This window comes from Pogoniulus pusillus, chromosome 29 (assembly GCF_015220805.1).
Source record: "Pogoniulus pusillus isolate bPogPus1 chromosome 29, bPogPus1.pri, whole genome shotgun sequence".
NCBI classification, from domain to species: domain Eukaryota; kingdom Metazoa; phylum Chordata; class Aves; order Piciformes; family Lybiidae; genus Pogoniulus; species Pogoniulus pusillus.
This window is the reverse complement of record NC_087292.1, coordinates 1,007,782-1,073,758: the sequence shown is the minus strand read 5'-3', so window position 1 is coordinate 1,073,758 and position 65,977 is coordinate 1,007,782. Positions and strand designations below refer to the sequence as shown.

The 65,977-nt window shown below is 63.3% G+C and overlaps 3 protein-coding genes across 4 annotated transcripts; 2 read left to right on the top strand and 1 right to left on the bottom strand.

Annotated features, from left to right (window-relative positions):
• Positions 1-1,160: 1,160 nt before the first annotated feature.
• Positions 1,161-13,231, bottom strand: MYL9 (myosin light chain 9). Its single transcript, XM_064167418.1, has 5 exons — positions 13,133-13,231; positions 11,812-11,885; positions 4,839-5,042; positions 2,578-2,739; positions 1,161-1,789 (listed from the first exon to the last, which is right to left on the bottom strand). The coding sequence occupies exons 3-5, from the start codon at positions 5,020-5,022 to the stop codon at positions 1,617-1,619; spliced, it is 519 nt and encodes a 172-aa protein (XP_064023488.1). The 5' UTR covers positions 5,023-5,042; positions 11,812-11,885; positions 13,133-13,231; the 3' UTR covers positions 1,161-1,616.
• Positions 13,232-16,541: 3,310 nt separating this feature from the next.
• Positions 16,542-25,131, top strand: RAB5IF (RAB5 interacting factor). Its single transcript, XM_064167419.1, has 4 exons — positions 16,542-16,675; positions 19,347-19,450; positions 22,591-22,720; positions 23,596-25,131. Exons 1-4 carry the CDS (start codon positions 16,568-16,570, stop codon positions 23,635-23,637), a joined length of 384 nt encoding a protein of 127 aa, XP_064023489.1. The 5' UTR covers positions 16,542-16,567; the 3' UTR covers positions 23,638-25,131.
• A 10,294-nt stretch (positions 25,132-35,425) lies between these two features.
• GGT7 (gamma-glutamyltransferase 7) lies at positions 35,426-63,946 on the top strand. Of its 2 annotated transcripts, XM_064167563.1 has the most exons (15): positions 35,426-35,624; positions 40,738-40,964; positions 42,229-42,380; positions 43,921-44,035; positions 44,789-44,856; positions 45,447-45,520; positions 45,887-46,080; positions 47,858-47,945; positions 48,980-49,107; positions 51,660-51,748; positions 54,284-54,430; positions 55,242-55,359; positions 56,217-56,360; positions 58,524-58,623; positions 61,215-63,946. In XM_064167563.1, the coding sequence occupies exons 1-15, from the start codon at positions 35,453-35,455 to the stop codon at positions 61,376-61,378; spliced, it is 1,980 nt and encodes a 659-aa protein (XP_064023633.1). In that variant the 5' UTR covers positions 35,426-35,452; the 3' UTR covers positions 61,379-63,946. The 2 variants fall into 2 exon arrangements, with proteins under 2 accessions (XP_064023633.1, XP_064023634.1); XM_064167564.1 differs by lacking the exon at positions 51,660-51,748 and having other exon boundaries at positions 61,215-61,303.
• Positions 63,947-65,977: the final 2,031 nt, after the last annotated feature.

Below are 65,977 nucleotides of genomic sequence, written 5' to 3'. Positions count from 1 at the left end.
ACGAGCTGGTCTGTGGGGTCCGTGGGGTCCGTGGGGCTGAGCACTGCTCCTGCATGAAGCTGCCTCCAGCAAAGAGCTTCTCCAGAGCGTGGCAGAGAGCTTGCAGGAGCTGGAGGCCCTTCCCCACGCCACCATCAGCCTGCCCACCCCAGCGGCAGCTCCGAGCTGCCCCCTTCGGGCTGTGCCCCAGTGAAGGGAGCTGTCTGGGTGCCCCCTGCCCCCCAGCAGCCTTCAGGCCTACATCTCTGCCCAGCAGCTGGGAGACCTGGAGGTCTTGCCCTGGTACAGCAGAAAACTGGGTAAGGAGCTTGGTGTCTGTGAGCCTGGAGGGGCTGGGTTGAGGTTGCAGAGCAACCTGAGTTGCAGAGTTGCAGAGCACCCCAGGGGATAAGAGTTCACCTTCCATGGCTGTGTCCTCACCAATTCATCCTTCCTTGTGGTGGTGCTGCCTGGGAAATGGAAGAGAAGCCAGGAGAGGCTTTCCAGCCACAGGTCATCTCCCCAGTGAGAGCATCTTCTGGAGCCTGGCAGGTCTCTGAGCAGGGCTCAGGAGGTGCTGAGTTCCCGCAGAGCCTCTCCCAGACTTGCCAGCACACTGGGAGCACCTCCAGCACGCACTGTGCCCTCACCAGCTTCCATGGGCTTAGCATCACGTTTCTGCCCCTTTGAGCTAACCTCAGGGAGCTGATCCCTGGAGGGCAGATGGGCTGAAGGCAGCACCGAGCACCTTGCAAGGCAGGAGCCCCCTGCACTGCCCTGCCCTTGGCAGGCTGCTGGTCAATAACCAAACCAAGGGCACAGCTCCCTTCTCTTACGCCCACTCCTGCCCTCTGGGAGTGATGCAAAGGAGCAGCTGAGACCCTGGGACCCCAGCTCAGCTGGCAGGGGACCGCGGCTGGCACCTTCCCTGGCGTCTCTCAGCCTCTCCCAACGTGGAGGCTTGGCAGAGTGACCCTCAACCCACCAGCAAAGGTGGAAAATGATGCTCAGGCTCTTTTGATGTGGGCTGGGAGCAGCTGGGCTCCAAAAGCAGGCTGCCCTGCCGGGAGGGGCCCAGTTGGCCCCGGCAGCGGGCTGGGGAGATGCGGTGCCCAAACGAGCAGGCTGGCAGCGTGGCAGGGCACAGCACGGGGCCAGGAGGCAGCCACAGACAGCACAGCTCCAGAACACACCCGTCAGGTTTATACACTGCTCTGCTTCCCCCGGCCCTCAGAAGGCAGGCAGGGAGGGGGAGCAAAGTGGGGTCCTCTCACGGAGGAAGGGAGTGCGGAAGGAGGGGCAGGTCCTTTCTCTGCGCTGTGGCCCTGAGATGGGGACTGCTCAGGTCTGAGCCAGCCCCCCCGGGAGCCTCACTTTGGCCCCAGGGACCAGCAGCACCACCACGCTGTCTCCAGGGGTGCCAGTGGCTGCTCGGCCAGGCTGGGGGTGCCCGCGGGGCAGGCTGTGTGGGAGGGGAGGTCTGGGGCTGATGGATGGGCACTGGGTGGCACGGTGACAGGAGTGTCTGCCCTCCAAGCGTGGCCCGGTGTGGGGTGCAGGTCTGGGCAGTGCTTGGCGTGGTGCAGCCTGCTGTGGGGCAGCGAGGGGCAGAGGGGCGGGGGCGGCAGGGGAGGGCTCTAATCGTCCTTGTCCTTGGCGCCGTGCTTCAGGATGCGAGTGAACTCCACGTAGTTGAAGTTGCCCTTCTTGTCGATGGGCGCCTCCCGGTACATCTCATCCACCTCCTCGTCCGTGAACCTGTCCCCCATGGTGGTCAGCAGCTCCCGCAGGTGGTCCTCATGGATGAAGCCTGCGGGGAACAGCAGCAGGGGGTGGCCTCAGCATGGGGCACGGGGGGAGGGCTGAGTGGCAGGACCAGAGGGCAAATCACATCCTGGACTGCATCCAAAGCAGCGTTGCCAGCAGGTCCAGAGAGGGGATCCTGCCCCTCTGCTCTGCTCTGGGCAGACCTCACCTGCAGGGCTGGGACAGCTCTGGGACCCCAACACAAGAAGGACCTGGACCTGATGGAGAGGGTCCAAAGGAGGCCACAAAAATGAGCAGGGGGCTGGAGCAGCTCTGCTGTGAGGACAGGCTGAGGGAGCTGGGGGTGTGCAGCCTGCAGAGGAGAAGGCTCTGGCAGACCTCAGAGCTGCTGCCAGTGCCTGAAGGGGCTGCAAGCAGGCTGCAGAGAGGCTGTGCCCAAAGGGCTGCAGGGACAGGACGAGGGCAATGGCTGCAAAGCAGAGCAGAGCAGATGGAGATTGGATGTGAGGAACAAGTTCTGCCCCAGGAGGCTGCTGCAGCACTGCAACAGGTTGCCCAGGGAGGTGCTTGAGGCCCAGCCCTGGAGATGTTCCAGGTGAGGCTGGACAGGGCTGTGGGCAACCTGCTCCAGTGGAGGATGTCCCTGCTGAGTGCAGGGGCTTGGACTGGCTGAGCTCTGGAGGTGCCTTCCAACCCACCCCTTCCATGAGCCTGTGTCCTTCCCCACCTCTCCCAAAGACAGCCCTGCCCAGCTCTTCCCCTGTGGCGCTGCCTGGCACGGCCTCAGGGCACAGGCGTAGGCAGGGCAGGCAGCGCCGGGGCTGCCCCTACCCGAGGCCTCCTCGTCGAAGCAGGCGAAGGCATTGCGGATGACGTCCTCCGGGTCGGTGCCGTTCAGCTTCTCCCCGAACATGGTGAGGAACATGGTGAAGTTGATGGGCCCTGGCGCCTCGCTCATCATGCCCTCCAGGTACTCGTCCGTCGGGTTCTTCCCTGCGGGCACAGGCGGACGTCTGGGTGCCAGGCCCTGTGCCCCCACCCCGGCGCGTGTGCCCAGGGCAGGCTGCCTGGGGTGCCTCGGCTGGTGTGTGTCCACCCACCCCACCAGCATGGGAAGGGGTCCCACAGTGCCTGGAGCTCTCCCCCCAGCACCTCTCCCATGCTTTGATGTGGGCAGGAGGCCACCTGGAACAAGCTGTGCCAGGCTCAGCCCCAAGGGAGATGCAGGAATGCACCCGGGGGTTGCCAGGAACTAAACCCCACAGCTGTGCCCCTTCGCCCTCGCAGCTGGCAGCCAGCAGCACCCAAGGAAAGGTGCAGCAATGTGCCCACACCAGCATCACGCTGCTGCTGTCCCCAGCACTGCTGCTACCATTTAGCCTTCCCTGCTGAGGTCCCTGCACCTGCAGCGGCTGTGCCCCTCTGTGTGCCCGCAGCGGCTGTGCCCCTCTCTGCGCCCACAGTGGCTGTGCCCCTCTGTGCGCCCGCAGCAGCTGTGCCCCTCTCTGCACCTGCAGCGGCTGTGCCCCTCTCTGCGCCCGCAGCGGCTGTGCACCTCTGTGCGCCCGCAGCGGCTGTGCCCCTCTCTGCGCCCGCAGCGGCTGTGCCCCTCTCTGCGCCCGCAGCGGCTGTGCCCCTCTCTGCGCCCGCAGCGGCTGTGCCCCTCTCTGCGCCCACAGTGGCTGTGCCCCTCTGTGCACCCGCAGCAGCTGTGCCCCTCTCTGCACCTGCAGCGGCTGTGCCCCTCTCTGCGCCCGCAGCGGCTGTGCACCTCTGTGTGCCCGCAGCGGCTGTGCCCCTCTGTGTGCCCGCAGCGGCTGTGCCCCTCTGTGCGCCTGCAGCGGCTGTGCCCCTCTGTGCGCCCGCAGCAGCTGTGCCCCTCTCTGCGCCCGCAGCGGCTGTGCCCCTCTCTGCACCCACAGCGGCTGTGCCCCTCTGTGCGCCCGCAGCGGCTGTGCCCCTCTCTGCGCCCGCAGTGGCTGTGCCCCTCTGTGCGCCCGCAGCGGCTGTGCACCTCTGTGTGCCCGCAGCGGCTGTGCCCCTCTCTGCACCCACAGCGGCTGTGCCCCTCTGTGTGCCCGCAGCGGCTGTGCCCCTCTCTGCACCTGCAGCGGCTGTGCCCCTCTCTGCGCCCGCAGCGGCTGTGCCCCTCTGTGTGCCCGCAGCGGCTGTGCCCCTCTGTGTGCCCGCAGCGGCTGTGCCCCTCTCTGCACCCGCAGCGGCTGTGCCCCTCTCTGCACCCACAGCGGCTGTGCCCCTCTGTGTGCCCGCAGCGGCTGTGCCCCTCTGTGTGCCCGCAGCGGCTGTGCCCCTCTGTGCGCCCGCAGCGGCTGTGCCCCTCTCTGCGCCTGCAGCGGCTGTGCCCCTCTCTGCGCCCGCAGCGGCTGTGCACCTCTGTGCGCCCGCAGCGGCTGTGCCCCTCTCTGCGCCCGCAGCGGCTGTGCCCCTCTGTGCGCCCGCAGCAGCTGTGCCCCTCTCTGCACCCACAGCGGCTGTGCCCCTCTGTGCGCCCGCAGCGGCTGTGCCCCTCTGTGTGCCCGCAGCGGCTGTGCCCCTCTGTGCGCCCGCAGCGGCTGTGCCCCTCTGTGTGCCCGCAGCGGCTGTGCCCCTCTCTGCGCCTGCAGCGGCTGTGCCCCTCTGTGCGCCCACAGGAAGCAGGTCCCTGCCGCGGCCGGGCGGGACCCCAGGCAGGTTTGGCTGCCAGGTCAATCATTGACAGTGCCACAGGGCTGTGAGGGTGCCACAGGGAGCAGCAGGTGGGGTCACAGCCTGCAGCGAGGGACAGGCCCCGGGTGGGGCAGGCCCAGGCGTCCTGCCAGCGCAGGGACAGACCTCTGCTGCCACCCAGGCTGAGGGCTTTGTGCCACGGGGCAGTACCCTGGGCGAGACTGCTCAGGCGCTGCAGCTGCTGCGTGCTGCCAGGGCACGGCTGCCCCAGTCTCGGGGGTGTCTCCTGGTGGGCACGGCTGTGGGAGCAGCACACCCAGCTGGGGCCCGTGGGGCTCCGCAGCTGGCACAGGCTGGCACAGCGCAGGGCACCTCGCTGTCAGGGGCGGGTGCGGGGCAGCCCGAGGGGCAGGGGCAGGGCGCACCCAGCGAGGCCAGCATGTCGTGCAGGTCCTCCTTGTCGATGAAGCCGTCGCGGTTCTGGTCGATCATGTTGAAGGCCTCCTTGAACTCCTGGATCTGCGACTGGTCAAACATGGCGAAGACGTTGGAGGTGGCGCGCTGGGGGCGCTTCTTGGTGGTCTTGGCCTTGGCACGCTTGCTCGACATCCTGGCACCAGCGGGGGGACCTGGGGGCACGGCAGGGCTGTCAGGAGGGCAGAGCCCCAGGAAACAGCGCAGAGGCAAAGCACCTCCAGCCCTGTGCCTCGCAGCATCGCAGCTCGCAGCTCACAGATGTCAGGGGTTGGAAGGGACCCAAAGAGCTCATCCAGTCCAGCCCCTGTCAGAGCAGGACCACACAACCTCCCTCAGGGCACACAGGAACACATCCAGACAGGGCTGGGAAGGCTCCAGAGGAGGAGACTCCACAGCCTCTCTGGGCAGCCTGTGCCAGGGCTCTGGGACCCTTCCAGCCAAGAAGTTCTTCCCCATGTTGAGCTGCAGCTTCCATCCATTGCTCCTGGTCCTACCCCAGGGAGCGGTGAGCAGAGCCTGTCCCCCCCTCCTGACCTCCAGCCCTCAGAGAGTTACAGACATTGATTCAATCCCCTCTCAGTCTTCTCTTCTCCAGACTAAGCAGCCCCAGGGCCCTCAGCCTCTCCTCACCAGGCACTGCTCCAGTCCCCTCATCATCATCAGAGCCCTCCCTTGGACCCCCTCCAGCAGGTCCCTGTCCCTCCTGGACAGGGGAGCCCAAAGCTGAAGGCAGCTCTCAAGCTGGGCTCTCAGCAGTCTCCCTCGGTCTGCTGCCTGCCACACAGCTCAGCAGCAGGGAGCTAAGGGGCTCGCAGGGCCAGATGTGGGCACAGGGGAGGCTTGGGCACAGGGGAGGTTTGGGCTCCAGCGAGGCCCCTGGGCAGTCATGAGAGCAGGCAGCACTCCCTGCCACCCCTGCCCAAAGCTCCCCACACCCTGACCCTGCCTGCGCGCAGGCACAGGGGGAGATGTCAGGCCTGGCACTGAGCATCCCCCCTGTACCCCTCAGTGCCAGAGGGTGGCCATGGGCATGGGTACCTTGGCATTCTGGGCAGAGTTTAGCAGTGCCCCCCCCCCAGGCTCCCCCTCCTGCTCTGGCAGGGCTCACCCAGTCCTGTCCACCACAGCTGCCAGGCACTAGCTCTCACTGGCATCCTCTCTTTCCCTGGGCACCAGCAGACCCCAGCCAGCCCCGGGAGGTGGCCTGGGCACAGCAGCCAGCGCCCAGCACCAGCGGTTATCTGCTCGAGCACATTCCTCACATACACTGCCTCCCCTCCCCCTCCCTCCAGCCCGACTCCTGCTGCTCCAGACGGGCCAGAGGCCACTGGCTGCCCACTGCAGTGCCCAGCTGTGCCCTGCCCTCTGCCCAGGGAGCCCCACGAGTGGAGGGAAAAGAGTGCAGAGGACCTCAGGGGGCTGCTGAGGACTGGTGCTGTTGTTTCAGGTAACAAACAGCCCTGAGGAGCAAAGATGGGACAGCAGTGGCATGGACAGACCTTGGGGGGCACAGCTGGGGCTGTGGGTGCCTCGTGAGGCATGGCAAAGGGACCCTGTGGGCACCAACCACCACCAAGGCAGGTCCAGGGCAGGAAAAGCTGCACTGTCCAAGGGGAGTCCTCACTGCTCCCCACTGCTCCCTGAGAGCAGGCTGCAGTGAGCTGGGGCTGGGTTCTGCTCCCTGGCATCAGGGGACAGAAGGAGAAAAAATGGCCTGAAATTGTGCCAAGTTAGGTTGGAGAGGAGGAAAAATGTCTTTGGTGCAAGAGTGGTCAGAGACTGGCACAGGCTGCCCAGGTGCAGGCCCCAGTCCTGGAGGTGTTCCCAAACTGTGTGACCATGGCACTTGGGGACAGGGTTTGGTGGCCAGGGTGGGGTTGGGTTGAGGGTTGGACTGGATGATCTTGGAGGGCTTAGCCAACCCAAACAGTTCTGTGCATCTATGCCAGCAGGACCAGCCTGGGGGAGGGATGGTGCCAGCTGCCAGTTCAACACAGCCTTGTAAGAAAGCCTGGGGAGAGGCCAGCCCAGGGCAGAGATGCTGCTCACAGAGGCCAGTCCAGAGCAGAGATGCTGCTCACAGAAGCCAGCCCAGGGCAGAGATGCTGCTCACAGAGGCCAGTCCAGAGCAGAGATGCTGCTCACAGAAGCCAGCCCAGGGCAGAGATGCTGCTCACAGAGGCCAGCCCAGGGCAGAGATGCTGCTCACAGAGGCCAGCCCAGAGCAGAGATGCAGCTCACAGAAGCCAGCCCAGGGCAGAGATGCTGCTCACAGAGGCCAGCCCAGAGCAGAGATGCTGCTCACAGAAGCCAGCCCAGGGCAGAGATGCTGCTCACAGAGGCCAGCCCAGAGCAGAGATGCTGCTCACAGAGGCCAGCCCAGAGCAGAGATGCTGCTCACAGAAGCCAGCCCAGGGCAGAGATGCTGCTCACAGAAGCCAGCCCAGAGCAGAGATGCTGCTCACAGAGGCCAGCCCAGGGCAGAGATGCTGCTCACAGAGGCCAGCCCAGGGCAGAGATGCTGCTCACAGAGGCCAGCCCAGAGCAGAGATGCAGCTCACAGAGGCCAGTCCAGAGCAGAGATGCAGCTCACAGAGGCCAGTCCAGGGCAGAGATGCTGCTCACAGAGGCCAGCCCAGGGCAGAGATGCAGCTCACAGAGGCCAGTCCAGAGCAGAGATGCTGCTCACAGAGGCCAGCCCAGGGCAGAGATGCTGCTCACAGAGGCCAGCCCAGGGCAGAGATGCAGCTCACAGAGGCCAGTCCAGAGCAGAGATGCAGCTCACAGAGGCCAGTCCAGAGCAGAGATGCAGCTCACAGAGGCCAGCCCAGGGCAGAGATGCTGCTCACAGAGGCCAGCCCAGGGCAGAGATGCTGCTCACAGAGGCCAGCCCAGGGCAGAGATGCTGCTCACAGAGGCCAGCCCAGGGCAGAGATGCTGCTCACTTCCCTCTCAGGCTGCTCTGTGCTCAGCTTCCCCTCCCGGGTCAGCGTCTGGCCTGGGGGCAGCCTGGGGGCAGTGTTCAGTTAATGATTATGGATGAATTCCGGGGGGCAGGAACAGGCCATGCCCTGTGCTGTGTGCCCGCTGGGCACAGGCTGCTGCTTCTCTGGCAGTTAGGGGCCAGATCATGCTGCATGAAGCAACAGCAGCTGTGCCTGGCTCTGGCTCTGGCTCTAGCTCTGCTGCTCCAGCATCTGCTTTCCAGCTGCGTTCTTAATGCTGATGCACCCCAGAGGACCTCAGAGCCTTGGGTCAGCCCTCCTGGCAGGGCTCCAGAGCTGGCACAGACCGGGTCAGAACAAACAGCCTTCCCCTGCACCCACACAGCTCCTGCCAGCCCTCTCCAGTCCATGCCTGCTTCTCACAGCACACATCCTGTCGGCAGAGCCCTGCAGGCTCACCCAGTCCAACTCTCTACCCAGCACTGCAGGCTCAGCACCAAACCATGGCCCTAAGCACCAGGGCCACAGCTGCTGGAGCCCCCCCAGGGCTGGGCACTGCAGCACTGCCCTGGGCAGACCACTCCAAGCTCTGAGAAGCCTTCCAGGGCACAAATAGTTCCTGAGCTCCAGCCTGAGCCTCCCCTGGGGCAGCCTGGAACCATTCCCTCTGCCCCTGTCGCTGTCGTCTCCTGCTGTGCCTCCCTCAGAGGGCTGCAGAGCTGGAGGCTGGGATGGCCACTGGCCTGGTCCTCACTCTGCTGCAGCCCTCAGGCTGCCCATGCCAGGCTGTTCTGGAAAGACAGCCCCGGGGCTGCAGTCAGTGCCAAAGCCCAGCCACGTTGTCAGTGCCCGCAGGGCTGCCCTGGCAGCCACTCCCAACCTACTGCAGGAGCACCGAGCCACAGCAGAGCCTGGCAGCACCTGCTGAATCCAAGCTGGACCCTTCACCCACAGGGGACATGCTCCATGCCCCCCAGGAGGTAGCTTTCCCTTATCCCCCGTGGGCCTCAGTGGCTGAAGGCACTGGGATGGAAACTGCACTGCCCTCAGCTCCCTCCTTGCACTGCTCTGAGCTGCCCTGGGCCAGCACCCAGCACCTAACAGCAGTCATCAAATCACTCCACCACCCCCTCCATGCTGGTCCCTTCCCAGTGCCCACCAGGAAAGAGACCTTAGTCAGCAGGCAGCTGAGGAGAGCAGCAGGACTGGAGAGCCCAGATGGGTGGGCAGGAGCCCTCAACCCCCTGCAGCCCATCTCTTGCTTCCCCCAGCACTGCTGCACTGCAAAGCTCCTTGGCAAGGTGCCAGCCTGCCCCTGCCTGCCCTGCCAGACACCCCCTGTGCACTGCCAGCCCCAAACCATCCCCCAGGCAGGAGGAGGAGCCTCAGGTGAACACCACAGCTCCATCGTGCCAAGCCAGAAGGAGCAAGGAAAGCTCTGCTGCTGGCCCATGGCTCTGGGCCCAGCTTGCCAAAGACAGCAAATTATGAGCAGGGTAATTGGCAGAAGAGTGCAGGAGGAGGCAGGAGCTTTGCTCTCACCACCTGGATTAATATTGCCCAAGTATTTAGCCTGCCCTGGTGGTGGCCAGCAGCAGAGGCACAGCCTGGCACCCTCGCCAGGGAGGTGCTTCTTCTTCAGGGCATTGAGGGTGACTTTGGCAGCACAGGGCTTTGCACTTTGATCCAAAGCCTGCCCTGGAAGTTGCTTGGTGCCAAGGTCCAGCTTGGCCTGGTCATCTCCTCATCAATTTCCTTCTGCCATTGGCAGACCTCCTCAGGCTGCCTGGGACTTGGGAAGAGACTTTTGGGGGTCAGTGTGGGAGAAGGAGCCTCCTGCATGGGACAGGACAGGCAGTGAGGCCTGACCCATGCTCTGCTGAGCGCTCACCAGCCCCAGTCCCCTGCTTTCTGGGGTTCTCCACATCCCAGTGCTCAGGCTGTCCCAGGGAACTCCTGGCCGAGGTGCCCTGGGTGGACATGGCTGTGCCAGTTGGTCTTGACAAGAAGGAAGCCCACAGAGACTGCTCCTGCTCCTGCCACCCCTCCTGAAAGGCCTGTGCCAGGGCTGCTCCAGCCCAGGAGCTGATCTCAGACAACAGAGATGAGGAGATTTGCACTGGAGTGAGAGCCCAGCCAGCCTTGGCATGGAAGCCTCTGACCTGACCATCACACTCACCCCCACCACCTGCCCTCATTCCCTCATCCTCCTGCTGCATGACCTCCCTGCCTCCTGCACTGCCAGGCTGGTGCCTTCCTGCCCTGAGCCAGGCCCAGGGGCACAGTGCTGGCTGTGAGTTCCTTAGCACAGAAAATGGTGCTGAAGAGAAAGGGCAAAGCCTGGCAGCTCTCAGGACAGACTGGCATGAGCTCCCTGGGCAAATCCAAACCAGCAGCTTGACCCTGGAGCTGCCTCCGGGCCGTGCTGGGGAGGCTGAGATAAGCCAAGGGGACACTACAGTGCTGCCAGGGCAGGCAGCCCTGCCCCAGTGCCATCTGCTGCCTGCTTCCACCCTTCCCTGCCTTGCATCCTCTCCTGTGTCGCTGCAGCCCGCTGAGAAACGGAGCAGCAGGGAGCTGCTGCTGAGCCGCGGGCTGACGGCTGCTGGCAGGACTGGCTGGCAAGAGGGAAGGGTGCCCAGGTGGGAAGGGGACAGGATGGGTCCCCTCGTGGTGGCAGCAGCCTGTCCCCAAGCTCTGGGGTATTCCCATGCCTTCAGTAGCTACAATCACCTGGGATGTGCTGATAAGGGTGTGCCTCCTCCAATGCTGGCCAAGTAACCCCAAAAGTGCTGGTGAGGCTCTGGCACCTCAGGGGGCACAGCCTGGCAGGGGTCATCTCCTGCCCTGCAGCACAGCCCTAGCAGCGAGCCACACGGTGTGCATCTGGTGCATGCCTCTGCTTGGGGCAGGGAAGGAGCAGTTCAGAGCCTGGGCTGTCACAGGGGACACCCCTGCAGCCTGGAGGATGGCTCCTGGGAGGGGCCGTGGTGACATCTGCCCAGCGGCTCTGCCCAGCAGGAGGTGCCAGCGCCAGCAGCAGGGCAAGCACTGCCCCTCCGCAGCTCCAGGCTGCAGCACGGCGAGAGGGGTGAGCTCAGCACAGGCAGCAGTTCCCATCCCCTCTCCCCAGGGGGCCGAAGGGGCAGCCTGGGTGGTGCCTTGCAGCATCTTTCAACCCATACAGCTTTGCCATCTGCCAGGCTCTTCTCCCAGTGCCAGGACTGCCCAGGAGAGGACATCCCACCCCAGCAGGTTCCCGTGCCATGAGGAGCTCATCTTCCCTGCCGCATCTGTTGGGAAACCTTCCCTTTCCTCCAGCACAGCCCTGCTCGGGATCCCCCTGGGCTGTGGCACTGCCCAGCTGCAGCCCTGCTGCCGAGGCGCCAGGGGAGCCTCGCTGCTGGCCAGAGGCAGCAGGAGCCGTGGGAGCGGCCCCTGCCCCACTCGGCAGAGCAGGAACCGAGCCAGGATGCTGCAGAAGATGGATATGGGAAAGGGAGTTTGGAGGCAAGGGGAGGGCAGTACCTGAGCCCCTAGAGCCGCCAGAGCCAGCAGCACTGAAGCCAGCAGGGCTTAAGCACGGCTGGGGAAGAGCAGAGCAGCCACAGGGAGCCAGAGCTGAGCGAGCAGCAGCCCCTGTGAGGGAGAGTTGATCCCAGCCCTTCCTCGGCTCTCCCCACAGCCCAGGCCCATGCACGGCTGTGGGGGGCTCTGGGCCAGCTCCTTCCCACCTGGTCTAGAGGCCAAGGACCTCACCGTGCCCGTGTGGCACATGCAGACCCTTCCAGAGGGCAACTTCTGGGGTCACCACGAGAAGACTGCCACACACCCCAGCACCAGGCAGAGCAGCCAGCTCCCCTGCCTGCCCGGAGAGGCTGGGGAGCAGGACCGTGAGGTCGCCATGGCCTCGGCCACCTGCGTGCCACGCCCGGGGCACAGTTCGGTATCTGCCCAGGAGAAGGAAGGGGCTCACCTCGGGCGGGGAATCTGCCGGCAGCGCCTCGGAGGGGGAGGTGACCTCAAACTCCTCCTACAGCCACACAGAGCCTGCCAGTGACGAGAGGAAAAAAAGTCAAGCGAGCGAAGAAACCAAACCATCTTTGGTCAGCAGGGAGGCTGTTGACACTGGGAGATGTTCCACTCCAAAAAACGCTGCTGCGGATCCACTTTCCCCTGCCCATTCGCTCTCGGAGCCTGCCTGGCTTCTGCCGCACTCGCAACAGCAGCGCCTCGAGTTCTGGATGAGGCACTCAGTGCCATGGTCTGGTTGGCTGGATAGGGCTGGGGATAGGTTGGACTGGATGAGCTTGGAGGTCTCTTCCAACCTGGTTGATTCTATGGTTCTATGATTCGCAGGGGCAAAGCCAAAGGGCAGCAGTGCCCTGCGTCAGGCGGGACGGGAGCGGAGCACAGCGCCGCTGCCTTGCAGCAGGGCTTGTCCCAGCCTGCATCAGGTCACCGGCGAGACCGCTGCAGCATCTGGAGCCTGGCTCTGGCCAGCAGCTCAAAGACTTTGGGGGGAAAAGCAAACGCTCCAGGCGGGAGCAGCTCCCGCAGAGCAGGAGGAGGGTGACGGCCCCGGGCTGCAGGGCCTGCTCCTGCAGCGCTGCCCACCCCTACGAGCCGGAGAGCCCCAGCCCCCGGTACCGAGAGCCAAGGAGCCCCAGCCCCCGGTACCGAGAGCCGGGGAGCCCCAGCCCCCGGTACCGAGAGCCGAGGAGCCCCAGCCCCCGGTACCGAGAGCCGAGGAGCCCCAGCCCCCGGTACCGAGAGCCGAGGAGCCCCAGCCCCCGGTACCGAGAGCCGAGGAGCCCCAGTCCCCGGTACCGAGAGCCCTGACCCAGAGTGGTTTTCGGCTCCCCTGGCTGGGACATCCCCGTCGAGCCCCAGAGAGAGGCTCTCCCCACCCGCCCCGGGGGAGAGTAGCCTGCCGAGGACACACCGGGACCCCTCCTGCCTCTCCCGAGGGCTGACCCTAGCACCGGCTCCAGCACCGCAGAGCAGGGGCTGCTCGTCCCGCTCTCCCCGGGACGGGCACCGGCTCCCGTCCCGCCGCTGCCCCGATTCGGTCCCGCCCCGTCGAGGCTGCCCGACTCCATCCATCCATCCATCCATCCATCCATCCATCCATCCATCCATCCATCCATCCCACCCCACCGCGCTCGCCGGGCTCGCTCCCTCCCGGTCCCCCCGGGGCTGCCCCCACTCCCTTCCATGCCGGCCGCTGGCCGTGGCCACTCGGCCCTCGCCCTGCCCTGCGGGGAGCGGAGGGGCCGGGGCCGGGGCTGCCTCACCTGGACCCGGGCGGGAGCTGCGGCGCTGCTCGAAGCTGCTCTGCGGAGCCGTCCCGCGGCGCGGCCCCGGGGCGGGCGGGCAGAGGGGCCCGGGGCGGTGCCGCCCGCCCCGGCTCGGCCCATACAAGGCAGAAGAATGCGGCGGGGCCGGGGGCGCGGGGCCGGCGCGGCGGGGCCGGCCTTATATAGACGAAAGGGCGGCGGGAGCGACCCACGCGTGTCCGCTTCCCGTCGGGAGTGCGCAGCGCGGGGTGGCGCCCGGGGCGCTGGAGCGGGGCCGTGGGCATCCCTGCGCCGGTGACACGGGGCTCAGCGGAGCCGCGGGTGCCCGCGGGTGCCCCCGGGCAGGGGCCCACGGGTGGGTGGCTCGCTCCAGGCTTCCTGCCCAGCGGGCCTGGGGCTGCCTGGCACCGGTGGCCCTTCGGAGCTGTGTGGAGAGGCCCTGAGGGCATCGGAGCGCTGCCCCGGGGGCTCTGCTCCCGGTGCGGAGGGAGTGCACCGCAGAGGGGCCAGCGGCCATAGGGACCAGGCCCCTGCCCCGGGCTGCCCCCCCCAGGATGCTGCTGAGCAGCCCCTCGGAGGGTCCCTACAAAGCGGCACAGTGGGGAGCTGACCCCTCCCTGAGCCTGCAGGGGTGGGGAGCTCCAAGCCTCACCAGAGGCAGCCCTGGGTCCTGGAACACCCCTCCAGGGCCGCAGCAGCAGCCCTGAGCCACATCCCAGCCCTGCGGTCGCCGAAAGGAGCTCCTGGTCCTGTGGGCTTCTCTCCAGGAGGGCGATGCCCCCCAGCAGACATCACCTCAGGGGAGATTTCTCTTTGGTTCACAGGACCAAACGACTCTGGGGCCAGAGCTCAGGCTGCTGAGGAGCAGGCAAGTGGGAGAGAGACACGAGGAGCATTTCTGAGAGGGCTTCACCCAGCCCTAAAGCAGGGAGCCAGAGCAGGGCTGCTCTGCCTGGGCACCTGCCAGCAGCTCCAGCACTGCCCATGGAGAGCTGGAGCTGAAGCATGAGGACCACACCCTGGGCACTTCCCATGGGGCAGAGCACACAGGCACCAGGCCAGGCTCACAGCAGCACCAGTGAAGAGCAGAAAGGAGCAGATGCACAACTGAACCTTCAGCTGCCTTCCTCCTGCAGGGCATCGCCACCAACACCTGCCAGAACTCCACAGAGCCCACACAGAGACAACAGCCATGCCCTGCAGCAGCCTGCCCAGGCCCTAGATGTTGTTCCTGCTGGCACAGACCCGTGGTCCACTCTGCCAACAGGCTGCCAGACTTGGGACAACCTTAACCATGACCCTGCACTGCCTGGATGGTGTGTGCCAGGGCACTACCTCCTCCAGGGAGCCATCAGGGGTCTGCCAGCCTTGGCTGGAGCAGGTGTCCTGCCTGCACTCCTCCAGAGGACAGGCTGTGCTGGGAGGGGAATCAGGATCTGGCCAAACGTGGAGATGGGGCTGGAAACACTGCCAGAGCAAAGGCAAGCCAAGGAGGGCACAGGAGCTCCCCACAGGCTTTGCCCTTTGAAAACAAACATAAGGGAAGAAGAAGAGATGCCAGGGCTCAGCCCAAGATGCCACCCTCTGGCTGCCTCCAGGCTGCTCTGTGTGGGAGGAAAGGTGTGGCCCCCAACCACTGTCACCAGTCCTGCCTCGATGGGGAGGTCCCAGCTGGCTGAAGGCGAGCAAATGTGACACCCATCTACAAGAAGGGCTGAAAAGATGACCCAGGGAACTGCAGCCTGTGAGTCTGAGCTGGGTGCCAGGGAAGGTCATGGAGCAGGGCACCCTGAGTGCCATCACACAGCACACACAAGACAGGCAGGAGATCAGGCCCAGGCAGCAGGGGGTTATGAAAGGCAGCTCCTGCCTGGCTGGTCTGAGCTCCTTCCACAGCAAGTTGACTGCCTAGGGGATGAGGGAAGGGCCTGAACATTGTCTGCCTGATTTCAGCTGAGCTTTTTTTGTCTCCTGCAGAGACTCCTGGCACAAGGCTTGGCTCAGTGCCCTCTGCCCTGCTTCAAAACCTGGCTGCTGGCTGGGCCCAGAGAGCAGTGGGAATGGAGCTGAACCTGGCTGAGGCCCAGGCACCAGTGGTGTCCCCAGGGCTCAGTGCTGGGCCTGTCCTCTTTGATGTCCTTAGCAGTGCTCTGGGGGAGGGCACTGAGGCTCCCTCAGGTTTGTTAGCAGGAAGGTGAAACAGTGACTCTCCTCGGGTGGCAGTGCCAGCAGGGACATGCCCATGCAAGCGAGGAAGGAAAGACTCCACTCAACGTACCCATGCAGGACCTGCAGCCCCAGCACTGCAGAGCTGAGCCGAGCTGAGCTGAGCCAAGCTGCCCAGCACACTGCACCCCAGCAGCTCCCCAGCCCCACACCCATGCACCTGCAGGGAATGCAGTGTCACCCAGCCCCCTCCCTGCCCGCCAGGCCACATAAGCACACCCTGGAGAGGTGACTCGACCCCAGCCAGGTGCCTTGCCCACCCTCTGCTGAAGTGATTCCCACACGTGGGCTTTTTGCCGTTGCTCTCGGGAGGCAGAGCTCCAAAAGCAGCGGTCAGACTTTGGGGCTGCCACGCGTCCGCTGCGTGCCCTGCCAGCAGCACCGCTGCAGCACAGACACAGAACTGGATGGGCTGGAAAGGACCCAGCCCGACCCTCAGCCCAGCACCAAAGCGCCATGCAACACCGGCAGGGATGGGCACTCCACCACGCAGCCTGTGCCAATCCCTGACCACGCTTGCAGCAAAGGAATTTGTCCTCCTCTCCAACCGAACCTCCCCTGGCACAGTTTCGGGACATTGCCTCTCTTCTGTCACCTGAGACTAGGCAGAAAAGGCCAAACTCCCCCTCACTGCAGCCTCCTTTCAAGGAGCTGTCGAGGGAGCAACTTTACACCTTCCTACATCGATCCTGCCCGCGGGCAGCCTCCCTTTGGCTGCTGGAACATCTGCGCGGACAAACGGGTGCCAGGCTGCCCCTTGAGAGGCTCCAGCACTCCAACCCCGCGGCCCCAGGAAGGAGCCCCGGGGTGTCTCGGATGCCGGCTGCGGGTGGAGAGCGGGCAGCGCGGCGGCTGGATGCGCCGGGGCTCCGCGGCGGCTGGCTTCGCACGGCCCGGCACGATGGGTCCCAGGGGCTGTCCCACCCCTCCGCTGAGGAGCAGCCCTGCAGAGCCTCCTGTCCTCTCCCCCGGCGAGCCCTGGGAGCTACCGACACCGCCCCGCTGCACCACACCGCCGCCGCCGACTCCCGCCGAGCCCGACCCGCGCAGCGCCGCCCGCCCCTCCGCGCCCCCCCGCGCCCAGGCTCCGCCCGCCGAGGCGACGCAGCTTGGCCCCTCTGGCGCGCCGTAGGGGCCGCGGCCGCCATTGGCTGGGCGGGTGGGGGCGGGGCGGCGCGCGGGCCGCTTCCGGGCCGGGCCGGGAGGATGAGCGGCGCGCGGCGCCGGGAGGAGCAGCAGGCGGTGGCCAACGGCGGCGGCCGCGGCTCGGTGTGGGGCAAGGCTCTGCGCAGCGACGCCGCCTGGCACGACAAGGTGCGGCCCGGCGCGGGGGGTCCCGGCGGGCGCGGGCCCGGGCCCGGGGGGTGTCTTCGCCCCGCCCTGCCGTCGTCCCGGTGCGGGAGCGCGGGGGCAGCCTTCTCCCGGTGGGGCGGGTGCCGATCGCCGGTGGCGCTGCGCCAGCCGGAGCGGCCGCCACCTGCCCGCCCGGTCCTGGGCCCCCGCCCGCTTGTTCACTGCCCCTGTCGCGGGCATTGTGGCGGGGGAGGCTCCGCTGTCGGAGGAGAGGAGCGAGCGGCCGGCGGCGGCGGGTACCGGGGCGGGAGGCGCCGGAGCTCCTGCGGGGAGAGGAGGAGGCGCGGGCAGGGGCAGGCGTGGGCCGTCGCAGGCCTGGCAGCGCAGCCCGCGGGAGGCCGCGGGAAGGTGGCGGAGGAGCCTCCCCGCAGGTGCCGCGCAGGTGGGCGGCCGTGGCGCGGCTCTCTCCGCGGCTCTCTCCGCCCCGCACGTCGGCAGAACCGGTTTCTCTGCGGGCCCTCAGTGCCGGCTGGCTGGCACCGGGCTGCGGCGCCCGGGGAGAGGCCGGGCTGTCGCCTGAGGGCAGCGCAGGTGAACGCAGCACTTGTTTCGGCCCAGCTGCGGCTTCCGCGCTGGGGTGCGGCGGCCTGCGCCGGCGGAGTCCCTGCGCTCCGGTGCCGCCTGAGGGCTGATGTGGCACTCAGCTGTGCCTGCGCCGGAGCCGCTGCGCGCCTGGGCCTGCGCCACAGAGAGCTCGAGCTGCCGTTACGGTAATGTAGCTCAGCGGAGCTTGGCCTCGGCATCGAGCCCCGCTGGGATCGCGGAGAAGCTGGGGGCAAATACCGACCTGCGCCCCCCGCCGCCCCGCCCGGTGCGAGGGGAGGGGCAGCGGCAGGGGCCAGCTTCTGAGGGTTCTGCGTCCCAGCACCGGCGTCATGGAGCGTGCCGGGCGCTGCGTGCCGGGCGCTCCGCGCTGCGTGCCGGGCGCTCCGAGATGAGATTCCTGCCCGCACAGTGCCCCGCGCGTGTGCGTGCCCGCAGCAAGCGTCCCCGGCGCTAGCTCGGAGCTGCCAGCTGCAGCCCTGTGCTGGCCTTAGACCTAGCAAAGCCTTTTTCTGCTGTCCCTGTGTGCTGCGATGCTCCCAGCCACTGCCTCTCCCTGCACTGGTGCCCAGCAGCGCACCTGAGGTGCTCTGAGCTCCTGCGGCATCCCTGGCATGGGCTGGGCACACAGCCTGTGTGTGCCAGGGCGCAGACCTTGCTGGCTTTGCCTTTCAGCCTGGGATGTGGACTCTGCCCTGCCTTGCCGCGAGGTGCAGACCTGAGTCTGTCTCACCTCTCTCTGTCGCTTACAGAGCAGGTGAGGCTCTCCTGTGCCCGATGGCATCTCCCACAGACAAAGAGGGCAGGGATATGGGCTGGAAACAAGGATGTGAGCAGGAGGGAGTTGTAGTTGAAGCCTGAGCCATTGCCCAGCTGCAGTGCTTGGAGTCGGCTTGGCCCCGAGGGCAAAGAGCAGTCAGTGTGTGCTCCCTGCTGCTCTGGGGTGCGGAGGAGCTGACGGCAGGGCTGGCTACTTGTAGCCCTTGTTTGTGGGTCAGGGAGGGCCTGAGGCACTTGGAGTGGCTGTAGGAGCCTTAAAGCATAACCAGCTCATGAAATGCATGTCCTGGTCAGCTTTCATGGAGCTGAACCCTGAGTGGAGAAGGGGAAAAATCAACTGCAGCAGCACAGGCTGGGAGGTGGCTGCTGGAGAGCAGCCTGGGGAGAAGCACCTGGCAGTGCTGCTGGGCAGCAAGTTCTGCATGGGCAGCAGTGTGCCCTGGGGGGCAAGAGGGGCAGTGGGGTCCTGGGGGGCATTCAGAAGAGTGTGGCCAGCAGGGCTAGGGAGGTTCTCCTGCCCCTCTGCTCTGCCCTGCTGAGCCCCACCTGGAATCCTGCATCCAGCTCTGGGCTCCCCAGTTCAGGAGGAACAGGGATCTGCTGGAGAGAGCCCAAGGGAGGGCTCCAAGGATGCTGCAGGGAGTGCAGCACTGCCTGAGGAGGAGAGGCTGAGAGCCCTGGGGCTGAGAGTCTGCAGAGGAGAGGCTGAGAGGGGACCTGAGCAATGTCTGTAGGTAGCTGAGGGCTGGGGGGCAGGAAGGGAGGCACAGGGACAGCCTCTGCTCACCTGTGCCCTGCCACAGGACAAGGGCAAGGGAGGGAAACTGCAGCACAGGAGGTTGCAGCTCAGCATGGGGAAGAACTTCTTGGCTGGAAGGGTCCCAGAGCCCTGGCACAGGCTGCCCAGAGAGGTTGTGGAGTCTCCTCCTCTGGAGCCTTCCCAGCCCTGTCTGGATGTGTTCCTGAGTGCCCTGTGCTGGATCTCTGCTGCTGCTCTGGCAGGGGCTGGGCTGGCAGAACTCCAGGGGCCCCTTCCAGCCTCTGACATCCTGGGATCTGGGATCCTGTGACTAGAGACCTGCTGAGCTCTGCAGCTGCCCACTGCAGGACAGAGCCTGTGTTTAGTTTGGAAGCTGAGCAGGCCTGATGCCAGGGGGCATGGTGCCAAGGGGCATGGTGCCAGGGGGTGCTTCCATCTGCTCTGCCTCCAGGGTGTGAAATCAAAGTGCTGAACCCGCTCAGGTTTGGTGTGTGGTGCTTTGCCAGCTGGGCAGAGTGGGTGCCAAAGCTGTGCTGTGTCTCTCCTCAGGACGAGTTCCTGGATGTGATCTACTGGTTCCGGCAGATCATCGCCGTGGTCCTGGGCGTCGTCTGGGGAGTGCTGCCGCTCAAGGGCTTCGTGGGCATCGCAGTGTAAGCTTCATGGCCTCCCCTCTGCCTTCCCGTGCTCAGCCTCACTCCCTGCCTGGTGTGAAGCTGTGCTGTGGGCTGGCAAACACAGTTCTTGTCTGCCCTGCCCCTGGACACCAGCACTGTGCTCCCTGCTCTTGTCACAGCACACATCCTGCTGGCACAGCCCTGCAGGCTCGTCCAGTCCCAGCCTCCACCCAGCACTGCAGGCTCAGCACCAAACCATGGCCCTAAGCACCAGGGCCACAGCTGCAGGAGCACCCCCAGGGCTGGGCACTGCAGCACTGCCCTGGGCAGACCACTGCAAGCTCTGAGAAGCCTTCCAGGGCACAAATAGTTCCTGAGCTCCAGCCTAGGGCAGCCTGGAACCATTCCCCCTGCCTCTGGCCCTTGGCACCAAGCAGCAGAGGCTGCCCCCTGCTCACTGCCCCCTCCCTGCAGGCAGCTGCAGAGAGCAATGAGCTCTGCCCTCAGGCTGCTCTGCTCCACCTGCACACCCCCAGCTCCCTCAGCCCCTGCTCACCCCCAGCTGCTCCAGGCCCTTCTCCAGCCTGGCTGCCCTGCTCTGGGCAGGCTCCAGCCCCTCAGTGTCCTTCCTGCAGTGAGGGGCCCAGGGCTGAGCACAGCACTCGAGGGGTATCCTCAGCAGTGCTGAGCACAGGGGGGTGGGCACCTCCTGTGCCTGCTGCCCACCCTGCTTCTGACAGCAGCCAGGATGCCACTGGCATCACTGCCCACCCTGCTTCTGACACCAGCCAGGATGCCACTGGCATCACTGCCCACCCTGCTTCTGACACCAGCCAGGATGCCACTGGCATCACTGCCCACCCTGCTTCTGACACCAGCCAGGATGCCATTGGCCTTCTTGCCCAGCTGGGCACTGCTGGCTCATGTTCAGTCACTGCCAACCAGCATCCCCAGGTCCCTCTCCCAGCTGCAGCTTTCCAACCACACATGCCCAGGTCTGGAGCTCCCCATGGGGTTGTTGTGACCCAGGGGCAGGACCTTGCTGAGCTTCACACAGTGAGCCTTGGCCCCTGGCTCTCACCTGCCCAGCTCCTGCTGCAAAGCTTCCCTGCCCTCCAGCACTCTGTACATTTCATCACCTCTTCATCAGCCTCTTTCTCCTCAGCCTGAGTAATGCTTTTGGAAATGGCTCTTTTGTTAAAGGAGACAGAGGCAGAAGAAGGGAACAGGAGAGGTTCATCTGGCTTGTGAGGTTGCTTGTGTGTGTGGAGGGCCAGCAGTGTGTGGTGTGACCTGCTCTCAGTGACAGGGCTTGGACTTCATCTGCAGAGGTCCCTTCCAACCCCTGCCTTTCTGTGATCCTGTTTGTGGTGTGGCCGTGGAGGAGGAGCTGAGGTAGTCCTCCTTGAGTCAGGAGCTCTCAGAGAGGTGCTGATAGTGGCCAGTGGCAGCTTCTCTGTGAAAAGCAAAGGTTTCTTCCTCTGCACCAAAGGCCATGGGTGGCAGGCAGGGGAAGCAGCACCACTGGCAGTGCTCCTGCAGCTCGTCAGGGTTGTTCTTTTGGACAGTCTGGGGAGAAGGCCTAGAAAGATATGTATGAGGTTGGGCATTAGGGTCCCAAAGGCTGCAGTGAGCTCTCTGAGTTGTGGAATGAAGTTTGTCAGGCCCTGGAACACAGCTGAAAGCCTCAGGAGGGAGACCAGAGCTGGGCAGCTCAGCCCTGCTGCTGGCACAGGCTGTGGGCAGATGCTGTTGCTGCTCTGGGCAGTCTTGCAAATGTCTCTGCCCTGCCAAGCTCACAGCCTCACACTTTCCCTAGGCACAGTGGACTTGGCACCCTGGCCCTCCTCCTGGGTGTCCTGGCTGTGGCAGCAGAGTGGAGGCAGTAGCAGCAAGTGTCTCCAAGGGCAAAAAGAGGCTGGAACACAGGGAAAGAGCCAGCAGAGCAGGGCAGCTGCAGCAGGGGCAGGGTGGCTGCCTGCAAACAGTTAAACCCAGAGTGCTGCCGCTCACAGAAGCTTTGTCCTTAGCCATTCACTCAGGAGGCACTTTCAGGCCCCTCAGCCACTTCCTGTACTCAGTGGCCCCAAGAAATGGAAGTGACTTGGTGGAAGTGGCAAAGTGAGGAGCTCCTGGAGCCGTCTGTGTGGTGTGCTGTGGTCAGCAGGCACAGGGCTGCTCACAGCCTGCTGCCAGGCACTGAACTCAGGACCTCTTTGCTTGCCCTTCCTGCACAGCCTTCCTCAGGACAGGGACCTGTGGCTTGGCAGCTTGCCCCAGCCCTGAGAGCTCTGGCAAAGCCAGAGGTGTGCAGGGACAATGGGGGAGGCAGCTTCTGTCCTCTCCACTGCAGCATAGCTGTCACACAGCAGAGAATACTGAGCTGGCTCAGGCTGACCCCCAGTGCTGTGGCTCTGAGGGCACTACCAGGTCTGCTCTGGCTTCCATCTCCAAGTCACTGGAGTCATGGGACCATGGGACCTACCCCTGAGCACTGAGTCTAAGTCACCTCCAAATAAGCAGCATGCCCAGGGGCATTGGGCTCTGCCTGGGGCAAGCACTGAGCCAGCCTGCAGGGTTTAGGATTGGACTTGATGATCTGTGAGGTCTCTTCCAACCTTGTTGATATTGTTGATACTGTTTGCAGGGCTGCCTTTGGGAGAGGTGGGGAAGGACACAGAATCATGGAAGGGTCTGGGCTGGAAGGGAGCTCCAGAGCTCAGCCAGTCCAAGCCCCTGCACTCAGCAGGGACATCCTCCACTGGAGCAGGTTGCCCACAGCCCTGCCCAGCCTCACCTGGAACTGGGCCTCAAGCACCTCCCTGGGCAACCTGTTGCAGTGCTGCAGCAGCCTCCTGGGGCAGAACTTGTTCCTCACATCCAATCTCCATCTGCTCTGCTCTGCTTTGCAGCCATTGCCCTCGTCCTGTCCCTGCAGCCCTTTGGGCACAGCCTCTCTGCAGCCTGCTTGCAGCCCCTTCAGGCACTGGCAGCAGCTCTGAGGTCTCCCAGAGCCTTCTCCTCTCCAGGCTGAACCCCTCCAGCTCCTTCAGCCTGGCCTTGTGCTCAGGAGGTTGGAGCAGCTCTGCTGCTTTTGTGGCCCTCCCCTGGACCTGCTCCATCAGTGCCTGCAGCCTGTGTCACCAGAATGATGCCTTCTGATCTCTTCCTTCCAGGTTCTGCCTGATCAATGCTGGTGTTCTGTACCTCTACTTCAGCAGCTTCCAGCAGATAGATGAGGAGGAGTATGGAGGGACGTGGGAGCTCACAAAGGAAGGCTTCATGACATCTTTTGCACTGTTTCTGGTAATGCCACTTGCTCTCCCACAGCTGGTGGGTGGGTTGGGGGTTACAGTTGCTGAGGTGGGGGAAGGCCTGGCAGAGCAGCAGGTGAAGTGGGGCCCAGACAGGAGAGAGCTGTGGTAACATCATCTGCTCAGTGCTGGCTGGGGAAGAAAGTCTCCAGGTCTGCTGACTCTGAAGTGCAGGATCAGTGCCTGGGAATCCTCCAGGACAGGCTGCAGGAACAGGCAGCTTGCTCTGTGCTTCTACCACTTAACCCTTGTCTGCCCTAGGCACCCTGGTGGAGTCCATCCTGAGCTCAAACCCAGACTGGGGTTTTGAGGGTTTGGTGTTCCCTCATTCCCCCAGGCTCTGAATGCACTCAGCCCTTCAGCTGGGAACGTTTTGCATTGCTGGGGCTGTGGTGCAGAAGCTTCTCACCCCACAAGCCAAGCAAGCTGAGTGCCACTGTTTGTGGCACATGGTTCCCAGGGTGACAGGGGCTGGAAGGGGCCTCTGGAGAGCTGCCAGCCCAGCCCCTGTCAGAGCAGCAACAGAGAACCCAGCTCAGGTGGCACAGGAGCACATCCAGACAGGGCTGGGAAGGCTCCAGAGTAGCAAACTCCACAACCTCTCTGGGCAGCCTGTGCCAGGGCTCTGGGACCCTTCCAGCCAAGAAGTTCTTCCTCATGCTGAGCTGCAACCTCCTGTGCTGCAGTTTCCCTCCCTTGCCCTTGTCCTGTGGCAGGGCACAGGCCAGCAGAGGCTAACAACTCTGAGAGCAGCTCAGAGGTGGATTCAGTCCCCAGGCCTCTGTTGAGAGCTTGAGGCTTCTGTTCAGTGTCTGAACCCACTCCAGAGGCATCCAAATAACCTCTCACTTCCTCTGCTCTCCACAGGTGGTTTGGATCATCTTCTACACTGCCATCCACTACGACTGACACAACCTGAGCTCTGCCCTGTCCAGTCAGCCAGGAGGTGAAGATGTGAATCAATCCTAGTCTGTAGTGACTGGTGGGAAGGTGGGGGCAGCTCAGTCACCTCCCTGCTGTCCCAGTGGGAGACCCCCAACTCTTCTGCCAGAGGAGTCTCCATTTTCTCTTCCCAGTAATTGTGGAACTATTAAAAAGCCATTGGAATCTCTGGAAGTGGTTCAAGGACGTTCAGAGTTGGAGCTGTCTGTGACTCTAGCCAGTAACTCTGGATCAACTCCTGTGTGCTGAGGGGTGAAGCTGTTCCTTTAATATGTGGGAGCCCTCCTGCTGGGAAACCTCTCCCTAAATCCAGACCTGTCTTCCACTGCTGCCTTTAGGCACCTGGCTTCTAAGCAGCAGCTGCAGGGCAGATGGGAAGAAGGCTCTGCAGCAGCCAGGAGCTGAGCTGAGCAGCCCCCCCTGGCATCCTCAGCAGACTGTCTTGCCACCAGCTCTGCCAGCCTTTGGTTTCCTTGCAAATCAGCTGCTGAGCAGAACTTTGCTCCTTGCTGAAGACAAACTTGGAAGCAGCTGTGCTGGAAGGAGTTGTGATTGATTTAATCAAGGAGGCTGAGAAACTCCACTGCATTTTGCTAGCCTGACTACTGAGCTGCCATCACACACCTCAGAGCTGAGCACCCTGGAGAGTCCCTCGGGAAGGTTAAGCATTGCAGTGCTTTGCTTTCCTTTTTGAGCTCCTTGTTGATGAATGCAGGAGACGAAGTGCCAGCTGCAGCAGCTACGAGCCTGCAGTGTGCCAGTGCTGAGCTGCAGCCTCTGCTCTGCGAGGGGATCACTGCCTAGCTCAGCTCCCCCCCGGCCTTGCTGTGCCCCAGGGTGGGGAGTCTCTGCTCCCAGCTGCTCTTGAGGAGCAGCCCTTGGTGAAGGCAGAGGGGCCGCGGGGGCTCGCTGCCTGCCCTGGGCTCCTCACCTCCCTGCACAACAGCTCAGGCCCCTGCAGGAGTCCTGACCCGAAGCTGCCTTAGTGAGGAGCTGATGGTGTTGGTGTGCTCTTGCTGACCCTCTGCACTGCTCCCTGCCTGCTGCAAGTCAGCAGCCTCCTGCTTACCCCTGAGCCTGCAAGTGCTGAGCCAGGGCCCCAGAACTGCCAAGCAGCACAGGGCTCAGTGCTCAGCAGGGGGACAAACAAACCTGCCTGGTGTGGGCCTGGGGGTGCCAGGAGTGCAACAGCAGGCAGCTGTTGCTGTTTCTGAGGTGCCAGCTGCAGTGAGCCATCAAATCAAACCAGCTTTGTTTTCTCCTCCCTGTCCCCAGGCTTGCTCAGCCTCTCAGTCTGATCCTTTTCCTTCATCTGAAAGCTTTCACTTCCCACAAGGGTTTCATCATCTGCTAGTTCCAGGTCACCCTTTCCTACTGGCCTCTGTTTGCATCTTAGCTGCCCCCAGCCACCAGTGGCATTGTACCCCTGAGATGCTGTAATAAAGGTCCCTGGCTAGTGCAGCCTGTACTGTGTGCTCTGCTCGGGGCTGAGGCACTGCTTAGGACTGGGATCTCTGCTGAACCTCTGAGCCAAGCTGCTTGGGATTCTCCTGTGCTGCAGGCTCCACTCCTGTGCTTTTACAAGGGGCCAGAAGCATTAGTAGAGGGAGCAGCAGCTCATGCTTGGCTCCCTGCTCCAGCAGCTGATTCAGCAGGGTCAGCCAAGTGTTGACTGCTCCTTCAGCAGCTGTCATCGCCCTGGGACACACCAGGGTGCCCAGGTCAGGGCCAGAGCAGGACTCCAGGCACTGCCGTGAAAGGTGCAGAGCTCCAGAGCTGCTTACCTGCCTGTCTGCTTTGTTCCTTGCTCTCCTGCCGTCCCCCAGCTGAGCTTGGTCTTGGCAGTTCCCTACAGCTCCGGTGCTGGAAGCTGAGGCTGAGAGAGCTCCTCCTGAGGAGGCTCCTGCGGGAGAGAGCCTCCTGCTGAATACCTTGGGAGCTGCAGTGGCTCAGCTGTGAGCTTGCAACCTCTCAAGGTTTCTGGTGTAAGTGGTGCCCCAGTGACTGGGAGCAGGGTCCCAGTGACTGGGAGCAGGGTCCCAGTGGCTGCAGCAGGGTCCCAGTGGCTGGGAGAAGTATCCCAGTGGCTGCAACAGGTATTCCAGTGGCTGCAGCAGGGCCCCGGTGGCTAGGAGAAGGATCCCAGTGGCTGCAGCAGGGTCCCAGAGGCTGCAACAGGTATCCCAGTGGCTGCAGCAGGGTCCCAGTGGCTGGGAGCAGGAATTGCAGTGGCTGGAGCAGGACCCCTGTGCACAGCACCAGGAGGACTAAAGCTGTGGCATCTGGGCTGAAACAGGAGGGCAATGGGGAGGAGCTGAAGGGGCTGTGGCAGCCTGTGGCACACTGCAGAGACAAGGGATTGGTGCTGAGATTTGGGAGACTGGCACTGGGATGAGATGGTCCAGCAGAGAGCATGAAGCTGAGTGAATCAGAGACTCACCGAATCAGCCAGGCTGGAAGAGAGCTCCAAGCTCAGCCAGCCCAACCTAGCACCCAGCCCTGCCCAACTAACCAGACCATGGCACTAAGTGCCCCAGCCAGGCTTGGCTGCAACACCTCCAGCCACAGCCACTACACCACCTCCCTGGGCAGCCCATTCCAATGCCAATCACTCTCTGCCAGGAACTTCCTCCTAACATCCAGCCTAGACCTGCCCTGGCACAGCTTGAGGCTGTGTGCCCTTCTTCTGGTGCTGGCTGCCTGGCAGCAGAGCCCAACCCCACCTGGCTACAGCCTCCCTGCAGGCAGCTGCAGAGCGCGCTGGGGGCTGTGCCCTGGGGCAGGGGACGAGTGCAGAATGCCAGGAGCTCTAGGAGCAGAATTATTTTCCTTTCCTCAAAACCTCCCCCCCAGAGCAGACACAGCCCTGGTTGAGGTTTACTCACAGACTCAGTTCGATTGGGGTTCTGCAAAAGGAGGTGATGGGCAGGAGGAGAGCTTCAGGAAGCCAGGAGGTGGAAAGGCTGAGCTGCACCCACAGCCTGCCCCCGGCAGCAGCCAGGCTGAGCAGGGAGCTCAGGCAGCAGCAGGCTTTGCTCACGGAGCTGAGGCGATTCCTGCTGGGTTCCTCTGCTCTCCGCTGCCGCCTGATGCTGCAGGCAGCATCCAACTGTCTGGATCCAGGCAGCAGCAGCCCAAGGCGAGTGGCAAAGCTGCCAAGCTCAGAAACGCCTCTGGACACAGCTGCCGCCGTGGAAGTGACAAAGTGACACTGCCTCCGCGGCGGCAGGGCAGAGCCAGGCTGGGTCCCGGTGCCACCGGCAGCGCCCGCGACGGACCCCAGCGCTTGCCACGCCTGCCCTGCACGGAACGCTACAAGGGGAGGAGGGCATCCAGAGGCAGGCCAGGGGGAACCAGAGCCCTGTGCAGAGGCAGGAGCTGGCCAGGAGGAGGTTGCTCTCTTCTCTCAGGTGGCCAGCTCCAGAACAAGGGGACACAGCCTCAGGCTGCGCCAGGGGAGATTTCGGCTCGAGGTGAGGAGAAAGTTCTTCCCTGAGAGAGTCATTGGACACTGGAATGGGCTGCCCGGGGAGGTGGTGGAGTCGTCGTCCCTGGGGCAGTTCAAGGCAAGGTTGGATGTGGCACTTGGTGCCATGGTCTAGCCTTGGGCACTGTGGTAAAGGGTTGGACTTGATGATCTGTGAGGTCTCTTCCAACCTTGGTGATACTGTGATACTGTGTGTGACCTGTCCTGTCAGCTCCGGCAGGCTGGGAACCCTCTCAGGGTGGGAATCACTTTTCAGGCAGGAATCTCCTCCTGCCTTCTCCCTTGCTCCATCGATGCTTTTCCAGACAAAGTGCCCACTTGCCAGCTGGCACTGGGCATGAAGCCCAGCCCCAGCCCCACTGCAGCACAGGCTGCTGCGGGAGGGCCTCCTGCTGCTGCCCCCTCAAGCTGCAGGGCAGGGGAAGAGAAGAGAGGAATTTGGAGTGCTCCAGAACAGTCTGCCCTGAGCCTCCTCTGCTGCAGGCTGCACCCCCCCAGCTCCCTCAGCCTCTCCTCACAGGGCTGTGCTCCAGGCCCCTCCCCAGCCTTGCTGCCCTGCTCCAAACACCTTCCAGCACCTCAGCATCTCTCTGCAATGGAGGAGCCCAGAACTGGACACAGCACTGCAGGGGTGGCCTGAGCAGTGCTGAGCACAGGGGCACAAGAACCTCCCTTGTCCTGCTGCCCACACTGCTCCTGAGCCAGCCCAGGATGCCATTGGCTCTGCTGCCCACCTGGGCACTGCTGCCTCCTCTGCAGCTCCTCTCTCCCACCACCCCCAGCTCCCTCTCTGCCTGGCTGCTCTCAGCCACTCTGGCCCCAGCCTGTAGTGCTGCTTGGGGTTCACAGAATCACAGGGGCTGGAAGGGACCCAAGGAGATCATCGAGTCCAACCCCCTGCCAGAGCAGGACTATCCTAACACAGCTCACACAGGAACACATCCAGACAGGCTTTCAAGGGCTCCAGAGAAGGACACTCCACAACCTCTCTGGGCAGCCTGTGCCAGGGCTCTGGGACCCTTACAGTAAAGAAGTTCCCCCTTGTGTTGAGCTGCAACCTCCTGTGCTGCAGCTTCCATCCATTGCTGCTTGTCCTACCCCAGGGAGCAGTGAGCAGAGCCTGTCCCCCCCTCCTGGCAGCCCTCAGACACTTAGAAACATTGATCCAATCCCCTCTCAGTCTTCTCTTCTCCAGACTAAGCAGCCCCAGGGCCCTCAGCCTCTCCTCATAAGGAAGCCCTCCTGTCCCCTCACCATCCCTGTAGCCCTCCACTGGACCCTCTCCAGCAGGTCCCTGTCCCTCTGCAACTGGGGAGCCCAAACCTGAAGGCAGTGCTCAAGATGAGGTCTCAGCAGGGCAGAGCAGAGGGGCAGGAGAACCTCCCTGGCTCTGCTGGACACATCCTCCTAATGCACCCCAGGATCCCATTGGCCTCTTGGCCCCCAGGGCACATTGCTGTGCCATGGGCAACTGTTAGCCACCAGCACCCCCAGGGCCCTCTCCTTGGGGCTGCTCTCCAGCAGTCACCTCCCAGCCTGGACTGCTGCACTTTGTTATCCCTCCCCAGGGCAGGACTCTGCTCTTGTCCTTGGGGAACCTCATCTGGCTCCTCTGTGCCCAGCTCTGTGCCCAGGGCTCTCTGGGTGGCCTCACAGCCTGCAGCTGTCTCAGCCAAGCCTCCCAGCTGGGTGTCAGCAGCAAACTTGCTGAGCAGCCTCTGTCTGTCTGTGCCCTCAGCAAGGGCACTGATGAAGATGCTGAGCAGGACTGGCCCAGCACTGAGCCCTGGGGGACTCCACTGGTCACAGCTCTCCAGCTGGACCTGGCACCATTGAGCACCTCCCTCTGAACTCTGTCTTGCAGCCAGCTCCTAACTCACCTCACTGCCTGCTCTCCCATCCCACACTTGCTGGTTGTTGTGGCCAGTGCAGAACCCTGCACTTGGCCTTGTCCAGTCTCATCCCATTGGCCTCTGCTGCCTGCAGGTGACAGAGCTGACCTGGTTTGGTCTGTCACAGCGAGCAGCAGAGGCTGGGCTGGGGCAAGCAGGGCCTTGGGAACGAAAGCAGCAGGAGGCAGAGCTTCGTCTTCAAGCACTGCTGAGTCACAAACACATCTAACAGCTGAGACCTCTGGCACGGCACTGCCCCTGCCCCTGCCCACACTTCCTAGGGTGTTTCAGTCTGAGGCTGCTCTGCCAGGCAGGGGTGGAGGAAGGTGCAGGATGCACAAAGCTCCTGGCCTTGGTGCAGCTGCTCCGGTGGGGCAGGGCCCAGCTCCAGCTGCTGGGGATGGAAAGCTGCAGAGGTGTCTGGAAAAGCAGCAGGCTGGCACTGCCTTGCAAAAGCTGAACTGTCCTCTCCCTGCAGCTTGTACTGGCAGTGCCCACTACACCCCTGAGCTTGCTAGGGGGCACTAGCAAAACCTTGCCCCTGCCACAGCAAAGGAAGCTTTCATGTCCCCACGTCAAGGAGCACTGAGCTGGGGCAGCTGCAGGGAGGAGCAGAGAGCATCAGCTGGCTCCCGGGAGGATGGCAAGCAGGAGCTGTCCCTCTCAGATGGCTCCTCCAGAGCCAGAGAGCCCAGCACTCGGCCAGCCCTGTCTGCCAAGGCAGCAGATGGCCAGGGCAGGGCAGATGGAGTCAGATCTGGCAGCAGAGCAGCCAGGTGCCTGTGCCAAGCTGAGAGGCAGAGGAGGGAGGCTCTGCAGGGAAGAGATCTCTGCAAACCTGGAGCATTGTGTTCAGCCCAGAATGAAACAGCCTCTTCCCCTCCAGCCCACTGCTGGTCCTCAGCTAACCTCTGGGAGCAGTGCAGGGCAGAAAGTGAACCGTTTGAGGCAGTGTGGCAGTGTCTGTGCCAGCCAGGCCTGCCCTGCCCTGCTCCCTGGCTTTCAACTCTTTGCCAAGTGGGAGCCGCTGGTAACCATAGCTCAGGTTGGCCCCAGCTGGGGCTCTGCCTGCAGCCACCTGGCCACTTAGTGCCACGGTCTGGTTGACTGGCTAGGGCTGGTGCTAGGTTGGGCTGGATCAGCTTGGAGGTCTCCTCCAGCCTGGCTTTGTGATTCTCTGACTGAAAAGACTGTTCCTGTTGCCCTGATTCCTCCTCCGTGTTCCTGCCCTGCTCACACCTCACCTGCACCAGCCTGCACCAGAGCAGCACAAGGCCCTGGCACACAGCTGGAGACCAAGAGGGACTGGAGAACTCCTAATACTCATCACACACATGGACCCATGTCCCTGTCTGTCGGTGAGAGACTCTGCAGGACAGTGCAAATGGTCTAACCAAGGGGTGGAATGCAAAGGCTCTGAACCTAGCTCCAGGTCCTGCTGGCTCCCCCCTGGGGGGTCTGAACCTGGCCCCAGGTGAGTGGTTAGCCCACTCCCACTCCCTGTTCTGGACCCCTGTAGAAGCAGAGCATCTTCCTGCCTCCCTGCCCTGCCTGTCTGCCAGCAGCACCTGCTCCTTTGCCACGTGCCCAGCTGACCCCGTGGTGGCACAACCCCCTCCCACCACTGCCACCCTTGGGTTCTCTGCATGGTTTGTGTTTTGTTCCCCTTCCCTGTGCTTTTTTGTAACTCCTCTTACCTTAAACACCTTCTATCTGTGGTTAAGCTCTCCTTCTGCCCTCCAAACGACAGCAGGACTTCCTTGGGCCTGCTGGCCCTGCCCTCTCTCTGCACCCAGCTCTTCTCTCCTATCTGCTACTGTTCTGTTACGATTTAGGTCCCAGGGCAGCTTGAACCAGACCAGTGCAGAGGCTTTACTAAGCCATGGCACAGCTTGTGCACATCCCTCAGGAAAGCTCTTCCAGCCTTCTGGAGTCAGGACTGGGAGGTCTCCAACCCAGCCAGCCTGGAGAGCTGAAACCTTGGGGCCAGGGCTGGCTCCTCTGCCCCCTCCACCACCTCTGACCCAGCAAGTGGAGCAGGGGCTCAGCCCTGCAGACGCCCAGCTGGCTGGAGCCCAGCCCAGGCTCTCTCTTCTCCCTGCACCTCTCCTCTCCCTGCTCTCTCCTCTCACACTGCACCTGGACCTCCTGCCCTGCCCCTGGCACAAGGCTGTCCCCATCCCATGCTGGGGTTGTGGGAGAACTGCCCCCAGGACAGGAATGCAGCTTCATGGAGAGCTGCTCAGAGCAGCTGGAGAGATGACACCAAGAGATGTCTGCATCACCTCAGGTGAGGAGCCACACAGCAGCCCTGCTGCAGAGGGCTCTGGTGAGGATAAAGCAGCCCTGGTTTGGCTGGAGCCACTGAAGCAAGGCTGAAACAACAAGCACAAGCAGCTGCAAACAGATTCTGAAGGGCAGGCTGCCCGAGGGAGAACCTGCCCCTAATTAACCACAATCTTAGTATCAAAGTTAGCACCCATCAGCACCATGTGCCAGCTGCAGTCTGTACTAAACACCCCTGGCTGTGGCCCTCAACTCTCCACCCAAGACTAAATGCCACCTAGAGGGCAGAGACAGCCACGGCTGGGTGTAAAAACCCCCTCCCAGAGGGGTCAGGGGGAAGACTTCGGAGGGTCTGGGTGTGCTGGGTGACAGCAGCTGAACAGCTGCCAGGCTGTGCCCAGGTGGTCAAGAAGGGCACCAGCATCCTGGCCTGGATCTGCCATGGTGTGGGCAGCAGCAGCAGGGCAGGGATGATGCCCCTGGACTGGGCACTGCTGAGGCTGCACCTTGAGTGCTGGGCTCAGTTTTTGGCCACTCACTCCCAGAAGGACACTGAGGAGCTGCAGCAGGGCCAGAGGAGGCCAGCAAAGGTGGGGAAGGGTCTGGAGAAGAGGGCTGGGGAGGAGCAGCTGAGGGAGCTGGGGGGGTTGGGGTGGAGGGGAGGAGGCTGAGGGCAGAGCTCATTGCTCTCTGCAGTTCCCTGAGAGGAGGCTGCAGGCAGCTGGGGTTGGGCTCTGCTGCCTAGGGTCAGGTAACAGGAAAGGAAATGTCCTGAAATAGAGCCAGGGGAGGGTTAGGTTGGAGAGGAGGCCAAATTTCCTTGGTGTAAGAGTGGTCAGGGATTGGCACAGGCTGTCCAGGGTGGGGCATGGAGTCCTCATGCCTGGAGGTGTTCCAGAATCAGAGTGGCTCAGCCTGTAAGGGACCTCAGAGCTCACCTACTCCAACTCCTGCCATGGGCAGGGACACCTCTTAACTGGGCTGCTCAAGGCCTCATCCAGCCTGGCCTTGAACATGCCCAGGCAGGAGGCAGCCACAGCCTCCCTGGGCAGCCTGTGCCAGACTCTCACCACCCTCACACTGAAGAACTTCTCCCTCAGCTGCAGCCTCAGCTTCAAACCATTCCCCTAAAGTGCCTCTGCAGTCTTCCTGTGGGATTCCCTCAGCTGCTGGAAGGCAGCTCTGAGGTGCTCCTGGGGATGGCACTTGGGAGCAGGCTGCAGTGGCCAAGCTGCTGCTGTGCTGGCAGCTGCACTCTCTGATCCTGAAACATTTTCTCCCACTCCTGACTCTCTGATTTAGCAGGGACAAGGATGGTTGCTGTGCTGTGCTCCCCTCCCTCTGCCCCAGACAGGGACACCTTCTGGGCAAGGACTGCACATTGCACATGCAGCTGCACTGCTGCTGCACATCTCCTCTGCTTGCACTATGGCAAAGGTTTGCAGCTCCAGATGTGCTGGATGTCACTTGGGATGTGTCACCTGCAGCTTGAGACTGTGCTGGATGTCACTTGGGATGTGTCACCTGCAGCTTGAGACTGTGCTGGATGTCACCTGGGATGTGTCACCTGCAGCTTGAGACTGTGCTGGATGTCACCTGGGCTATATCAGCTGGAGCTGAGCTCCAGCACTTGCAGTGAGTGCATTTCACAGAGTCACAGAAGGGGCTGGGCTGGAAGGCACCTCCAGAGCTCAGCCAGTCCAAACCCCTGCACTCAGCAGGGACATCCTCCACTGGAGCAGGTTGCTCACAGCCCTGTCCAACCTCACCTGGAACATCTCCAGGGCTGGGCCTCAAGCACCTCCCTGGGCAACCTGTTGCAGTGCTGCAGCAGCCTCCTGGGGCACAACTTGTTCCTCACATCCAATCTCCATCTGCTCTGCTCTGCTTTGCAGCCATTGCCCTCGTCCTGTCCCTGCAGCCCTTTGGGCACAGCCTCTCTGCAGCCTGCTTGCAGCCCCTTCAGGCACTGGCAGCAGCTCTGAGGTCTCGCCGGAGCCTCCTCCCCTCCGTGCAGTCCTCACTGTGCCATGTCTATATCTGCAACGAAGGAAACCTCTCATTTATTTAACTCTCCGACCCTGTGGCAGTTGGCAGCCTTGCTGGGGCCCTGGAAAAGCAGCAAACGTGAATTGTTCGGGTGCTACGCCGGGGCCCTGGGGCAGTGCAGGGATCGCACCCGAAAGGCGGCAGCCGGCAGCGGGGGGCAGCGCAGGGAGCGGACCCGGCCCGGCCTCGCTCGGCCCTTTTCTACGCGGAGCCCTCCGCAACGCGGAGCCCCTGCCCTTAGCGCCCAGCCCCTGCCCTTAGCGCCCAGCCCCTGCCCCCAGCGCCCAGCCCCTGCCCTTAGCGCCCAGCCCCTGCCCCAGCGCCCAGCCCCTGCCCCCAGCGCCCAGCCCTTGCCCCAGCGCCCAGCCCCTGCCCTTAGCGCCCAGCCCCTGCCCCAGCGCCCAGCCCCTGCCCCTAGCGCCCAGCCCCTGCCCCAGCGCCCAGCCCCTGCCCCCAGCGCCCAGCCCCGGCCCCCAGCGCCCAGCCCCTGCCCCTAGCGCCCAGCCCCGACCCGCAGCGCCCAGTCCCTGCCCCTAGCGCCCAGCCCCGACCCGCAGCGCCCAGCCCCGGCCCCCAGCGCCCAGCCCCTGCCCCTAGCGCCCAGCCCCGGCCCCCAGCGCCCAGCCCCGGCCCCCAGCGCCCAGCTCCTGCCCCTAGCGCCCAGCCCCGGCCCCCAGCGCCCAGCCCCTGCCCCCAGCGCCCAGCCCCTGCCCCCAGCGCCCAGCCCCTGCCCGCAGCGCCCAGCCCCTGCCCCTAGCGCCCAGCCCCTGCCCCAGCGCCCAGCCCCGGCCCCCAGCGCCCAGCCCCGGCCCCCAGCGCCCAGCCCCTGCCCCTAGCGCCCAGCCCCTGCCCTTAGCGCCCAGCCCCTGCCCCAGCGCCCAGCCCCTGCCCCTAGCGCCCAGCCCCGGCCCGCAGCGCCCAGCCCCTGCCCGCAGCGCCCAACCCCTGCCCGCAGCGCCCAGCCCCTGCCCCAGCGCCCAGCCCCGGCCCCCAGCGCCCAGCCCCTGCCCCAGCGCCCAGCCCCTGCCCCTAGCGCCCAGCCCCGACCCGCAGCGCCCAGCCCCTGCCCCCAGCGCCCAGCCCCTGCCCCACCGCCCAGCCCCTGCCCTTAGCGCCCAGCCCCTGCCCTTAGCGCCCAGCCCCGGCCCCCAGCGCCCAGCCCCTGCCCCCAGCGCCCAGCCCCTGCCCCCAGCGCCCAGCCCCTGCCCCCAGCGCCCAGCCCCTGCCCCTAGCGCCCAGCCCCTGCCCCAGCGCCCAGCCCCGGCCCCCAGCGCCCAGCCCCGGCCCCCAGCGCCCAGCCCCTGCCCCTAGCGCCCAGCCCCGGCCCCCAGCGCCCAGCTCCTGCCCCTAGCGCCCAGCCCCGGCCCCCAGCGCCCAGCCCCGGCCCCCAGCGCCCAGCCCCGGCCCCCAGCGCCCAGCCCCGGCCCCCAGCGCCCAGCCCCTGCCCCTAGCGCCCAGCCCCGGCCCCTAGCGCCCAGCCCCGACCCACAGCGCCCAGCCCCGGCCCCCAGCGCCCAGCTCCTGCCCCTAGCGCCCAGCCCCGACCCCCAGCGCCCAGCCCCTGCCCCCAGCGCCCAGCCCCAGCGCCCAGCCCCGGCCCCCAGCGCCCAGCCCCTGCCCCCAGCGCCCAGCCCCTGCCCCCAGCGCCCAGCCCCTGCCCTTAGCGCCCAGCCCCTGCCCCCAGCGCCCAGCCCCGGCCCTTAGCGCCCAGCCCCTGTCCCCAGCGCCCAGTCCCTGCCCCTAGCGCCCAGCCCCGGCCCGCAGCGCCCAGCCCCTGCCCCTAGCGCCCAGCCCCGGCCCTTAGCGCCCAGCCCCTGTCCCCAGCGCCCAGCCCCTGCCCCTAGCGTCCAGCCCCTGCCCGCAGCGCCCAGCCCCTGCCCCTAGCGTCCAGCCCCTGCCCGCAGCGCCCAGCCCCTGCCCGCAGCGCCCAGCCCCTGCCCGCAGCGCCCAGCCCCTGCCCGCAGCACCCAGCCCCGCTCTTCATCGCCCAGCCCCGGCGCGCCGCGGGGAGGAGCCGGCAGGCAGCTGCGGTGGCTGCGGCCCGGCCCCTTCCGTGCGCGGGGCGGCGATGGCGGCGGCGGCGGCAGGCCGGCAGCGGGCCCTGGGCGGTGGCTCGCCCGTGGACTACATGAGCATCACCAGCTTCCCGCGGCTGCCCGAGGAGGAGGCTGCCGGCGCGGCCGAGGGCGGCCTCCGCGCCCGGAAGGAGGAGGACGCGTTCCTGGGCGAGCAGGACACGGGTGAGGGGCGGCGGCAGCGCCCGCCCGCGTCCCCTCGGGCCCCGCCGACCCCCGGCCCCGGCCTTGCGCTCCCCTGGCCCCTCCTGCCGCTCCCGGCGGCTGCGCTCCCGGCGGGCGGCCCCAGGCAGGCGGCGGAGCTCGCCGGGCTCTCGCCGGGCTCTCGCCGGGCTCTCGCCTCCCCCGGCCGCACCTGCGGGGGCGCGGCGGGAGGTGCCCTGGGTGCGGCACGGGGCTGGCGGCCCCGCAATAAAGCCGGGAGGGCCTCTGGCCCCGGGCAGCCTCTGCCTGTCTCTCACTGATCGCCTCCTCCTCGGCAGCTCAGGCGAACGCAGCTCCTCTCCCGCCCCAGAGCCCCTCGGCAGCTCTCTGCCCTGCCGGCCCCACAGCCCCAGGGCCCACGTTTGAGCAGGTCCCGCGTGTGCCCCGTGTGCCCCGTGTGCCCCGTGTGCCCCGTGTGCCCCGTGCCCGCCGGCTGAGGGCCCCGCGGCCGTTCCCATCCCGCACCGTCGGGGCGAGGCTGCCGCACGCAGGGCCGTGGGCACCGCGCTCCGGCCGGTGCAGGGTCTGGCACACGGAGCGGGAGCAGAGCGCGGTGTGAGTGTGGTCGTGCCAGCACCGTGCCAGCCGCGGGGTGCCCGCGGGTGGGGCGGCTGGAGGAGCTGCTGCTGTCGGGGGTGTTGCAGGAGCCGGCTGTGCCTGTCCGTGCCGTGCCATCAGCCGGCCCAGCAGGGAGGGAACCCGCTCCTTCGCTTTCCGCTGCCCACACGATCTCGTTGAGAGGAGGAAGCCTCTGATGTGCTGCGAGTGCTGGGCACAGGCTGCCCAGGGGCCTGGGCAGTGCCACATCGCAGCGCTGCCGGAGCCCGGAGCTGCTCCAGGCTCTGCACTGGCTCCGGAGCGCCCTGGGGTCCCTGCGCCTCCTTCACTGCCCACATGGCAGCCAAGGAGGGCTTGGTGGCTTCTGTGTCAAGCCTGACCACTGCCGGTGGGGCGGGCACTGCTGGCGGTGGGGCGGGCACTGCTGCCGGTGGGGCGGGCACTGCTGCCGGTGGGGTGGGCACCTGTGTGTTGACCTCGCAGGCTGCTCCCTGCCTTCCGTGCTCCCAGCTGAACCCTCCCAACCTCTCCTGTCCTCAAGCCAGAGCCTTACTGTCCCCATGCAGCACCATCAGTCACAGAGACTCAGTGACTCAGTCTGGCGGAGAGACTTGGCGGGTGGGAGGTACCGCCCTGAAGGGCTGTGCCCGGGCATGGCTGCCCCCTCCTGCTGGGCTGGCCTGTCTCCAGCACGACAGCAGCAGAGGGATGGTGTCCTGGAGGGGCTGGGCAGCAGAACCCAGCTCACTCCTCACTGGAGCTGGTGCTCCACTGAGCGGTGCCAGGGGCTGTATGTGACCTCCATGGCACCCACGCCAGGCCAGTTGTTGCCCCTACCAGAAGCACCCTGGAGCCTGTGAGCCAGGCCTGCTCTGCCCGCACACCGCGGTGCAGCCCCCTCAGGCCAGAGGTGCTGTGAAGGGCTCTGGATGCAGCCTGGGCAGGCTGAGCCTTTCCCGGCAGGCTCCCAGAGGCTGCGGCAGGAAGGAGGTTCAGGTCACGCCCAGGGGGTTCCCTGGCTGCGGGGGGTTTACTCCTGGCTGTGTGAGATCAGAACCACCTCCCTGCCTGGCACCGGGAGAGATGCACCCAGGAGGGGTCGTGGCAAGGACAGGGCTGGCAGTCTGCACGGAGATGGTGCCTGCGGGGCAGCAGGTGATGGGGGTGTGGAGTTCCCTGCTCCACCCCAAACCAGGAGACATCCCCAGTGGGGAAGGACAAACCTCCCCTGCTGCCTTTTCCGCTCGGTGATCCTCTTCTTCTCACCACAGATGTGCAGGACACTGCAGCGACCGCTGGCTCTCTGCAGAGCCCCCACATTCACCCAGGACAATGCCCTGAGCAGCTTGGTCCCTTTGGTGCCCATCAGGGACAGGCATGTCCCCAGGAGTGCCCATCAGCAGGAGGTGCCCTCCCACCGCAAGGGCAGCAGCTGATGAAGCAGAGATTCAAGGCACCTCCCAGGGCAGAGAGACTTTTCCATCCTGCTGAGCATCGTTTGCTCTGGGCAGTGTGCCAGAGGCATGCCCCATTGCATGTGCCACCTGGAACTGGGCACTGGGCGAGCAGCTGAGTTTCACAGAGGGCCTCACCAGCTGGAGGAAGCAAGAAATGAAGGCAGAGCCTTTCCTGACTGGGTGGATGCCCTGGGGCCCTCCAGTTTGCAGGTTTGCTCCTCTCTGCCCTCTATGGGTATTTCCTGTGCCCAGGCACAAGTTCTGCTTCACCTCTCCTCTGCTCAGGTGCCCAGGCACAAGTTCTGCTTCACCTCTCTTCTGCTCAGGTGCCCAGGCACAAGTTCTGCTTCACCTCTCTTCTGCTCAGGTGCCCAGGCACAAGTTCTGCTTCTCCTCTGCTCAGGTGCCCAGGCACAAGTTCTGCTTCTCCTCTGCTCAGGTGCCCAGGCACAAGTTCTGCTTCACCTCTCCTCAGGTGTCCAAGCATAGCTCCAGAGAAGGCTACAGGAGGGAGCTGTGTTTCTTAGTTTCATCTTCTTCAGTCCTGCTGCATTTCAGAGAGCTGTTTGCATGTCCAGACCTGCTCCAGCGCAGCAGAAGCTGAAGCCTGGTGGTCAGACTGAACCTCAGTGATATTCAGAGGGTTTTTCCCTCCTTCCACCTCCAGGGCAGTCAGTTTGCAGCAACTGGAGCTACAGGGAGCGAGCAGTACATGACCTCTAAGATCCACCACCCTCATAGAATCACACAGAATTTAGTAGGTTGGAAAAGGCCTCCAAGGTCTTCGAGCCCAACCACTCACAAATTACTCACTCTGCCTCCTCAGAGTGCTGTGCAGTGGTGGTGGATGTGTGGCTAAGGATAAATTCAGCAGCTAAAGTGCAAGATGGAAAGAGCTCACTGCCTTTTCTGGCACACTGCCATGGTCCAGCAGTGGGTGACATGGCAAAATTAAACCCCCTTGGCACGCCAGCTGGTGCTGGGTGCAGCTGAGCTTCACTCCTGATTTATGCCCAGCTGGACCTTTAATCATAGAAAAGAATCACAGAATCACCAGGTTGAAGAGAGCTCCAAGCTCACCCAGCCCAACCTAGCACCCAGCCCTGGCCATGGCACTAAGTGCCCCAGCCAGGCTTGGCTTCAACACCTCCAGCCACGGCCACTCCACCACCTCCCTGGGCAGCCCATTCCAATGCCAATCACTCTCTCTGCCAACAACTTCCTCCTAACATCCTGCCCTGGCACAGCTTGAGGCTGTGTCCCTGACCAACTTTACATTCCAGGGAGCAGAATTAGCCTCAAAGGGAGCCAGGTGCCTCAGAGGCTTTGTTTGGCTGGCTGTGGGTGGCTGTGGCGGTGGGGGAGCGGTGATGGTCAGGCAGGGCAGCAGCTGTCTGCCCCAGCAGCTCATCTCCCAGGCAGTCCCCTGAGCAGTTGTCTATAGTTTCACACCTTGCCACCTGGCAGCTGCCACCTTCCCTGGTTGCCTAAAGCAATCTGCAGGGCTCTTAAATCTGCCTGTCTCCAGGGCTTCAAACCCTACCCCTGTCTCCAGATGCTTCTGCCACCTTCACCACCGGGGGGTCTCCAGGCTCCTAAGTCCCACCAGGGCATCTCCCTAGGTCAGAGCCTCTTATTTGACCCCAGGGGGCAAGTGCCAAACTGCCATACAACAGACCATTATCCCAGCTGATTTTCCCAGCACTGCTGAGCCATCGTGGTATGGAACAGGTTCTTGCAGTACTCAGAGAGGACACCAAGCAGGTCTTGTGCCCTGGGCAGACTCTCACTTTAGCAGAGAAGTAAAACCCCAACCTGATGGAGCTGCTGCTCACAGCAGAGCAAAGCATCCTGCAGAGCAAACTGGCTCCAGGAGGCAGCTCTGCAGACAGACAATAACTGGCAGTGGTTCCCTGGCAGCTCTTGGTCCTGCTGGGTGGGAGCTTGCCCATGAGCCAGCAATGTGCTCTGCTGGCCAGGAAGGCCAAGGGCATCCTGGGCTGCAGTAGAAGGGCTGTGCTGAGTAGGTCAGAGAGGTTCTCCTGCCCCTCTGCTCTGCCCTGCTGAGGCCACAGCTGGAATCTTGTGTCCAGTCCTGGGCCCCTCAGCTCAGGAAGGACCTCAGGAGCTGCTTGAGAGAGTCCAGCACAGAGCCCCAAAGCTGCTGCAGGCAGTGAACATCTTCCTGAGGAGGAGAGCCTGAGGAGCTGGGGCTGAAGCTTGCAGAGCAGGAGCCTGAGGGCTGCCCTCATGCATGGCTCTAAAGCTGTGCAGGTGAGAGCCAGGAGCTGCAGCCAGGCTCTGCTGGGTGATGCCCAAGGGCAGCACAGGGGCAGTGGTGGCAGCTGAGGCAGAGGAAGTTGCATGGAAGCAGGAGGAGGAATTTTTCCCTGTGAGGCTGACAGAGCCCTGGAGCAGGCTGCCCAGGGGGGCTGTGGAGTCTCCTCTGGAGGTGTTCAGAACCCACCTGGATGTGTTCCTGTGGGACCTGGTGCAGGTGACCCTGCTCTGGCAGGGGGTTGGAGTGGATGAGCTGTGGAGGTCCCTTCCAGCCCCTGACATTCTGTGATGCAAGGAAGGGGTGGAAGATGATCTTGGAGGTCTCTTCCAACCTGGTTGATTCTGTGATTCCATGAAACACTGAGCTGGAGTAAAATGCCCGCAGGCTCCGAATGCTGTTAGTGGCAGCAGAGCTGCTGTGGCTGAGGCCACCTGCGGCTGTGGCACGGAAGCGCAGCAGCGCTGTGCTCGGGTGGGAGGCTGGCGGGGGCTGTGCGCTCCACGGGGCAGCGCTCGGTCGGGGAGGGCCCCGAGGCAGCCACACTTGTCGGAGCAAAAAGAGCAGTCCTCGCTTTGCCCACACTGCAGCTGCTTTGCGTGGTTCATCGCAGCCGGGAAGGAGGTTTAGAGACCAGCAGCTGAGCCACAAAGCGTCTGGAGAGCTGGGAGCCCTGGGGCGGGTGCCAGCCTTGCTGGCGGGGGCAGGGCTGGTGTCAGCGCCGGCTGAGCCCCGCATTGCACAATCCCTGACCCTGCTCTTCTCCCTGCCGCACGCCCAGACCCCGACTCCTTCCTGAAGTCTGCGCGGCTGCAGCGCCTGCCCTCCTCCTCCTCGGAGCTGGGCAGCCAGGACATGTCCCCGCTGCAGGAGACCAGCAAGGACCCCTTCGCGGGAGACTGCAGCTGCCGGCAGGACGGGCTGACCGTCATCATCACCGCCTGCCTCACCTTCGCCGCCGGCGTCACCGTGGCCCTGGTCATGCAGATCTACTTCGGGGACCCTCAGGTGAGATGAGGCAGCGGCTCTGCTGCCTCGGACCCCCGGAACGCCCCTGGGGGGCTGAGGACTGCTGCCGGCCAGCCCCTGGGTGCTGAGCCTCCGGAGGCCAGCCCGGGTTGTCTGGGAGGCTTCCTGCTGGGGCTGGGGGCTGTGGTCGGAGAGGTGAGCTGGGCTGCAGTGCCTGCCCTGCCGCTGTACCTGGCAGCTGTGGGGGTGCTGCCCGGGGAAAGGGGCAGCCCTGCTGCTGTGAACTGACTCAGGTGTGGATGCTTTCAGCGAGCACTCCTCAGGGGAGCAGTTAGTGTCTTGTACCTCTCCACCTGGGAGAGCTCTGTGGATCTGTGCTCAAGCTTCCCTCTGGAAGGATCCCCCAGGACCAAGCAGGGCAAACCAGAGCCAAAGCTGCTATTAACCTGAGAGCAGTGCCAGGCTGCAGAGCAAAGCAGGGCTCATACATCTTGCAGGACACCTCCTGCCACATGCTGCAAGGAGCAGCCTGGCATGGGGCAGCCAGTGGCCACCATCACCTTCTCCAGGGGCAGAGCTCTCTGCTAGTCCACATGAAAGAGATTCCCTGGATTTTGCCTTACGGCTCCCTCCCTGGGCTGGGTGGCACAGCCGTGGGGAGTGCAGTGGCTTGGCACCACGGCTGCTGGAAGGAGGCACCACAGCCCTTGCTGTGGCACTGCTGGAAGGCCCAGTCCTGCCTGCCAGCCTGCCATGGCCGTTCCCGGGTCAGTCTGGCTCCTGCAGAGATGCTGCAGTTTGTCCCCCAGGGCTGCAGTGATCCTTTGCAAAGCTCCCGTGGCTGCCTCGGCCCTGGCGGTGGCACCAGGGGTGGCTGAGACAAGTGGAGGCACCGGGGGGATGCTGCCTCCTCTGCAGCTGCATTGCCGCCTGCAGGCACCGCGCCGGGCTGCTGCCCACTGCCCTGGGGCGCTGGGGGATGTGCAGGACAGGGTGAGCTCAGCACAGGTGAGGGCTGCCTCAGCTGGTGGCCACGGCTGCCTGCGGAGCTGCCAGGGGCCCCGCTGCACCTGCCGGGATGTGCCAGGGGCCCCCCTGCTGCTCCCGCTGGGATGTGCCAGGGGCCCTCCTGCTGCTCCCGCTGGGATGTGCCAAGGGCCCCCCTGCTGCTCCCGCTGCCATTTGGAAGCCCTGAAAGCTCACATCCACCGCAGCCTGAGGCTTCGTGTCCCCGGGAGCCGAGGGAAGATGTGGGCAGCCCCAGCAGCCCTGCCCGGGCACAGCCGCTCTGCTCTCCTGCCAGATCTTCCAGCGCGGCGCGGTGGTGACGGACAGTGCCCGCTGCACGGCGCTGGGCATCCAGGTGCTGACCCAGCAGGGCTCCTCGGTGGACGCCGCCATCGCCTCCGCCCTCTGCGCCGGCGTCGTCAACCCACACACCTCGGGGCTGGGCGGGTGAGTGCTGACCCCTGCCCAAGCTGCCCTGGCACCACCAGCTGCGATGTGCCGCCGTGGTAGCCCGGGTGCCAGTGCAGGGTGCTGGGCCTCTCCCATCGGGTGGTGGGCATGGCCACATCTGCACAGGGGTGGGCAGCCTTCCGTGGGCCACCTTGTCAGTGAGGGACAGAGACTGCCAGGGAGGGGAAAGCTTCACCTGCCCTAGTGGCAGCCAGGAAAGTCCAAGTCTCAGGCTCAAGAGGGTTAAAAAAAGTGCCCACAGGCTGCTGAGCCCCTCGGGGTGTGTGCCAGGAGCTCACAGCAGCCTGGGCTCAGCCCCAGAGTGTTCACAGAACCATGGAATCAGTCAGGACTGGAAGGCACCACGAGGCTCATCCAGCTCCAACCCCTGCCATGGGCAGGGACACCTCACACCAGATCAGGCTGCCCAGAGCCACAGCCAGCCTGGCCTTAAACACCTCCAGGGATGAGGCTTCCACCACCCCCCTGGGTGACCTGTGCCAGGCTCTCAGCACCCTCATGCTGAAGAGCTTCTTCCTAACATCCAGTCTGAATCTGCCCATTTCCAGCTTTGTTCACCCCCCCCCAGTCCCATCACTACCTGGCAGCTTAAGGAGTCCCTCCCAGCTTTTGTAGCCCCCTTCAGGCACTGCAGGGCCACAGTAAGGTCACCTCAGACACTGAGGCTTTGCTCTGCAGCTCTGCTCCCGCTGCAGGAGCCTGACACCGAGCCCGGCTCCGGGGCAGGCAGGGTGGCTGGTGGGCTCCTCCCTGCCCTCATGGCCAGGCTGGCATCCAGGAGAGCCAGGTGCTGTCGGGTCTGCAGGAGGCCTCGGGGGCATTGCATAAGGCACTGGCACCTGATAGCTTCTCCAGGCTGAGCCTCGGGTTGCAGCTGGAGGCAAATCCTCTTTTGTTGCAAAACTGCCCAGATTAGAAAGAGAACCCCAAAGGCTCCCACCCCGGTGGTGCAGCACAGCCAGAGGCCCTCTGGCCAGGCTGGCAGGGACCCAGCCAGCCTTGCTGCAGGCTCGGCACGGGAGGTGCCCACATCCCACACCGGCCCTGTCTCTCCTGCCTGAGGAAGGGCAGCAGCTGGCCAGGGGCACTGCTGAGCTTGGTGACCTCCTGTGATGGCTCCCTCATGCCAGGCACCCTCTGCTCTTCTTCCTGGCTGTGCAGCAGGGCTGTGGCAGGGCAGTGCCATGCTGTTCCCATCTCTCTGCAGGGAGGGGGTGATGCTGGTGAAGGCTGTGGCAGGGCAGTGCCATGCTGTGCCCATCTCTCTGCAGGGGGGTGATGCTGGTGAGGGCTGTGGCAGGGCAGTGCCATGCTGTGCCCATCTCTCTGCAGGGGGGTGATGCTGTTGAGGGCTGTGGCAGGGCAGTGCCATGCTGTGCCCATCTCTCTGCAGGGGGGGTGATGCTGTTGAGGGCTGTGGCAGGGCAGTGCCATGCTGTGCCCATCTCTCTGCAGGGGGGTGATGCTGGTGAGGGCTGTGGCAGGGCAGTGCCATGCTGTGCCCATCTCTCTGCAGGGGGGGGGTGATGCTGGTGCACGACATCCGGAGGAACAGGAGCTGGGCGATTGACTTCCGTGAAGCTGCTCCCATGGGCATCCTGCTGGAGGAGCACCTGCAGGAGGACTCCAAGGTGAGGAGCAGTGTGCCAGGGCCAGCCCCACGGGGGCTGTAGCTGGCTGATGCCTCACAGAGTCACCGAACTGGCAGGGCTGGAAGGGCTGGAAGGGCCCCCAGGGCTCATCCAGCTCCAACCCCTGCCATGGGCTGGGACACCTCACACCAGATCAGGCTGCCCAGAGCCACAGCCAGCCTGGCCTTAAACACCTCCAGGGGTGAGGGTAACCTGTTCCCAGCTCCCCTCTCCAGGCAGCTCAGCTCCCTCTCTTGGCTCTGGGGCCAAGAGGCAGATGCAGCCCCAAAACACCTGGAGCCTGCCCGAGTTTGGGTCTGAAGCGGTGTGGCCTGAGCAGTGGGGGGCTGGGAGGGTGAGAGTCCTGTGTCATAGAACCCTGGAATGGTTTGGGTTGGAAGGGACCCTAAAGCTCATCCAGTGCCAAGCCCTGCCGTGGGCAGGGACAGCTCCACCAGCACAGGCTGCTCAAGGCTCATCCTGCCTGGCCTGGAACACCTCCAGGGAGGGGCAGCCGCAGCCTCCCTGGGCAGCCTGTGTCTCTCCCCTCTCCGTGGTTCTACTGAGTTTCTTTTGCTGGCCCAGCTGGCCTGGGCTTGCCTCTTTCTTTCCCAGTCCCTCGTTCCCGGGTCTGCTGCTTGCTGCGGAGCTCTTCCCGGGCAGGCACTTCCCATGGGATCAGGATTTGGCCCTGGGGCCTGTGTCTTGCTGGGAGGGAGGCCACTCTTGCTTTCTGTCCTTCCTGTCTTCCAGCCAGGGCTGCTGGTGGGGGTGCCAGGCACGCTCCGAGGAATGCAGCAGGCACACCAGTTACACGGCAGGTAAGGCAGAGGCTGGCACAGGCTGTGCCCGGGGGTCCCCACAGAGGAGCTGGCAGCACTGGAGCCATTGCCACACCACCACATCCTCAGCCACCAGGCAGACCATTAGCTCAGAGGCACTCGGAGGCTGAAAAAACAGTGTTCCTCTTTGGTACCTCAGCTGTGAACAGCAAGCAGTGAGGTGGTGTGGCAGGGCCAGGCTGTGGGCAGCAAAGGTTCCCTCGGCAGCAGGCACAGGATGCTGCCAGGCGTGGCTGTGTGTGTCCTCTCTTTGGGTAGACCTCCACTTGCTGCCCTGTTGGGACAGGGAGGGAGGGATCAAATGACCCATTCAGGGCCTGAGATTTTGCCCCAGAGACGCCTCTGCCCCTGCCCTTGCTCTGCAGTTGCTCTCTGGTGCAGCACTGAGCTGGTCCTGCTGAGCACAAAGAGCTCAGGCAGAGCTCAGGGCTGCTGCTGGCCACTGCTGCCTCCACAGCCTGCTCCTCCTGGAGCACCTGGCACACGGCTGGGCTCGGGGTCTGCTCCCATGCCTTGCCCTGCTGCACCCCTCCAAGGCAGCTTTCTGCTTCTCCTTTCTCCTCTGGCAGGCTCCCATGGTCCAAGCTGCTGGGCCTGGTGGCTGCAGTCGCCCAGGACGGGTTCAATGTCACACATGATTTGGGTGAGTACCCGGTGGGGAGCAGGGCAGCCACTGCAGGGCAGCTGGGTGCAGGGGGTTGTTCATGGGAAGTGAAGGCTCTGTGGGCTTGGAGAGGGAGGTGGTGAGAGCTGGGCCGTGTGTGAGCCCCATCCTACAAGGGGACAGTGTGGTGGTGGCAGCAGGAGCTGCTGGGAGCTGCTGGTGCTGGGCAGGCACCCTGGGCTGGGCACAGTGGCTTGGGCTCCTTGCCAGCCTCCCCCGGGACCGGAGCAGGGGCAGAGGCAGCAGCAAGTCCCTCCACATCACCACCAGGTGCAGAACAGCTCCAGCTCCCCTGCCTGTCCCCGCACCTGCCTGTGCTGATGTCCTTCCCCTCCTTGCCCACAGCCAAAGCCATCAGCGAGCTGAAGGACCTGAACCACTCGGAGAGGTTCCGGGAGACCTTCCTGCCCGGCGGGCAGCCGCTGCTGCCTGGCACCTTGGTCAGGCGCCCAGACCTCGCCGCTCTGCTGCAGCTGCTGGGGGCAGAAGGGGCATCAGCTTTCTACAGTGGAAACCTGACCCAGGAGATCATCTCTGAGGTGAGCCATGTCTGTCCCTGCCTCTGCCCCAGACCCGGGCTGGGGCTGCCATCTGCCATGTCACCTGCTTAAGGGGCAGCCTGGAGCTGTGCCACAGCCAGGGGCCAGCACAGCCATGGGGACAGCTGTGTGGAGCCTCCCGTCACTTCTCTGTCCCTGTCATCAGTGGTGTGAGTGACACACAGGTCACTCCCAGCCTGCAGAAGTGAAACTTCCCTTTGCACCCAGGACAGGCTGGCTTCTGGAAGGGAAAGCAGACTCAGCCTCCAGAACCCCCTGAGATGTGTCACTGGCAGTGACAACCTCTTTCTGCCCACAGGGAGAGGTGCCCCACTGAGTGGGTCATGGCACTAGAGGTTGGAGGCTCCAGGCAGAGGGTTTGGGGCTGTAGGTTGGAGGCTGCAGGCAGAGGGTTTGGGGCTGTGGGTTGGAGGCTCCAGGCAGAGGGTCACACAGGCTTGGTCCACTCAGGGTTGCCCTGGTTTGACTCCTGGTGTTAGAGGAGTGGCAACCCCAAGACAGCAATTACTCTGGCAAACCCCAACCAGCTGAGCCTCTGGAGAGCTGCAGTCAGTGCTGGTGGCTCCATTTTCCCTCTCACTGTGGTTCAAGTGCTGCACCTTCAGCACATCATCAGTTACCCTGGGAGGGTTTGCTCAGCTCAAGCCTTAGACATTTGTGAGCTCTGTGTTTGGAAATCTCCTGTGGTTCACCTGGAGCACAGCAGTGGTGAAGAGCAAGGAACAGGAGGACTCCCAGGCAGCTAAACCCTGCTCTGTCACCTGCTCCTTGGGCCTGAGGCTGCCACAGGAAACCAGAGACCATAGAATCACAGAAGGGTTTGGGCTGGAAGGGACCTCCAGAGCTCAGCCAGTCCAAACCCCTGCACTCAGCAGGGACATCCTCCACTGGAGCAGGTTGCCCACAGCCCTGTCCAGCCTCACCTGGAACATCTCCAGGGCTGGGCCTCAAGCACCTCCCTAGGCAACCTGTTGCAGTGCTGCAGCAGCCTCCTGGAGCAGAACTTGTTCCTCACATCCAATCTCCATCTGCTCTGCTCTGCTTTGCAGCCATTGCCCTCGTCCTGTCCCTGCAGCCCTTTGGGCACAGCCTCTCTGCAGCCTGCTTGCAGCCCCTTCAGGCACTGGCAGCAGCTCTGAGGTCTGCCAGAGCCTTCTCCTCTGCAGGCTGCACCCCCCCAGCTCCCTCAGCCTGTCCTCACAGCAGAGCTGCTCCAGCCCCCTGATCATTTTTGTGGCCTCCTCTGGACCCTCTCCAGCAGGTCCAGGTCCTTCCTGTGTTGAGGGCTCCAGAGCTGTCCCAGCCCTGCAGCTGAGCTCTCCCCAGAGCAGAGCAGAGGGGCAGGAGCTCCTCTCTCCAGCTCTGCCCACACTGCTCTGGATGCAGCTCAGGCTGCCCTTGGCCTTCTGTGCTGCCAGTGCCCATTGCTGGCTCCTGTCCAGCTTCTCCCCCCAGCACCTTTGGCATACTCACCTGTGCCACTCAGGTGAGGGAAGGCTCAAGGCAGTGCCAGTCCCCATCCTCAGGGGTAGGCAGAAGATCTTCAGAGTACCCTTGGGGTGGGTGAGGTTTTGGGGGTGCACTGCAGAGCCTCCCAGCTCGAGAGCAGAGCTTTTAGGGGTGTCCTGAGGACCCTGGCACTTGGCTCAGGAACTTCCTTGGCTGGCAGTTGGTGCCAGCCCAGCTGGGCCAGCAGGAGGAGCAGAGAAAGCCTTGACGCAGCTCTCAGGGTGCTCTGATTTGCTCTCCTGCACAGGTCCAGAGCTATGGAGGAGTCCTGGCTGAGGAAGACTTCCAGAACTACAGTGCCCCAGTAGAGGATCCCATCCACACAGTCTATCGAGGTGAGCACCTGACCCCGTGCCAGGCAGCTCCACTCGGGGGTGCCTCACCTGGCAGAGGGCAAGAGCATTTCACAGGAGCTGGAGCCAAAGTGTGCTGAGGCCCTGCAGAAGTCTCCTCCAGAGAGTTCCCTGCTGTGGCTCCTCGGTGCTGACCCAGCTCAGGCAGCTCAGCCCTTTGGCACAGGCCTGGCTTGAGCTCGCCAGCATCTTCTGCAGGTGTCACAGTGCCAGGCTGCAGCGCGGGCACAGAGGGGTGCAGAGTCTAGACAGAAGCTGGGCCATGGCTGGCACAGTTCCCCAAGCTGATCTGCAAAGGGAGAAAACCTGGCTGCAAAAGCCTGCAGAGTGCCCTGCCTTTCTGGCAGCCCTGTGCTTGGTCTGCCCAGGGCTGGAAGCAGGGAATGGAACTGTTTGAGCTGGCAGAGCCCTCCGAGATCCAACCCTCAGCCCAGCCCCACCATGGCCACCAAACCCTGGCCCCAAGTGCCACAGCCACACAGTACTGGAACACCTCCAGGCATGGGCACTCCACCACCTCCCTGGCAGCCTGTGCCAGTCTCTGGCCACTCTGGCACCAAAGAAATTTGTTCTTCTCTCCAACCTAGCTCTCCCCTGGCACAATTCCAGGCCATTGCCTCTCCTCTCACCTGATCCTCGGCAGCAGAGCCCAACCCCAGCTCACTGCAGCCTCCTCAGGGAGCTGTAGAGAGCAATGAGCTCTGCCCTCAGCCTCCTCTTCTCCAGACTGGACACCTCCAGCTCCCTCAGCTGCTCCTCAACCCCATTTTATCTCTGTTTTATCATATCACAGTCCAGAAACCAAGCAAGAACTGAATGTCAGATGCTAAAAAAGCCAACCCCTGTCTGGGCTTCCTCCAGGCAGCATAAAGAGACACCACAGGAGTGCTTCCAGGAGTCCTTTCCAAGTCGTGTTCTTGCCATTATTTGCCCTCAGATCTGGAAGGGATTCCCTGCTCTCAAGGCCAGAAGCAGTAGCTGATGAAACAGCTTCATTCCTCCTCTTCCCTTCACAGGTCATCTCGTTTTCAGCCCCCCGCCCCCACATGCAGGTCCTGCACTGGTCACAGCCTTGAACATCCTGGAGGGCTTCAACATCACAAGTCAAGCACCCAGGGGGGATGTCTTGCACTGGCTGGCAGAGGTAAGGGGAGGCTCAGCCCTTGGCTGAGTGTCTTCTGCTGCTGGAGAGTGATGTCTTTGTTCCCTGGCTGTGTAAAAGTGCCTCCAGGTCATTCCTAGAGGACTGCTGGGCTGGAAGCCTGAGTTGTGCTGCTCCTCAGGCAGCCATGGCTGCTGGAGCTCCCTGCCCAGCACAGCTCTCCCTTGCTTAGGCAGAGCTTTTTCAGCAGGCAAGCTGTGGCTTTGCCCTCTTCTTGTGGGTGAGCAGCCCTGCAGAGTGGCCCCACGGAGCTGCAGGTAGTCTCTCTCAGCCTGAAAGCTGGGAAGGAGGCTTGGTTCTTTTTGAGGTGCTCCTGTGAGTGAGGTTAAGGCACAAATGAGGTCATATATCATGGAATGATGGAATGGTTTGGGTTGGAAGGGACCTCAGAGCTCAGCCAGCTCCAACCCCCCTGCCACAGGCAGGGACACCTATGTGTTGCTCAAGGCCTCATCCAGCCTGGTCCTGAACAACTCCAGGGAGGTGGTGGAGCACAGAAGCACAGGATGGGATCAAACTCTGCCTGTGCTCTGCCTGCTGAGCCTGCACCTTCCTGCTTCTAGTGGGCTGCTAAGGCACAGGAGGAAGCAGATCCCTGCCAGGTGTGCTGGGGCTGAGGCTTCTGTGCTAACGCTCCGGATGGCTTTGGTAGCATGGGAGGGGCTGGGAGGGGCCCCAGAGAGCTCCTGCTTCTCAGATCTGCCATGGGCAGGGACAGCTCCCACTGCCAGCGAGCACACTCCTGCGCCTGGGAACGTGGCAGCAGGCATTCCTGCAGCTGGGAATGGGGGCAGCAGATGTCCCTGTGGCTGCGAGTGGGTGCAGCAGATATTCCTGCAGCTGGGAATGGGGGCAGCAGATATTCCTGCAGCCAGGAATGAGGGCAGCAGATGTCCCTGTGGCCGGGAATGAGGGCAGCAGATATTCCTGCAGCCAGGAATGGGGGCAGCAGATGTCCCTGTGGCCGGGAATGAGGGCAGCAGATATTCCTGCAGCCAGGAATGAGGGCAGCAGATGTCCCTGCAGCCAGGAATGGGGGCAGCAGATATTCCTGCAGCCAGGAATGGGGGCAGCAGATGTCCCTGTGGCCGGGAATGAGGGCAGCAGATATTCCTGCAGCCAGGAATGGGGGCAGCAGATGTCCCTGTGGCCGGGAATGAGGGCAGCAGATATTCCTGCAGCCAGGAATGGGGGCAGCAGATGTCCCTGTGGCTGGGAATGGGGGCAGCAGATATTCCTGCAGCCAGGAATGAGGGCAGCAGATATTCCTGTAGCCAGGAATGGGGGCAGCAGATGTCCCTGTGGCTGGGAATGAGGGCAGCAGATATTCCTGCAGTCAGGAATGAGGGCAGCAGATATTCCTGTAGCCAGGAATGGGGGCAGCAGATGTCCCTGTGGCTGGGAATGAGGGCAGCAGATATTCCTGCAGCCAGGAATGAGGGCAGCAGATGTCCCTGTGGCTGGGAATGAGGGCAGCAGATATTCCTGCAGCCAGGAATGAGGGCAGCAGATGTCCCTGTGGCTGGGAATGAGGGCAGCAGATATTCCTGCAGCCAGGAATGAGGGCAGCAGATGTCCCTGTGGCTGGGAATGAGGGCAGCAGGTATTCCTGCAGCCAGGAATGGGGGCAGCAGATGTCCCTGTGGCTGGGAATGGGGGCAGCAGATATTCCTGCAGCCAGGAATGAGGGCAGCAGATATTCCTGTAGCCAGGAATGGGGGCAGCAGATGTCCCTGTGGCTGGGAATGAGGGCAGCAGATATTCCTGCAGCCAGGAATGAGGGCAGCAGATGTCCCTGTGGCTGGGAATGAGGGCAGCAGATATTCCTGCAGCCAGGAATGAGGGCAGCAGATGTCCCTGTGGCTGGGAATGAGGGCAGCAGATATTCCTGCAGCCAGGAATGGGGGCAGCAGATGTCCCTGTGGCTGGGAATGAGGGCAGCAGGTATTCCTGTAGCCAGGAATGGGGGCAGCAGATGTCCCTGTGGCTGGGAATGGGGGCAGCAGATATTCCTGCAGCCAGGAATGAGGGCAGCAGATATTCCTGCAGCCAGGAATGGGGGCAGCAGATGTCCCTGTGGCTGGGAATGAGGGCAGCAGATATTCCTGCAGCCAGGAATGGGGGCAGCAGCTGCTGAGCAGATCACCTCATTCCTGCCAGGCAGTGGTGCTGTGCCAGTGGCCCTGTAGCCACTGCCCTGGGCTGGCTGTGACCCCTGCTGTGGTGCTGAGAGTCAGGAGTGGAAACACACAGTGGCATCCTGGTGACTCTGGCAGTGCTGCCGTGCCGCTGGGCTGGGCCAGCTGGGCAGCTCCTGCCAGCTGTGCTCGGCTGCCCCAGCCCAGGCTGCGATGCCAATCTGGTGCCCGTGTGGCAGCCCTTTGCACGGAGGCAGCCCCAGGGCCAGGCTCTCAGTGACCTCCAGAGGCTGTAGGCAGCGTGCCAGGAGGTCAGGCCCTGTTTGGAGGTCCAGACGTTAGGTTTCCAGAGCCACCTCGATGTTTGTTTCTTTCTCTCTGTCCTGTTCCCTTCAGACATTAAAGGTAGCCCTGAGCCTGGCTGGCAGCCTGGCAGGTCCCCCCGAGGAGCTGTCGGTCGGTCCCGCTGCAGAGGGCATGCTGAGGTAGGTGGGAGGCTGCCAGGCTGCGGATTGGTGCCTTAGATCCCTCCTGGATTGGCTCTTTACAGTGCCCAGGGAAACCTGAGGGCTTCTACCTCTGTTTGACTGAGGAAGGCTCAGTCCTGGAGTGTCCTCCTAGGCTGAGTCTTCCCGGGGGATCACAGCTGCTAAGGCAGGGGCTCTGCAGTGGGTGCTGGGATGTGCTCACACACAGCTTTCCTGGGGCCAGCTTGATCCTGGGGCTTCCTCCCACTTCTCACCCCTCTGAGCTTCCCTTCTCAGTAGCTTGGGCAAATGAGCATCCACATGGGCACGACCACACCTGCAGCTGCTGGCAGTGTCTGGCAGTTTCTGCCTCTCCCTTGCCCACCCTGGTGCTTGGTGCCTCTGCTGTACCCCTGGACACAGTTCTCCTCGGCCAGGTTTAGCTACTCTTGCTAGCCAGAGTGGCCCTGACTTGCCCTCCTCCTGGAGAGCTCCTTTAGCCCCAGTGGTGCCAACCCTTGTGCTCTGGGGGTGAGCTTAGCACTGCAGACACAGCAGGTCAGGGCCTCCTCGGTCCCTGTCTCCCTGCAGCAGGTCAGCTGAAGCAGCTCCCTGTGCTGTGCCAGCCCCTCAGAGAGCCACGGAACTGGCAGGGCTGGCAGGCACCTCAAGAACCATCCAGCTCCAACCCCTGCCACAGGCAGGGACACCTCACACCAGATCAGGCTGCCCAGAGCCACATCCAGCCTGGCCTTAAACACCTCCAGGGATGAGGCTTCCACCACCTCCCAGGGCAACCTGTGCCAGGCTCTCAGCACCTCATGCTGAACAACTTCTTCCTAACATCCAGTCTGAACCTACCCACTTCTGGTTCTGCTCCATTCCCCCCACTCCTAGCCCTACCTGGTGCCCTCAGAAGTCCCTCCCCAGCTTTCCTGCAGCCCTCTTCAGACACTGCAAGGCCACAGTGAGGTCTCCCTGGAGCCTTCTCCTCTGCAGCCTGCACAGCCCCAACTCTCTCAGCCTGTCCCCACAGCAGAGCAGCTCCAGCCCTCTGCTCTGGATTCTCACCCAGGCCTGGGAAGAATAAAGCACCTGTGCCTGCTCTGCCTGCTGCTGCCCCTGTGCCTGCTCTGCCTGCTGCCGCCCCTGTGCCTGCTCTGCCTGCTGCCGCCCCTGTGCCTGCTCTGCCTGCTGCCCCTGTGCCTGCTCTGCCTGCTGCTGCCCCTGTGCCTGCTCTGCCTGCTGCCCCTGTGCCTGCTCTGCCTGCTGCCCCTGTGCCTGCTCTGCCTGCTGCTGCCCCTGTGCCTGCTCTGCCTGCTGCCGCCCCTGTGCCTGCTCTGCCTGCTGCCGCCCCTGTGCCTGCTCTGCCTGCTGCTGCCCCTGTGCCTGCTCTGCCTGCTGCCCCTGTGCCTGCTCTGCCTGCTGCCGCCCCTGTGCCTGCTCTGCCTGCTGCCGCCCCTGTGCCTGCTCTGCCTGCTGCCGCCCCTGTGCCTGCTCTGCCTGCTGCCCCTGTGCCTGCTCTGCCTGCTGCCGCCCCTGTGCCTGCTCTGCCTGCTGCCGCCCCTGTGCCTGCTCTGCCTGCTGCCCCTGTGCCTGCTCTGCCTGCTGCTGCCCCTGTGCCTGCTCTGCCTGCTGCTGCCCCTGTGCCTGCTCTGCCTGCTGCCCCTGTGCCTGCTCTGCCTGCTGCCCCTGTGCCTGCTCTGCCTGCTGCCCCTGTGCCTGCTCTGCCTGCTGCCGCCCCTGTGCCTGCTCTGCCTGCTGCTGCCCCTGTGCCTGCTCTGCCTGCTGCCGCCCCTGTGCCTGCTCTGCCTGCTGCCGCCCCTGTGCCTGCTCTGCCTGCTGCCCCTGTGCCTGCTCTGCCTGCTGCTGCCCTGTGCCTGCTCTGCCTGCTGCCCCTGTGCCTGCTCTGCCTGCTGCTGCCCCTGTGCCTGCTCTGCCTGCTGCCCCTGTGCCTGCTCTGCCTGCTGCTGCCCTGTGCCTGCTCTGCCTGCTGCTGCCCTGTGCCTGCTCTGCCTGCTGCCGCCCCTGTGCCTGCTCTGCCTGCTGCTGCCCCTGTGCCTGCTCTGCCTGCTGCCCCTGTGCCTGCTCTGCCTGCTGCCGCCCCTGTGCCTGCTCTGCCTGCTGCTGCCCTGTGCCTGCTCTGCCTGCTGCCCCTGTGCCTGCTCTGCCTGCTGCCCCTGTGCCTGCTCTGCCTGCTGCCGCCCCTGTGCCTGCTCTGCCTGCTGCTGCCCAGCCCCAGCAGCAGCTCCCTGCAGCAGGCCAGCCAGGGCAGGGCATGCGGTGGGGAGGAGCACATCAACCACCCCAAAGCTGCAGAGCTGTGTCCTCTCCTAGGGGTCCTGTGCCCTTGTAAAGCAGTGCCAGGGACAGCTCGGGTTATAGCCTGTGGCTGAGCTGAGCAGGCAGCTTTGGGGTCCTGTGCCCTTGCCAAAGCAGTGCCAGGGACAGCAGCCTCACCTCTCTCGGGGAGACAGTGCAGATGCACCCCGGAGAGCCCAGGCGATGCTCTGCCTCCCTGGCTCATGGCCTCTCCCCTCTGTCCCTCGGCAGTCAGTCGGAGGCCGTCGCCCTGCGCCAGCTGATCAACGAGTCCCAGGCCTCGCCCGGGCTGCGCCCGCCCTGCCCCCCGCACGGCGGCACCGCTGCCAGCCAGGTCCTCGTCATGGGCCCCGACGACTTCATCGTGGCGGCTGTCAGGTAAGGCAGCTGCTGCCTCCCGCCGCAGTGCGCTCGCAGCCGGGGAGCAGAGAGCCGGCGCAGGGCTGGGCTGGGCTGGCAGGGACCTCCCGAGCTGGGCCACTGTGCGGGAAGGAAGAGATCTGCTCCCAGTGTCCTGGCAACGCCGAGCCTGCTCCAGCCCCATCCTGAGGGCTTCCCTACAGGCCTGCAGAGGCTTCCTCACTGGCACCTGGAGAAGAGCTGCAAGAGGCCTTCCCAGTGCACTGCTCAGCAAATGCTTTTTGCCTGATTTCCTTTCTTTTTACCCCATTGAGTTCACAGAATCACAGAATGGGCTGGGAGGGAGCTCCAGAGCTCAGCCAGTCCAAGCCCCTGCACTCAGCAGGGACATCCTCCACTGGAGCAGGTTGTCCACAGCCCTGTCCAGCCTCACCTGGAACATCTCCAGGGCTGGGCCACAGGACAGGCTGGGAGCAGACCTGGAGCTGCTCTGCCTGCAGCCCTGCCCCAGCAGAAATGGGGGGAGGTGAGGTGGGGATGCCCCAGCTGGTGCTGCCCTCTGCCATCCTACTGCCCCCTTGCAGTGGAACATGCCCGGGTTGGCCTGGACCTGCTCCCTGCAGGAGATATGAGGGCTGCATCTGAGGAGTGCTGGGGGCATGGAGGCAGAGCCAGCACCAAGAGGGCAGTCCTTGGGCATGGGGAGGGAGAGAGCTGCTGTGGCAGCAAGTGTCTGCCAGGCCAAGGTGGGACAGGACATTGGAGCCCTGAAAGCCTGAGGTGGGCAAACATCTCCAGGAGGTTTTGATTTCTTTGTGCTTCTCCTCAGTTCTTTGAACCGTCCCTTTGGCAGTGGGATCCTAACACCCTCTGGAGTTCTCCTGAACAGTCAGATGTTGGACTTCTCCTGGCACAATCAGACCCTGAACCACTCCATGCCCAGGCTGGTAAAGAGCCATGTGATAAGTTCAACCTTTGAGCTGTCTGTGCCATTCAGTTTCATCCTCACCTCCACAACAGGTTGAGGGTAGGAATGGCTCATTAATACCTGAGAGACAACAGACCACAGCGAGCTCATCTCGTGTGACTGTGAGAGCCACTCAAGCAGTGCAAAGAGCAGCTTTGATGTGACTCAGCTGCCCTTGTCCTGCAGCAAACAGCAGTGCACACCTTGCTCTGCCACCTCCCTGCACTCCAGGTGCACTGTGAAGCAAACATCCTTTTCTGTGCACTTGGGCTGAGGAGTGTCTTTAGGAACTGCTGCTCTGCAGGCTTAGAATTAACAGACAGCAGAAGAAAGTTCTGCAGGTCTTGGGCAGAAACACTTCCAGACTGGTGGCTTCCAGTGCTGCCTGGTGTCTGCTTGCCATGGATTGTGAAACCATCCCACAGGGCTGGGACTCCAGAAGTGGTGAATGGCTTCATGTGGCTTCTGTGAGAGAGCCCTGGCATGGTGTGGAGCTCCAGGCAGCAGGGGCAGAGCAGTGAGGATGCCAGCCCTGGAGAACTACAGCAGTGCAGTTAGCGGCTGAACAGCAAGAGTGAGAAGTTGCCCTGCATGACTTGGTGGCAGAGTTGTTTGTGTTGGCAAAGCCCTCTGAGGTCATCCAGTCCAACCCTCAACCCAGCCCCACCGTGGCCACCAAAGCACATCCCCAGCTGCCCTGGCCACATGGCTCTGGAACACTTGCAGGGAACTGCACCACCTGTGCCAATCCCTGGCCACTCTTGCAGCAAAGAACTCTCTCCTCATCTCCAAGCTGTAGTCAGCCTGGGGAAACCTTTTGGTCTCTCTTTTCTTCAGCTGCAGCAAAATCTCCTCCAGCCTGGCAAGCGACCTCTGTCCTTCCTGCTGCCCACCATCGTGAGGCCCTCCCAGGGGATGTGTGGGACATACCTGTGCCTGGGAGCCAACAACGGGGACAGAGCCTTGAGCAGCATCGTTCAGGTCAGTGCTGTGCCTGGCCAGCTGCCCTCTGCCAGCTCAGTGCTGGGCAGCCTTTCCCTGCCCAGTGCCCTGTATCGAAACTGGCACCTCCAGTCCACTCTTGGATGTTACCAGCTCCACAGGCTTTGGTGTTTCATCTCTCTAAGAGCTCCTGCATTGCTCCTCTTGCACCTCTCCTCATGTAAAGATGAGTTTGTGCCACTCCAGTCCCTGCTCAAAGCTCATCTTAAGGATCACTGCCAAAAGAGGAGCACTCTGCAACTGCAGGAGCCTGGCAGCCCTTGGCCCTTTACCCCTTGAAATGCTCCTTTGAGTGCCTCCCCAGCTGAATTCCTGCCTGACACCTGCTCGGGAATCCACCGTGGCCCAGGCAACTCGCTCAGGTTAGCAGGAGCTCTGGCTGCAGCCCTGCCCTCCTCCATGCAGCTTAGCAAAGCCTTCCAAATCTCCTTTGTCTGCTGTCACAGAGTTACTGGGGCTGGAACAGACCTCTGAGATCAGCCAGCCCAGCCTAGGACCCAGCACCACCGCATGGAGCATGCCATGGCACTGAGTGCCACAGCCAATCCTCCCTTAAGCACCTCCAGGGACAGTGACTCCACCACCTCCCTGGGCAGCCCAATCCAGTGTCTGATCGCCCTTTCCATGGGGAAGTGCTTCCCAACACCCAACCTAACCCCAGGGAAGTGCTTCCCAACACCCAACCCACCCCTGGGGAATGCTTCCCAACACCCAACCTAACCCCAGGGAACTGCTATCCAACATCCAACCTAACCCTGGGAATTGCTTCCTAACACCCAACCTAAGCCTCCCCTGGCACAGCTCCAGGCCATGCCCTCTCCTCTTGGCACAAGCTGCCTGAGAGCAGAGCCTGACCCCCACCTTACTATGACTTCCCTTCAGGCAGTTGCAGACTGTGCTAAGGTCCCCCTGAGTCTCCTCTCCTCCAGCCTGCACCCCCCCCCAGCTCCCTCAGCCTGTCTCCAGCAGCCTTCCCCTCCAGCCCCCTCCCCACTCTCCTTGCTCTCTTCTGGCTCTGCTCCAGCCCTTCAATCTCTGTCCTGCAGTGAGGGCCCAGAGCTGCACACAGTGCTCGAGGCCTCCCCAGTGCCATACAGGGCAGAATGACAGCCCTGGTCCTGCTGCCCACACTGTTCCTGGTACCAGCCAGGATGCCACTGCCTCTCTGTGCCAGCTGGGCACACTACTGGCTCACATCCAGCCCCTGTCACCCACTGCCAGGTCCCTCTCTGCCAGGCTCTCTCCAGCCACTCATCCCCAGTCTGTAGCTGCATGCAGTTGTTGTGGCCAGAGTGTAGGAGCCTGCCCTTGGCCTTGTTCAGCCTCACCCTCTTGGTCTCAGCCATGGGCTCAGCCTGGCCTGGGCTCTCTGAAGTGTCTCCTACCTTCCAGCAGACCCACACTGCCCCCAGCTTGGTGCCACAGTACTGGCAGGGCTGTAAGAGACCTCAAGGAGCATCCAGCTCCAGCCCCTGCCACGGCCAGGGACACCTCACACCAGATCAGGCTGCCCAGAGCCACATCCAGCCTGGCCTTAAACACCTCCAGGGATGAGGCTTCCAGCACTTCCCTGGGCAACCTGTGCCAGGCTCTCAGCACCCTCCTGCTGAACAACTTCTTCCTAACATCCAGTCTGAACCTGCCCATTTCTGGTTTTGCTCCATTCCCCCCACTCCTATCCCTGTCTGACACCCTCAGAAGTCCCTCCCCAGCTTTCCTGCAGCCCCCTTCAGAGGCTGCAAGGCCACAGTGAGGTCTCCCTGGAGCCTTCTCCTCCCGAGCCTGCACAGCCCCAGCTCCCTCAGCCTGTCCCCATGGCAGAGCAGCTCCAGCCCCCTGCTCAGCTTCCAGTTTGCTAAGGGTAGGCTCAGTGCCCTCATCCAAGTCATCCATAAGGATGTTGAATAGAACTGGGCCCAGTCCTGACCCCTGGGGTCCCCACTGGTCACCAGGCAGCAGCTGGGTGCTGCCCTGTTCCCAGCCACTCTCTGTGCCCAGGGTGAGCCAGGGCATGGGCTGCCAGCTTCGCCAGGAGGCTGCTGCTGGTGCCGCCCGCGGTGGGGGGTGCTCGGGACGTTTGCCTCTGCTGTGCTGCTGGCTTTGTTCAGTGGTTACTGCCGAGGCTTTGCTCTCCCCCTGCAGGTGCTGCTGAATGTGCTAACGCTGAACAAGAACCTGAGCCAGAGCCTGGCCCTGGGCCGCCTGCACCCAGACCTCCAGTCCAGCACCCTGCAAGTTGACAGTGAGTACGGCCCGGGGCAGCAGGAGGTGCTCAGCCCCTGCAGAGCTCAGCCCAGCGCACAGCTCACCCTGCTCTAGGCTCCCCAGGGGGCGGGCAGGCTTTGGGGCAAGACAAGAGGCAGCAGCACAGCTCCCTGCAGCTCCTGCCCAGCCATGCCCCCTCCCTCCTGTCTTGGGAACGCTCCCTGGCCCCTCCAGCACTGCCTCTCCAGGCGCCTTCAGGTGCTTCTCCCCAGCTCTCCCAGCTCAGCTTCTGTCCCAGCCCAGCTGCAGGCCATGGAATCTCAGAAGGGTAGGGGATGGAAGGGACCTCCAGAGATAGAGTCCAACCCCTGCCAGAGCAGGGTCACCCAGGGCAGGGCACACAGGAACACTCCAGGTGGGGCTTGCAAGCCTCCAGAGCAGGAGCCTGCACAGCCTCTCTGGGCAGCCTGCTCCAGGCCTCCAGCACCCTCACACCAAAGGAGTTTCTCCTCATGCTGAGGTGGAACCTCCTGGGGTCCACTTTGTGTCCATTGCTCCTTGTCCTGGCACAGAGCAGCACTGAACAGAGCCTGGCACCTGCTTGGCACCCACCCCTCAGACATTTGTAGCCACTGGTCAGGTCCCCTCTCAGCCTTCTCCTCTCCAGACTAACCAGCCCCAGGCCTCTCAGCCTCTCCTCCTCACACAGATGTTGCAGTTCCTTCATCACCCTCACAGCCTCTGTTTGTCACTCTCCAGCAGATCCCTGTCTCTGGAACTGGGGAGCCCAGAACTGGGCACAGTCCTCCAGCTGTGTTCTCACCAGGGCAGAGCAGAGGTGTAGAAGAACCTCCCTTGCCCTGCTGGCCACACTCTTTGTTCATGCCCCCCAGGACCCCATTGGCCTTCTTGCCCACCAGGGCACATTGCTGCCCATGCAGAGCTCATTGCCCAGCAGCACTGCCAGGTCCTTCTCCATGGAGCTGCTTCCCAGCAGCTCAGCCCTCAGCTGTGCTGCAGCCTGGTCCCCAGGTGTGGGACTCTGCCCTCACTCTGGTTGGACTTCATGAACTTCTGCCCAGCTCTCAGCCTGTGCAGGTCTGGGTGGCAGCACTGCCTGAGGGGGGTCAGCCACTCCTCCCAGTTTGGTGCCATCAGCAAACTGGCCGAGGGTCCCCCTTGTCCCCTCACCTGGCTGGCTGGTGGCAGCCTTGTCCTGTCCTTAAAAGCTCTTGTGATCCAGTGCCATTGAGAAGACCCAAAGCAGCAAGATTGCCACCCCAGCTTCACTCCCACTGCCAGGGGTGGTGTCCGTGCAGTGTCCTGCCCATGCCCCTGAGCTCCACCAGCTGAGAAGCCAATGCTGATGGCAAGGCTTGGAGCTTGGCAGTGCTGAAATGCACCTTTGGTGGTGGCAGTCTGCAGGCTCTGCTGCCAGCCCTTGTCCTTGTCACTGCAGGTTTTCTTCTCTTTGGTAGCTTTGACAGCTCCCCTCTGCCTTAACCAGAGTGACCCAGGGGTGAGGTTTGGTTCTCGGCTCACACCACTGCTCAGATGGTTCTCACTGCTCACATTTCACTCCAGTGCCTGACGAGGCTGCTTGAGAGCTGGGGAGGGATGTTGGACAAGGGCTGGCAGTGCCAGGACAAGGGACAATGGCTTTGAGCTGGGAGAGGGGGAAGTGAGAGTGGAAATGGAGAAGAGATTGTTGAGAGTGAGGGTGGGGAGAGACTGGCACAGGCTGCCCAGGGAGGCTGTGGCTGCCTCCTGCCTGGAGTGTTGAAGGCCAGGCTGGCTGAGGCCCTGAGCAGCCTGTGCTGGTGGGAGGTGTCCCTGCCCATGGCAGGGGCTTGGCACTAGATGAGCTTTAAGGTCCCTTTCAGCCCAACCCATTCCATGCCTATGAGAAGAGGACAGTTTGGAGGCCTCCTCACTTCAGAGGACAATCTAAAGCTGTTGTGTGTAAGCTGCAGGCTTGGAAGGTGCCAGGAGAGGAAGGCAGATCCAGAGCTGATCTGTGGGCCCAGGCACTGGGCACAACCAAGATCTGGGCCAAGGAACATCTGCAGTGGCCTTGGCTTAAGTACCTGGGGGCTGCTGTGTGCTGCTCAGTCTGTGCTGTCCTCAGGCACTTGCAGACCTCAGATACACCAAACGGAGGCAGGAGAGCAGCAGCCTAAGGGGAGGGCTGGAGGGGGCAGGGGGAGGGCTCCCCACAGCCTGTGGCATTTGGTGGTTTGGCTTGCTCCTGTCTGTTCTGAGCTGCCCTGCTTCTCACTCTGGCTAGCAGCTGCCTCTCAGTGCTGCTGCTTGTGAGGACTGCTCCTGCTCTGGCACAGGAGTGGCTGCAGTGCTCAGGTGCAGGCCTCTCGTTTGCCCTCGTTCTCAAGGGGAGCATCTTCTGCAGCTCTGAATGGGCCCTGCCCAGCTCTGAAGAGCCTTTGCTGCTGCCAGCTGGAAGGGCATTCTGCAGAGCACCGAGCGCTGCTCTGCCCACTGCTTGGCTTGCCCTAGCTGGGCACCTCCTGAAGGGGCTGCAGGCAGCTCCCGAAGGGTCTGAGCAGAGAGCTGTGAGTGCAGGGCAGCAGTGGTCCCAGTCACCGAGCCCTGCCTTTGCAATCCCTGCAGGTGAGTTTCCTGAAGCAGACATCGAGCTGCTCGCAGCCAGGGGCCACCAGGTGGACAGAGTGAAGGAGATCTCCCTGGTTGACGGGGCCAGGAGAACCAACAGCTTCATCATCGGCCTGCAGGACCCCAGGAGCCAGGACGCCGCCGGAGCCACGGTCCTGTAGCGCCTCCCGGCGGTGCGCAGTGCCGGGCTCACGGCAGGCAGCCCCACTGCATGTCCTGAACCGGCCCCTCTGCACCCCCGGGGCAGGAGCACCCCCGCACTGCACAGCAGCCCCACTCCTGCGGCACCAAGGGGCAGCTCTCTGCTCTCTTTCCTTTGCAAAGGAGCTGCGAGCAGCCCAGCCCTGCCTGCGGGAGGGCAGCAGCACAGCTGCCCCTTGGCAGCCTGCAGGAGGGCAGCAGCACAGCTGCCCCTTGGCAGCCCTGCTGACATCAGGCTTTGAAAGCCCAGTTCTGGCCAGATCTTAACTTCAGAGGATCAACCTGATGCTGACACTGTCACCCTCACCCCCTTCTCTTTCCCAGGGCCAATCTTTGCCTCTTGAGTAAGCCAGTCCCAGGCTAATGGAGTGCTTGGGGGGGGCTGCAGGTGGAATACTGGGGAGTCCTTAACGGCCCCGTGGGGGCAGCTGGTTTGCAGCAGCAGGCAGCCTCCTGTGTCCCTTCCTTTCCTGCACTGATACATTCCTTGACCTTTGGTCAGTGTTCTGGATCAAGTCACTGTGCAGCCTCCCTGCCAGTCTGGTTTTCAAACCAATGCTTTGCAACTTGGGAGCCCTCCCCCAGCAGTTTTCTTGCAGGGGTTCAGCCTCCTCCCTGGGGCATGAAGTGCAGTGGTGATGTGCTTCAGCTTCCCGGCTGGCTTGTGGAGGTTATCTCAGCAGCACTGCAGGGGCCTGGGCAGGTGCACAGCCCACAGGCTGAAACCACACTGAGGCCGTTTGGGTAGGGTCAGGGCTTTTCTTCCCCTGCCTTGCCTCAGCCTGCTCTGAAGGTCTGCACCTCAGGGATGGCTGCTTGCTGCATTCCTGCCTCTGGGTCAGCTCTCTGCCTCCCCAAACTCCCACACCTCCACCTGTAGTCAGCCGAAGCTGAAGAGAGTGAGAGAAAAGCTGCAGAGCAAAGCAGTGCTGAGGTCATTTTCTGCCTGCAGCAGGTAGTGCAAACTAGAAGAGTCCTCCTGCATTTGTGCTCTGGAGTGAAGAGCTGATCCCACAGCTGGCAGCTGCCCCACTCCACTCAGCCCACACTCAGACATTGCCTTCTCTTTCTAGTAGCAGCTCAGGCTGCTGGGCACAAACCCAGCCTGGGACTGGAGCATTTCCCATGCCCAAGCTGCAGCTGCCCCTCGTGGTGCAGGTGAGCTGTGGCTGCTGCACATCCTGACGGTGTCTGCTTCTGCTTGCCCTGGGCTGTCCTGGCTCCACCACTGCCCCCAGCCCTCCTCCCCAGGGGCCCCATGGCCCACATCTCTCTCTAGAGCTCCTCCTAACACTGCTGGCACTGGACACAGGGAGGGTGGGGGTGGGGTGGCCAGGGCTGTGTGGCCTCAGCGTTGCTGCCAGCTGGGCATCTCAAAGCTTCTGAGGTGGAGCCTGGCACCTTGAGTTGAGGGAGGCCAGAGAAGCTTTTATGCTCCACTGAAGTGCAGCCACCCACCAGAGAGCAGCCCGGGCAGAGAGGAAATGCTTCAGCTGAGGGCTAGGGAGGCTGTCTGAGAATCACAGGAGGATCTGGGCTGGGAGAGACTTCAGAACTCAGCCAGTCCAAGCCCCTGCACTCAGCAGGGACATCCTCCACTGGAGCAGGTTGCCCACAGCCCTGTCCAGCCTCACCTGGAACATCTCCAGGGCTGGGCCTCAAGCACCTCCCTGGGCAACCTGTTGCAGTGCTGCAGCAGCCTCCTGGGGCACAACTTGTTCCTCACATCCAATCTCCATCTGCTCTGCTCTAGCTCTGTGCCACCACACTGCCAACGGGGCTGGGGATTCCTTCACCCCAGGGCCATCAGATCCATGTCTTCAGCACTGGAGTTGGGCACTGCCCCAGGCCGGAGTGCTTGTCTGATCTTCCATGCCTTGCAGCAGGGCTCTGCAGGTTTCAGGGGAAGGGAAGGTTGCAGCTTTGTGCCTGGGCTCTCACTGGTGGAGATCTGGGAGGGTTGTGGTGTGGCACAGCAGTGCCCTGGCCCTCAGGCACCGGGGTTCACTCTGCACAAAGTAAGTGGCCAAAGCACTGCTGCTTCACTCCTGTGCATGGAGTATCACAAACACTGAGAGGTAAAATCCTTGACTGAATTCACCAACTCACTGCTGAAGCTGGAAGCTGCTCACCTGGGAGTTCCAGACCCTTTCACTCCAGAAGGGCACTGCTGTGCCCAAAGATGCCATTCCACTGCAATTGTTCAGAACCTTAAGGCATGTTCTGAAGAGCTCTGCTGGCTCCTGGCCTGTGCTGTGAAAAGGGGAACAGTGGAGGTAGCCCAAGGTGGGACTGTGGCCTCTGGGCCACGGCCAAGAGAAGTAAAGATGCTGGGAACCGTTTGCCATTGCCTCTGCTTACAAGCAGCATCAGCAGGGCACAGGTGTCCTGAAGACAGGCCCCTCGGATCTGCTGGTGGCTCAGTGCCTCTGGAGCTTGGAGTCCCTCTGAGAGCTGATGTGAGGTGCCAAGAAATGCCCAGCGCTGCCCCTGTGCAGGTGCCAGTGAAATAAAGGCCACGTTCTGGAGCTGTGTGTGTGCAGTGTCTGCTGCAGACCCCTGCCGGCCCTGGAGCAGAGTTTGCCCTCAGCCACGTACCTGAGTCAGGAGCAGGGAAGAGCAGGGGCTGGAAGCAGTGGAGAGGATGTGTGCAGGAGCAAAGCAAAGCCCAACAAGGGAGCTCACAAAGGGCTGCCTGTGCCAGCTGGGACTGGGCCAGTCTGGGATGGGCTCAGCTGCTCTGCACGCACTGGCACGGCTCCCCACTGGTGCGCACTGGTTTTACACCGAGGTTAGCTCAGTGCTACCAAGCAGTGGCACTGCCCAGCTGCCTGCGCGGGGCACTGAGCACCGCGGGGGGAGCCTGCAGCCGGCACTGCTGTCCTGCAGCTGAGGGACAAGGACGCTCCTGCGCCTCGCTTCTGCCTTTCTGTGCCCATCACTGTCCCACGCAGTGCCCGGGGCTGGAGCCTGCCTTGCTGCTGCTCTGGGTGGGCTTGGTGCAGCACCCAAAGTGGGTGCAGGAAGGGCCAGGGCTGCCCCATGTGCCCTCAGGCATGCACACAACACTGCAGTCCTGGGCACAGCAGGTCCTCCTGCACTGCAGCCACTGGCTCCAGCAGCATGCCCTGCTCCATGCCTCGGGCAGCTGGGGGCTACCAGTGGCAGGTGAGGGCCAAGGGCAGCAAGTTCAGGTCCCAGGTCCCCAGGGCTAAGTGACCTACAGCTCTGCCAGCATCTCCCTGCTGGGTCCTCAGGAGGAGGTCAGCATCAGTTGGTTGGTCTCCAAGAGGGAGCTGGACCCTTTGGCTGGCTGCTGGGTCCCTCTGGCAGTACCATTCCAGAGCCTCCTTCCACCCACTGCAAACTCAAGAGGTGACTGCAGTGCACCAGAGTCCCTCCCTGCTGCTCTGTGCTGGGGTTAGAGGAGACATCTTTTTGCTCAGGCCACTGCAAAATACTGAAGTTTGGAGCAATCCGCAGCTGCCTGCCTCTTCTGCCCCATGCCTGTCCCTTGCCCTGGGACAATCATGCTTTGGGGCTCAGGGGGCTCAGCTGTGCTCAGGCACCTGTCTCTGTGTGACCCCACTCCCTCTACTGCAGCTCACTTGCAACTGGAGCTGTCTGTTTTGCAGCAGTGTCAGCATCCAAACAAGAGGAGCGCCTGCACATGGAAAGGCTCCACACACACAGTGTCAGGACAGATCCAAGCCCAGAAAGATCCCTGTCTTGGTTATGGTGCAGAAGCCAGGAGAGGTCTAGAAGCATTCAAGCCTCACAGCACAGACCCAGGCTGTGCAGTAAACTCAGCCCCAGCACACCTGACTGCAGAGAGCTCTGTGTGCAGGCAGCAGGGTGGTTGTGCTCCAGCTCCTCTCTGCCTTCCCACTTCATGCTGCTCCTCTCCCAGGCACTGCCAGGTGCCTGCTGGTCGCGTTTGTGATCACCTGCAGTGATCTGCACTGGGCTAGGTGCAGTGTGTGGGGTGGCAAACCCAGGTCGGGGGCCTCCAGCTGCTGGGCTGAAGCAGATGGGCATTAGAAGGGCAGTGCCCTGTCACCCTGGCGTCCCTTCAGCTCTTACCTTCCCTTTACCCCCTTGCACTTGTGGCAGTGCTCTCTGGGGAGGGCTGGGGTTCGCTGGAATCTTGCAGAGCTGGTGCCAGTTCTGGGGGTTTCCAGCAGTGAGGAGCAGAGGAAAGGCTTCCAGCAGCAGCCTGCGACAAAGTGCTGAGCGGAGGCAGGAAGCAGCAAGCTGCTAAGGCAGGGCTGGTTGGGGCAGCAGGCACAGGAGGGTTATCCAGGGGGGACCTCTCAAGCCCAGATCAGAAAGTCACAGCACTTGTATGGCTCAAGCAGATCTCACTGTGAAGGGGCAAAGGGGGACCTCATGAAGCTCAGTAAGGACAAGGGCTGAGTCCTGCATCTGGGGAGGAACAACAGCAGGCAGCAGTGCAGGTTGGGGCTGCCCTGCTGGAGAGCAGCTCCGTGGAGTGCTGGTGGGCAGCAAGTTCTGCAAGGGCCAGCAGTGTGCCCCTGGGGCCAAGAGAGCCAATGGCA

Coding starts and splice junctions, on each gene's coding strand:
- MYL9 (XM_064167418.1), bottom strand. CDS start 5,022: ATGTCGAGCAAGCGTGCCAAGGCCAAGACCACCAAGAAGCGCCCCCAG. Junction 2,740..4,838: donor CGACATGCTGGCCTCGCTGG/GTGCGCCCTGCC, acceptor CTGTGCCCGCAG/GGAAGAACCCGACGGACGAG. Junction 1,790..2,577: donor CTTCGACGAGGAGGCCTCGG/GTAGGGGCAGCC, acceptor TGTTCCCCGCAG/GCTTCATCCATGAGGACCAC.
- RAB5IF (XM_064167419.1), top strand. CDS start 16,568: ATGAGCGGCGCGCGGCGCCGGGAGGAGCAGCAGGCGGTGGCCAACGGC. Junction 16,676..19,346: donor ACGCCGCCTGGCACGACAAG/GTGCGGCCCGGC, acceptor GTCTCTCCTCAG/GACGAGTTCCTGGATGTGAT. Junction 22,721..23,595: donor CATCTTTTGCACTGTTTCTG/GTAATGCCACTT, acceptor TGCTCTCCACAG/GTGGTTTGGATCATCTTCTA.
- GGT7 (XM_064167563.1), top strand. CDS start 35,453: ATGGCGGCGGCGGCGGCAGGCCGGCAGCGGGCCCTGGGCGGTGGCTCG. Junction 54,431..55,241: donor TTCATCGTGGCGGCTGTCAG/GTAAGGCAGCTG, acceptor GCTTCTCCTCAG/TTCTTTGAACCGTCCCTTTG. Junction 56,361..58,523: donor CCTTGAGCAGCATCGTTCAG/GTCAGTGCTGTG, acceptor CTCCCCCTGCAG/GTGCTGCTGAATGTGCTAAC.